The sequence below is a fragment of the Phaenicophaeus curvirostris genome, chromosome 1, assembly GCF_032191515.1.
Source record: "Phaenicophaeus curvirostris isolate KB17595 chromosome 1, BPBGC_Pcur_1.0, whole genome shotgun sequence".
Classification (NCBI taxonomy): Eukaryota; Metazoa; Chordata; class Aves; order Cuculiformes; family Cuculidae; genus Phaenicophaeus; species Phaenicophaeus curvirostris.
The window spans coordinates 6,630,805-6,696,823 of record NC_091392.1 but is presented as its reverse complement, the minus strand read 5'-3'; the positions used below and the strand labels follow the sequence as shown (position 1 = coordinate 6,696,823).

At 41.4% G+C, this 66,019-nt stretch overlaps 1 protein-coding gene across 1 annotated transcript; it reads right to left on the bottom strand.

Moving 5' to 3' along the window:
- Positions 1–23,973: 23,973 nt before the first annotated feature.
- On the bottom strand, positions 23,974–65,446 carry CDC123 (cell division cycle 123). The gene is made up of 13 exons (XM_069871909.1): positions 65,321–65,446; positions 63,947–64,018; positions 61,426–61,480; positions 60,562–60,594; positions 56,947–57,042; positions 54,108–54,214; positions 45,445–45,493; positions 43,748–43,823; positions 40,444–40,566; positions 36,742–36,770; positions 31,051–31,179; positions 29,097–29,234; positions 23,974–28,311 (listed from the first exon to the last, which is right to left on the bottom strand). The coding sequence occupies exons 1-13, from the start codon at positions 65,392–65,394 to the stop codon at positions 28,285–28,287; spliced, it is 1,008 nt and encodes a 335-aa protein (XP_069728010.1). The 5' UTR covers positions 65,395–65,446; the 3' UTR covers positions 23,974–28,284.
- Between the last annotated feature and the right edge of the window lie 573 nt (positions 65,447–66,019).

Sequence of the window (66,019 nt, the reverse complement as noted above, 5' to 3'; positions counted from 1 at the left end):
CTCAGTATCAGAAATGCCATGCTGTGATTTGAATTTGCTGGATGGGGCTACCGAACGTAACCTCTTGTCTTCAGGAGAAGATTGAGAGAGTTTGAGGCCAGAAAGGGCAAGTATAATTGTCTGCCCTGACTTCCAGCCTGACAGAGGCCAAAGAGCTTCATCCATCCAGAAGACAAGTATTGTAACTTATCCTGGAGCTATGGCACAGCGAAACTGTCCACCACTATTACTCATGAAGTCACGTTGGTGCCTACATCATCACGTTAAAGTCTCACTGCGCAGGCAGTATTGCCCACATTTCCATTCACGCTTTCAAAATTTTACTTAAAATTGCTCATATCCTTGCCAATGCGGCAATTTCTCAGCATCAAAATTGCATGAGGAAAAAGGTACATGTCAGCCTGTAAATCTAAGTTCTCTTTTCCATATTTAACCTGCATCTTTAGCATCAAATGGATGTGCTTTTTTTTGTGATAAAATAACTCATATTTGAAGTAACTGGTAATATAGAAATCTCTGGAGCCATTACAATTTTAATGAGAAGAGTGTGAAATGCTCCTATTAGGCAGGGACCACTGACACAATAGACTAGAACAGCCCCTTCAGAGTCATTACAGTCTGTCACGTCAGGTTGAATTCAGGGAGTCTTGACTGACAAGCTCCTGCAAAGCTATTGTAGCTATTTGAAGAACAGGTATTTTTTTTAAAAAAATGAAAAATCTTAAGTAGAAAGTTCTCCCTGTATTGGCTGCATGTAGTAGGGCATGCTGCAGCTATGTGCCTCCGTACGGCCGTATTCAGTGTTTAATTAGATACAAGTTGATTGCAATAACATTGGGGGGTAAAATGAAGCATGCAGAAACACCAGAATTAGGATTGCCAATGAAACATCAATTTGGGCCTTTTTTGTGGCTGCACAGTGGCAATTTCTCATTACCTGGGCATGCTCTGCAGCTCTGCCAAGGGTTATATCAGAAAATGGATAATGAGCAGACGTGGCTAATGTGCATTCAAGAAGGCTACCCATGCTGCATGTGCATCCAGTTGCCCTCTGTAACAAAATCCCTTGTATCAGAGATGTACAAGTTCCAAATTTTTTATAAAGCCTCATCTGGAAATTTGGAGAAATTAAACATCAACTTCTATGAGAGAGATTTTATTTCAGAATAAACTGATTTTGGGGTTTTTGTAGTAATATTTAAAACTATGTTTTTACCACTTCCATCCTTCCAAATGGTGCTGGGGTTGCTCGCACATGGTACAACTGTGCTTGGCCAAACTCCCTGCCGGGCCTTGGGTGCTGTGCAAACTACATTATAATGAGCATAAATAAAGGAGTCACATCTGCTTTCCAAGCTCTTTCACTTGCAACCTGGGTTTCTTCTGCTTAAATATTGTAATATTGGATCTTTTTCCCAGTGTTGTTTCTGAGTCATACAATATAATCTTCCTTTTCAATTACAAATCAGCACTATTGATGCTTTTCTGCAAGAAAGGCAGAAATGTGCCTGTTGCTCAGCTGCTCAGGTCCGAGGCCAAGAGATGAGCACCCGCGTCTCCGTGCCTGTGCTTTGGGTTAAAACTCCATGTGCAAAGAGCCCTTCACAAGGTGGCAACCTCCAGCATCTGAGCTGGAGCAGCTTCCATGTAAACTTCAAACATCACTCAAGCCCACAGCTGCTCTTTGCTGCTTTACTACCACGTAGAAACCTCAGACAGTGGCTTTTCTGCTTACGACAGAAAAAAATTGGGCCAGAGCTGCTGAGAAGGTGGATTATTGTTTCCATTCACACGAGTACATCCACACATCAACTACAGTACAGCAGAAGCTTATTTGATGCTGATCTGTATCCATGGATGCTGATAGCAACAGTGTCATATGCAAGTGTAGACCTCGGCAAACAATTCAAAGCAAAATGACATCTTGGATGCTTCATAGCCTCAAGGACAGCCAAAGATGAAATAAAATCCTGGGGCAAGGCATCTTCAAATTTGGCAGCATGGGTTAACATCCTAATTTTTTTAGATGCTAGGACTGAGTAGTTTAGTTTGATAAATATACCCTCCAAAATCCTTTTTTTTTTTTTTTCATGCATTTGCATCATTTCTTCGCATTTTCAAGGCTGGAAGCGTTGTAGCTCCAGCCTCTGGCCCAATGTGACCAGTTAGAAATTCGTAAGAAATCTTCTTGGGTGTTATGCTGAGTCATGAGAAAACTAACTTCTGACAAACACCTGCTTTAAAAAATTGCTTATTTTAAACGATAAATTTAAATGCTTATTTAAATTATAAAATCGCTTATTTAAGAAAAAAAAAAGTAGTTCACTGATATTTCTTTCGTTGCATAGTAAATAAAAACAACAGTTTGGGAGGTGCACTTTGGCATGGGTCCACAGGTTTGAAGCTCTCACCGCAGGTGAAACTGGTGCCTGTGTTTTAGGTTTTATGCTTTTTGGGTCAGTTTTGTCATCACAAGGGCAGTGTGGAAAATTATAAACTTGGCTTTAAGGATGTGCAGAGCAGCAGACTGAACCTGCTGCAGCTGATGCCAACAGTAATGCTCCTCTGGGCTAGTCCAAGACTTTTTGGTGACTTCAGGGGACTTTGACTTTGCCTGTACATCAAGACAATGAACAAGAAGGAAAGAAAAACCATCCACGCCAAACAAGAAACTTCTGCAGATCTAGATACATGGTGCTTTGTGTTCTTTTTAGGGTCAAACATAATCAATGCCCTCATGCCACCCTTAAGCATGTTAAAACCTTTGATCAATTTAAGCTCTTTAAGATGACCTTGCTCATCTTAGCTAAAACACAGTCTAAAAGCATAAAAAAGCAAGGGAGACAATATGATAGTGGGTTTCATCTGCACTACTTTTTTTACAAGGAGAAGGGAGTTTAAATTGCTGTAGGGTTTATAACCATGTCTATAAAGTGGAATAAGGGAGCACTGATATAGACATGACTCCTCAGCCTGCAATTAGTTGCCTGAAGACCATCTGGTGCTTGGTTAAGCCCCCAGGTGCTTATAATACTCGTGAGATTCAGAGATGCCAGCCAGGCTCTTTAAGTTGTGACTCTTCTTCCCTGGTTTTATTCTCATCTAAATAAACCTAGGAAGTTAGAGGACAAAAGTCTTGACAATGTGATGCAGAGGCCACTTCTTTTACTACAAAAAAAATCTGGAATTTAAGAGAATAACCAGGCTGAACACATCACAGAGAGTTGCGGTGCCTTGTGTGCATTGCAATAAATCTTTAAACTCAGGGTCATGTCACAGTCATATGGAAGTGTAGTGGTGGAAAAAAGCTATCGCTGCCGAAGCAGAAGAAAGAGGAGTAATGTGGTGGTGAAAATGGATGTGAGCAATGATGAGCAGGGCAGAGGGATGAGGGACAGGAGATGATCTCAGTGGCAAAAGTTGCAGGAAGCAAAACTGCACAAGCCACTCAGTTCCTGGTGCCGAGTCTGGAGTCTTGGTGTTTTCCTGCTGCCAAGCACCCGCTGTGAAATCACTGCCAAAACAGGTCTTCTAACTTTAGAGAGCTGCATGGCTAACACAAACCCTACTTGTACCTCTCCTCTCTCTCTTCCCCTGAGCTGTGGAGGTGGAGGTCTGGGCTCGGGATCTAACAGGCTGAGCTTTGCCAACAAGCCACGTTTGGGTCAGAATGAGAATTGGAGCTTTCTCCGATTGTTTTGGCTGATTTGACTTTGTATGCTTGTTTCTTGGGGGGAGCACTGACTTAGGGTATTACATATACAAAGTTTACATTGAAAGACCATCAGGTGATGAGGTAACAACTTAAAAGCTGAAAAAATATTAAAAAAAAAAGCTCCAAATAGTTCAAATTTAACATCATAATACAGGTTTACTTGCTCTGGGGGAATTTTTTCAGGATTGCTCCCTTGCTACGAACAGTCCAGCAGAGAGAATTCATCTGTACTGAAAAGGAGATGCCTATAGGGATCTCCCTCCTATCCCTGCTGCCTCATGTAGGATGCTCAGGCTGCATTTGCACTGGGAGACAGGAACAAGTAAACAGGAGTTGTGCTTTAGGCACACCAGATGCAGTGAAAAGCCAAGTGCTCTGGAAGATCAGATGCCCAGCGCTGCAAACTGAACACCCAAAATTAGCAAGTGAGTTTGATCATTTTGGCCTTAATCTCTCTGTGCCTTGGTTCACCAGCTGGTGATATCGCAGGAGCGCTGTGAAGATAAATGCATTAATATTGATCAGATGCTGAAGCATTACAGAGGCACTCGCAAGGAAATTAATGTTGAATTCAGTGTACAGTTTGAACAGCGTGTGTTAATGTGTCCTAGAGCAATTTACTGGATTAAAATAACCCCAAATGATAGGTGATCGGATAATTAAAGGATACATCACATTCAGTGTGCACAAAGGCCCAAAATGTGGCTGTGCGGGCTGTTTAATTCTGGTGTTTCCTAGCTCCTGAGAGCCTGACTTTACAACCTTATTGTCCTCTGCATGTAGGGTTTATAGCCTGTAACCTGAGGAAGGGAGGTTTATCTGATCGCATCCTCTCTCTGCACCACCTCCATGCACACGCCTGTTGGCCTCCTCCACCTGCAATGACTTTTGACTCTCATACCCAATTCCAACCATATATAATACCACTGCAGAGAAGCTCAAAAAGAGATTTCTGCAAATGAGGAGGCAGAGTAGAGAGACTAGAGCTAGTTATTCTTTCCTGGAAAGACAGGTTGCTTTGCTTGGACATAGGGAGCCTCCAGGGGATGGAAGTACAGCTGGAGATACACGTCTGTAGGAGACTTTATCTATGTTCACACTGAGAATGGATCCCAACTCCTTAGCTTCATGCAATTTTACTGTTAAATCTGAACACCTGCTATGAGTTTTCATCTTTCTGAGCCTGTTGTGCTCATCTGAACCACGTGAATGTTGTATTGACACAACTCACTTCCAGAGACAATCCGAAGGATGTGACTTATTCTGGGTGTCTTCTCCACTCGCACGGAGGAGAAATGTCAATAGCTTCCATCACCATCTCACCACACCAATGAAGTGAAATAATAAGTGAAGAGAAGAGGGGAAAAAAACAAATTACAAAGGCACGGGAAGAAGATATGGAAAGCCATTCACTTGCCTGTGAAGTAATCACTTTTTTCATTTAAGCAGAACACTCAGCTATCTTTTATATTGTTATTGGTAAAGTCCTCTTAGAAGCTGGAAATTAATTTTTTTTTTAATCTCCTCATTTTCTCTCTTTCCCATTTGGTGAACATTGCTGTTTTCCTGTGTTTCTCACAGAACTGAAACGAGCTTGGCTCATTTTGTCCTTTCCTTCCACAGATATTAACATTGCTGAATAACGAAGGGAGAAGGACCTTTGTTAATTAACTGTGGCCACTGCATTAAGTCCAGGCAGTAATTACACTCACATGTGAGAAGAGGCCCAGTGCCATCGGCAGGTCATGAGCTCAGTCTTGACTGAGCCACACTCAGCCAGAGCTGAGTCTTGTTGCCCAGACCAACCCAGAAGAGAAAAGAGGGGTTTAGTCTTTATCAATGGGCAAATTCCCCATCTCAGTACGTTATTTAGGCCTGCTTTTGTTGGTCTCTCACTACTTATTTTTAAGCATCAAAGGATTCCAGGTTAAAATTATATTTTTTTCAGCCACAATATGACAAAGAAATATGCATAGAATCATGGAATTGTAGAATCATTAAGGTTGGAAAAGACCGCTAAGATCATCAAGTCCAACTGTCGATACATTTGGAGCAGTCTCCCCGTTCTGGTTTTCCGCATAAACTTTCTGGCTTTATGAAGTGAAAGCTGAGATTGTCCCCTTGGTCTTTCCCTCCATGTGTTGGCTACCAGAAAAAAAGGTGAATGCCTTGGAGCAGGCAGTGGAAAAATCAAGTTGGCAGCACTTTTATCTTCCACATAGAGATCTCCATGCACAGAGGGAAGCCTCACTGCCAATAGGGAGATCTGCTGGGGAATATGTCCTTCCCCTTTCCCTTGTAAAAGCCCCAAGTGAGGACCAGCAATTTCTGGTTAACTGGGCAGCAAGCTGGGAAGGAGGTGACACAGCCTGATCTCACATTTATTCATCCCATTTCCCTCTTCACCATGTTATTCATGCCCTGAGGGTCCACATGAGGCAAACTTGGGTCATCAGCTCATTGACAACACAGTTGTATTGCAGGGACAGTGGTGGGAAGGAGAAAGATGTTGCTGAGCATATCCCAAACTCTTTCAGCCCTGCAATAGCTGGGTGGACCTTAGCAGCCCACAGGAAAAAGGAGACTGCAAATTCAGGGTGAGACCCATTAAAAAGCCTGGGGTTCTATGGCTTGGAAAAACCATAGAAAATGGTTGGAAAAATGGATGAAGAGGTCCTGCAGGAGAAATGAGTCCCACCTGCTTGGAAGGAAAACATAAACTTTAACGTAAGCGTGAGCTTGCTCAATTCTCAAGTTTTGTTTATGTAAAACATGCTTTTGCAATGGACTCAGACCATACCCTAGAACTCCCTGTCAGGCAAACCTCAGACTCAGTGGGTGCTTTAGAAAGAACACAAGAGTTTTGTTCCTTCTGAACAGGACATCAAGACTTCCCTGGGCTGTGTCCCAAGCTCAGCTCTTCCTATGTAGAGGCTAAATAGCTGAACTTGAAGCTATCAGTTGGGCTGATAGACAGCAACTACTGCAGGTGATAATCCTGTTTACAAGAGTAGGCATTGCTCATCGAGTAGCTGTGAACCTGGTATGGGGCACTGGGATGATCATTAGGATCCAGGCTTAGAGAGTATCTTGCTTTGCACAGTCCCAGTCAGCAAACAAGTGATGGAGTTGAGCTAAAGTTACCCAAGGGCTAAATCAGTGTTCTCCATTCTTTATAAGCCATGCCTAATTTACACAACAAAATTACCAGATGAGCTGCCAAACAAAGAAAGGGTCCAATTTTGCAATTTTAGCCAAGAACACCATTCATTGCTGGAGACAAAAACAGGAGTTGTCAGTGTTTTAGCAAAAGTGGACATTTTTTTTGAAAGTTTTATTGGAAGTCCCAACTTCCAGGCCTCCAGGGCCAGTGTCAGCTGGTGGAATTCTTCCAGCTGTCCAGATCTGTGTCTGCTAGAATGTGAGCAGACTGTGAAAAGGTCTCCAGCAGGTGAATTATGCAGAGTTTGGTGGAGAGGGAAAGGATTTTAGTAAAAGGCTGAATCTCATTTGTTGGAGTTCTATAACTCAGCTGGAAGAATGTACTTCCATCTAATTGATATGAAAGCTACAGCCCCACAAAGGTTGTTACACAGTAGTTAATCAAACGAGTGTTTCTAAGCCTGGTGCCACAATGCAGGTGGCTTTCTTTCATGTAACTGAAGTTCACTTTGTGCTCTTTCAAAATGGTTTAATTGAATGGCATATTTTAGGCATTCTCTTTTAATTAAATTTGCATAGGCGTAAAAAGCAAGGAAAGGCAGGATGCTTTATTGAACTCTGCTCCCTTTATTTAGCAATACCTCCACCATGAAGCTGACAGACCCTCTCTCAGGCCAACTGTGGGCTGAATCATGCCCTCACGGGCTCTTGGCAGCTTCTCTTCCTTTGCCTCCCACACAGGCACAGGACTATGAACAGTGAATGTGAAAAGTCTCCTCTGTGGCCACTTCAGCCCCCAGCAGCTGACAAAAAGAAGCTCCTCGCCTTGATTTGCAGTACTGTCTGATGGAGTATGATAATCATAGAATGGTAGGATCATAAAATGGTTTGGGATGGAAGGGACCTTAAAGATTATCCAGTTCCAATCCCACTGCCATGATCAGGGACACCTTCCACTGGATCAGGTTGCTCAAAGCATCATCCAACCTGGCCTTAAATATAGAATCACAGAATCATAGAGTAGTTTGGGTTGGAAGGTACCTTAAAGATCATCCAGTTCCAACCCCCTGCGATGGGCAGGGACACCTCCCACCAGATCAGGCTGCTCAAAGTCCCATCCAACCTGGCCCTGAACACTTCTAGGGGTGGGGCAGGCACAACTTCCCTGAGCAACCTGTGCCAGTGCCTCACCACCCTCACAGGAAAAACAAAAATTCCTGATGAGTTGAGTCTCACTGACACTTTTGCACCTTAACACAACCCTTCATGCACATTTGAACCTGAGCCTCCCAAAACGTAGGTCTATGTCTCCAACTAAATTAAAAGCCTGGTGTGAGAAACAGGTCAGAGCTTGACTGCATCTCTCACCAGCTGCTCCTCCAGCCTCCAAATTAGCTTTGTCTAACTGCTTGGACCTAATAGGGACTAATAACATAGTGCCCACATATCTACACAGTTTCTGTGACATGCCAGTGGGGCTCCATGGTTGGGCTGGCGCCTGACAGCCTCCCAGGAGGTGGAGATCATGGAAAATCAGCCTGAAAGCAACTATTTGGAAAGAGCCAGGTACCATCAGGCAGGAGCCACCTCCTACAGCTTCCCACAACTGCTGATCTGCCATTGTCCCAAAAGTATCTACCAGATGAAGCATTCAGTCTGTGTTCCCACCACCTTGCTATGCCCACGAGAGATACCTTGTGGGTGCACCCTCATTCCTTCCTCTCTCAAACTGAGATGTGGCTTTTGGCTTTTGTCTGCATATGGCATCTCCCAGCAAAGCTGCTGATCTCCTTCCCACTGGAAAGGAACTCAGTCACTCTTTGTTCCCATGGGTCACTTTTTGAGTGGGACTGCACTGTGTTTTGTCATGTCTATGTGTTTCCAGTGCCAGCTGACTCTGTTGGCTGTGGTCAGATAAGATCTAATCAGGGCTCTGCAGGCAGGAAAACACCAGCTAGTGTGAGGTTTTACTTTGTGCGCCACCATCTAGCTCACTGACCATTTCCACATAAATGTAGTCCCCTAACAAAAATGTTTTCTGCTCTACATGACCTTTGCTTTATCCCTGTTTAACCACACTTTAGAGCTTGGCTGCTCCAGAGCAAGTTTTGTCCTGATCCCATCTCCATGATTAGACTTGAAGTACTTGAGCAATAGTATCCCTTCTAACTTGGGAAAATTGACAAGCATCACCAACATTTCAGGGTCTGTCTGGAAAGATTCAAAATTCTTGGAGATTGTGCAGGCACCGTTCATGTTCACTCTTAGGTTTTGAGTACATTCCCTGTGCGGACAAGGCCATTGTTCCAAGCAGTGTGGTTCAACTGGGGAATCACACTGTGGATGAAGACCCGGAAAAGCCACAACACACCTGCAATTCTCCCTAGAAGCACATGACAAAGACCTGGACTCATCTTCAGCCTTCAGCACATGCCGTGTCTGAGATTGCTGGCCTCCTTAGGTCCATACAGACGGAGGAGGTGCCTATTGCTTAGCATTTATTCCATAGCAAAGAGGGGCTGGTGGCTCAGCTGTGACCCATCCAAAAGCCTCCCTTGACTTCCAACTCACTAAACATCTAGAACACAGAGTGGATTTGTGTGTTCTCACCCACCATCATCAGGGCAGGTTAGATAGGTGGCTGGTTTCCAGCAGCGCCGCTGTTCAGGCAGTTTCAGACTGTTAAAGCAAGGGGGATCTACTGGAGGCAATAAACTGAACATCACAGCCTGAATAAGAACAGATCTAAATCAGACCCAAGTGCACCCTCAGCAAGTTTGCAGATGACACCAAGCTGAGTGGTGCAGTTGCCACACCCGAAGGACGGGATGTCACCCACAGGGACCTGGACAAGCTGGAGAAGTGGGGCTGTGAGAACCTCATGAGGTTCAACAAGGCAAGGTCCTACACCTGGGTTGGGGCAATCCACAGTTTCAATACAGCACGGGGGACAACTGTGAGCAGCCCTGCGGAGAAGGACTTGGGGATACTTGTTGATGGGAAGCTCAACATGAGCTGGCAATATGTACTCGCAGCCCAGAAAGCCAACGGTATCCTGAGCTGCATCAAACAAAGCGTGGCCAGCAGGTCAAGAGAGGTGATTCTGCCCCTCTATTCCGCTCTTGTGAGTCCCTATCTGGAGTGTTGTGTCCAGTTCTGGAATCCTCAACATAAGAAGAGTATGGAGCTGGTGGAACGCGGCCAGAGGAGGGCCATGAAGATGGTCAGAGGAATGGAGCATGTTAGCTATGAGGAGAGGCTGAGAGAGTTGGGGTTGTTCAGCCTAGAGAAGAGAAGGTATGGGGGAGACCTGATAGCAACCTTCCAGTACCTGAATGGGATGCAAGAAACCTGGGGAGGAACTTTTTACAAGGGCATGTAGTGACAGAACAAGGGGGAATGGCTTTAAAATGGAAGGGGGAAGATTTAGATTAGACAGTAGGAAAAATTTCTTCACCATAAAAGTGGTGAGGCACTGGCACAGGTTGCCCAGGGAGGTGGTGGCTGCCCCATCCCTGGAGGTTCAAGGCTAAGTTGGGTGGAGGTTTGAGCAGCCTGGTCTGGTGAGAGGTGTCCCTGCCCACGATACGGGGGTTGGAACTGGATGGGCTTTAAGGTCCTTTCCAACACAAACAATTCCATGATTCTATGATTCTAATACCTGAACAGTACTGCCTTTTCCTTACAAGCCTCACTTACTCACATGAGGAGGTGGATGGGAACAGCCTGTTTGACCCAGCTTATTTGATTCTTAATTTATGCACCAAATGGGAAAATTAAGATTTCTGCAGGGGTATTTTTCAACAAGACCTTCTTTAGTTACTGAAAAGGGCTGTTCCAGAAATGCCTGCTATTCTCCTGGAAGGGGTATTATTGTTCCTGATGCCACGTGTCTTATTATAACATGGTGATATAGGGCTTCTCGTACCCTGGGTTAGTCTGTTTTCTTTACGGGCTAGAGCGCACAGGATGGCTATTCAGACAAACAGCTCTCTTCCAGGAACCCACCGCACCAGCAAGACTGTAATAGCCATGTCTGTGATGTTTTCGACCCAGCACAGGCTCATTTGTTTTTCCCATTACCTCCCAGCACAACCCCATCTGCCCTGCTGCCGCTTCCCAGCCCCCAGCTCTTTGCCAGTTCATCCTCCAAGAGGAGCCGCTGCACTAACACACATGATGCTTTGCTTTCCTTAAAAATCACCTCCCAGCCAAGAGCTCCTATTTGCCTGAGAATGATCGTCTTCAGAGTGTATTTTATGAAAGGGGTAAAAGAAGGCTGTTTCTTCTTCTTTCCTCTCTTTTCCTTACTGCTCTTATTCCTCCTCCATCCATGCTGCCATAAGAAAAACAGCAACAAGGTCTCCTCACTTTCTCCTTTAAGGGAAATCTGGATTCATTTGGAAGAGCTAGGCTAATAGCTATGTGGATGTGCAGGTATATGAACTGTGGGATTATTTTCCTTTTTATTAAAAAAAACCAAAACACAGCGTGGCTGTGGTCAGGGAGGAGTGGGTGTATGAACTGCTGATACGGGGTAGATCTTGTAGGAATCAGTTTGGGACAGCTCCTTATAGTATATGTATGTTATATAAATATATAATATTTGGTTATTGGGTAGGAGAAGAGGCAAGAAAATAATATCCTTAGGACAGAATCCAGCATTTCTTGCATCACTGGCCACTCGGCCCCTGTGAAGCATCATGCTCGATATCCAAAGGGCTTTCTGCTTTGCAGTCCTGATATTCAGCACTTCGGGAGCAGAAGTGACAGTGCAAGCAATGGGCTTTAACGTAAAGACAGAAGAATGAAAGAGTAAGGAAGTAAACACACCAAAACCTTAGCAAGTGCACCCTTAGCAAGTTTGCAGATGACACTAAGCTGGGTGGAAGTGTCGATCTGCTGGAGGGTCGGGAGGCTCTGCAAAGGGATCTGAACAGGCAGGACCGCTGGGCTGAGTCCAACGGGATGAGGTTTAACAAGGCCAAATGCCGGGTCCTGCACTTGGGGCACAACAACCCTGTGCAGTGCTACAGACTAGGAGAAGTCTGTCTAGAAAGCTGCCTGGAGGAGAGGGACCTGGGGGTGTTGGTTGACAGCGACTGAACATGAGCCAGCAGTGGCCCAGGTGGCCAAGAAGGCCAATGGCATCTTGGCTTGGATCAGAAACGGCGTGACCAGCAGGTCCAGGGAGGTTATTCTCCCTCTGTGCTCGGCACTGGTGAGACCGCTCCTTGAATCCTGTGTTCAGTTCTGGGCCCCTCACCACAAGAAGGATGTTGAGGCTCTGGAGCGAGTCCAGAGAAGAGCAACAAAGCTGGTGAAGGGGCTGGAGAACAGGCCTTATGAGGAAAGGCTGAGAGAGCTGGGGGTGTTTAGCCTGGAGAAGAGGAGGCTGAGGGGAGACCTCATTGCTCTCTATGACTACCTGAAAGGAGGTTGTGGAGAGGAGGGTGCTGGCCTCTTCTCCCAAGTGACAGGGGACAGGACAAGAGGGAATGGCCTCAAACTCCGCCAGGGGAGATTTAGGCTGGACATTAGGAAAAAATTCTTCACAGAAAGGGTCATTGGGCTCTGGAACAGGCTGCCCAGGGAGGTGGTTGAGTCACCTTCCCTGGAGGTGTTTAAGGCACGGGTGGACGAGGTGCTGAGGGGCATGGTTTAGTGTTTGATAGGAATGGTTGGACTCAATGATCCGGTGGGTCTTTTCCAACATGGTGATTCTATGATCCTATGATTTTTTGACCAGCACTTAAAAGAAGGAGGAAAGTCAGGGACCCAGGGCTTTTTCTACAAGGCAGGTAGCATTGCACATAAAAGATAAAAAGGGATTTATTTATTTTACATTGATGAGTTAAAAGCATGTGCAAACATCTACAGTCCTAGCATCACCCTGACCTTGCCTTGGCACCAAAACACAAGCAGACAGACACCAGCATCAGCAGAGGAGATGGCACCACAAAGATGTAAACATGAGTTGCTTCCCAAAACCCCAGCTCCCTGCACGTTCCCTGCTCCCTGCTAGCCTCTAGGTGATGTTAAAAATGCTGCAGCACTACTCTTCAAACCACTTCTGCCTCTAAAGCTGTGGTCACCATCTCAGATGGTATAAATTTGGAGTTGTGCTGATTTCTGTCAGCAGAGAATACAGCTCTTTGGCTTGGTTTGTTGGGTTTTTTTTGAATGAGAGAAGATATGTGCTAAGCAGCACATTTGCTTCCACTTTTGTATCTGAAATGAAAGGGCAACTGCTGTTGGGGGAGACACTCTGAAGGGCTGCTGACAGCTCTTTCCCAATGCATAAAACAACAATTTATTCTTTTAACCATAAGAAAACATTGCTTTTTCCTCTTTCTCAACAGAACTGAAAATGCGAATTAATGACTCGTTTCCTACATTCTTGACTGAGAAGACAAAACAAGCTATTTTTTGCCTTTATCCTGAGTGCCCAGCTCTCACAGTAGAGCAAATAAAATGTCAAAATGCCATGACCTGCTCCCCAGTGGCAGCAGGGCTGCCAGTGTTGTTCATGCACGCATCAAGACATGCTGCAGGCAAGTCTTCTGCTGCCATGTAGCTCTAGAACTAACATGCTTACAGCCCCAGGAAAGTGTGGTGCCCAACAGGGAACAATATTTCTTTCAAGCTTCCATCAAGTTTCCCAGATGTTTTAGAATGCATCTAAGGAATGATGATGCTTTAGTAGCTCAAGGACTGTAACTGAGGCAGACTCCAGCAGGACTGATGTGGGACTAGCTGTTATATTAGAAGTTACTTAACCAAGAACCTATATTTAAAGATTTATTGGATCTTTATCACCTAAAAAAATGTGACTACTTTAGTGATTTAGTCCTTGTTCAGAGAGATAAGCACAACATGATTATATTTGTCTCAATTTATATCATGAAGACAGAAAACCCCCACACATCTAAAAACTTCCGTACTGCTATAAAAGCTAAGAGGGAGTTTGTGAACTTAAATCTCTGTTTTCACTGCCAGCTGATGGGACTCTCCTACTGCAAGTGCTGTGCTGTGATTTCTCCTCATGGTGAGGATGTGCTGCCAGACCAGGGGTGCATAGACCAAATAACACACACACACACCCCATCCCACAACATTTTTCATGAGCTCTGGACACACCAGGAGACCACAGTATAGGTTGTCCCCATGCCACGACCAAGCTGGAGAACCTAGACTGTAGGTGATGTAGAGAGAGGAAAAGGAATGATAAAATCATAGAATCATAGAATAGTTTGGGTTGGAAGGGACCTTAAGGATCATCCAGTTCCAACCCCCCCACAGGGCTTGGAAAGGCAAACTGGAGGGGAGAGATATTCCCTGTCAGCCTCTGCATCAGGTCACTGTCTGGGCAATGCAAATTCACCATTTGATATTAAGATTTAAATTTGTGGGAAAAGCTTAGTAAAAACCCATAAGCCATTGCATCCCAAATTGAGTTCTTATCAAGATCCTGGGCACCTTCTTGCTGCCTCACACCTGGTTTTCTAGCAAGACACGCTGCTACCACCCCTCTTGGTGTCTTGGAAAGGCAGATCCCTGGAAAGCAAATGAGGATGTGTTGCTGTGAGGACTCTTGCACACTCAGGATCCATCTGGATCCAGCCCTACACATTCAGCACAGCTTGCTGGTGCAGAGCTTCACTAAATGAAGTCTTTCAGATTCAGGCAGGCTTCTCTGCTGCAGCCCATCACAAAGCCTGTAAGCAGGCCTGTGGGTGCCTTTCTTCTTCAGCATTCCAGCTTTAATGGCTTTTCACAAAGAATATTGGCTTTTGTGCTCCCTCAGATGAATTGGCAGGCCCTAACGAGCTACAAATGCAATTTAATAAAGCTCACATTTGGAGGATGGAAATGGTTCTGTGGAAGGAAATGGATGAAGGCGGGAAGGGGGGGAAGGAGGACAGAGAAGTGTGCGGCCTCAAAACATGAAAATGTGAAAGATGAAATTGTAAGATTTGTAGAGCCTTCAAACACGCCTTAGAAACAGCCAGAAGGGGAATATCTGCATCTCCTGGTTTTGGGAATCACACATATCCGTGCTAAGCTATTGGTTACTAGACATGCTCCAGGAGGTGGGAGAGGAATGGTAGAGGTGAAAAGACAGTCGGATACACCTGAGACTTTCACAAGCAGTCTTGGTGCTGATGAGGAAGCCATGGGGAAGCAGACTGTGCTGAGCGTGGCTTTACTCCAGAATGATGTGGTTTGCCTGCTCCGATATGAGCAGTCATGCTGCAACATCCCAAATCGAGGGACTCAGCCCACACCTGGCTCTGTAGGAACAATGAACCTATGTGAGACATCCGAAATGCTGGAGTCATCCTACTGACGAGCAAGCTCAGCCCCAGGCTCTGATGTTCTTCCAAGAAAACCACCCTGCAGGTGGCCCCCAGGCCAGTCCAAGCCAGGAGCTCCAAAAAATATAGTTGAAAGCTGCAGAGAGAGGTCCAAAATGCATCACCTCATATATTGTCTTTGGCAACCTCTTCTAACACAGGACAGCCTGATGGGATGTGCTAACTGCCTAGTTGGCCTGAGCATTGAGTTTTATGGCTGCTTCTGCTTCCACTCTCATCACTGTCCAGAGCAGAATTTGGCTACACCCACACCTAATTCTGATCAAGCGCAGATGATGTTCCGAGAACCAAATCAATCCCTTGGTCTCATCCTCATCAATTTAGACTGAAAATATATTTTGCTTGCTTGCTTTTCTTGCCTTTTTCTTTTTAATTGTCTTATGTGTAGAATAAAATAACCCCCAGTCTTAAAAACAAGTTTCAAGGACCAGTCTGTTGGGGGGACCCATCATGCTGGGTTTTGCTTTAACCACAGCACCAGGAGGGACCTTTGTGGCATATTTTCCCTCAGCCTCAGGGACAGGTCAGTTCATTTAGACCAGATATGGAAAGCCCCTTCAGCTGTTGGAAATAAATCACATCATTGCAATTTTCATTACTATTAGGGAGCAGAGTATTACATAAATCCGCTCCCTTCTCCTCATTCTCCCTCAGGGATGAATCTTGGAGAAGGTGTGAGGTTTCTGCGGAGGTTTTGGGTGCTCCGGGGTGGGAGGCTGCAATCTCTCTGTGTTTCCCAGGATTCCTCGATTTAACAAACATACTCTTGCATAACTGTTCACAAAGCTAAACACACATTCATAAAGCATCTCCACCCACACACCCAAAGCACAGCTAAAACACTCAAGCTGGAACAGTCACCTTACGTTACCCTAGAGATATGTAATTACAACTATACAGGCAACAAGGCATATTTTATTCCTCTTTTTTTTATTATTTTTATAATGCAAAGTACTAAACCAAGAATACTTAAGTTTGTGTTTGACTTGCAACAAGGCTCCCTGTTGGAAAGACTCAGCTAAAAATCTACAAATTCATCACTACAACAGGAACCAGTTCAATGGAAATCCTGAATGAGGTTAACCCACATGCAAATATTGGTTGGATCAAGGTAACCATCTCTCTCCTGTTCCACTTTTCATTTTTACCCCTATATTCCAGTAATTGTAATTCTCTGCCCCTTATTTTGTGTTTCTTCCGTACAGTCCTTCACAAACTTAATAAACAACATCTGAATTTCAGACTAATAGAACTTACTGAAATATGACATTAGACAAAATTCAGCATTAAGACACTGGAAATCCTAAATCATTGTCTTAATTTCCCCCCAAAATGATTATATTTACTTTTGCCAAAAGATGCTCTTAGGTAAATATTTTCCCCAAAATTGTTGGGTTTTTTTCAAATAAAGCTGAACAATACTGTAAGAAAAATCATCGAATGGGAATTAAAAATAGTATAGGCTAGGAGCTAAGTTTTGTAAATTATACTTTAATTAGAGTGGGAAAATGACTTCCTAAAGTTATCAGGTGTGTTATTATCTTATGATAATAGTCTTTTGTGTTTCTTATGAATTAGTTTAATATAAAGATGCCCTTCAATTGATTGATGATAAAACACATCCAGACTGGGAGTGTTGCCTTTAATTAGGAGAAGCAAGTGCTGGATCTGTGAATGGAAACATTTGTAGGAAGTATGTGGTCAGGATTATCTTGTTTAACAAGCTGTTGGAGGCTCGTGGAAAACACTGTGAAATATTATGGACTGAGCACAGTCTGTGCATGCAGGACTGCGGGTAGCACGATGGATGCGACTCCAGCAGGAGCCAGGGGTGGCAGAAAGATGTGAACAGATGTTGAGATGCAGAACACACCCCACGTTTTAGCCTGGTTTCCTTGAGATGCAGAGCTTTCCTGGTTGTTCTGTCTCTCCCTCTGTATCCACAAGTGGTCTGGTGGCCAATTTCTACCAACTTTGACAGCTACAATGCAGAGATGTGAAATAGCTGCATGTTTTGTGAAAAAGAACAGCTGGGTAGAGGTAAAAATAAGTCTGAAATTAGTGCCTTCCTTAACAAGCTGCAGTGTGAGGGCAACATTTATCTGTTCTGCTTGTCCTTCTGGCTGACCAGATAGCCTGTGATCTGTGAGCCCAGGCACTGCTCAAAACTAGCCCTGAGAGGTTGTGTCTTACCTTGCCTGTGGCTAAGGAACATGAATAATTTATTGTGTTTATTTGTTTCAGCCTCTGATTTGGCTCCTTTTTACATTGAGGATGCTCAGTCCTGCAGTCTCCATGAGGATCCTCTCCCTGCATAGCTTGGGGTGCTGTGGATGCAAGGCTTGTGCTGGAGGTGCTGACTCCCATAGAATCATAGAATCACCAGGTTGGAAGAGACCCACCGGATCATCGAGTCCAACCATTCCTATCAAACACTAAACCATGACCCTTAGCACCTCGTCCACCCATGCCTTAAACACCTCCAGGGAAGGTGAATCAACCACCTCCCTGGGCAGCCTCTGCCAGTGCCCAATGACTCTTCCATGAAAATTTTTTTCCTAATGTCCAGCCTAAACCTCTCCTGGCGGAGCTTGAGGCCATTCCCTCTTGTCCTGTCCCCCATCACTTGGGACAAGAGGCCAGCTCCCTCCTCTCCACCACCTCCTTTCAGGTAGTTGTAGAGAGCAATGAGGTCTCCCCTCAGCCTCCTCTTCTCCAGGCTAAACAACCCCAGGGTTATCTCAGGAGAGAAAAGTGAGCTATGAGGGAACATCCACTAGTGAAGACCTCCTCCCCCTTGCCTATAGCCGTGTTTTTCAGCCCATCACCATGGAGATCCTGGAGGTCATGCATGCACACTTAGGTGCCTGTAAGAGGTCTAGAAGGCCAGCAGTGCAGATTTCATATCTGAGCTTCCGCACTTCTGCTGGAGAAACTTCTGGGAACTTAGGAAGGCTGAAAGCAACTCTTTTCCATTTTACAGCAGTCTCTTCACGCTTGGCGACCTGAATATCAGGGTAACACACTCATGCTGCCAACATGCCCCGTTCCTTTCCCCACTCTCCTTCCAGCCTCAAGATCGATAGGAGGAGACCACTTGGGGAGGCACAGAGAGTGAGAGAGAACCTCCTACGCAGGGAGGACCTTATGCAGTCAGAAGCTCTTATTGAAGAAACCTCAGAAGAAAATTCTTCACCAGCAGGAGCACACAATAGTGTTTTCAAGTTCGGAGGTTCCCAGGAGTTGGTTAACGCCATTCCAAACAGAAACCTGTTTCTCTAGCTATAAATGTCAGCCGCAAGACTGATGGTTACACGTAGCAGTTGCAGGTGTCTGGAATTACTCCAGCTAATTTATTTCAGGGTTGAGTCCTATTTTTCCCTACATTAATTTTAAATAGGCCTTTGCCACCATGAAGTCACTACAGCCCTTATCTCCTGACACGTGAAAGCTGTAGGCTGAATAACTTATTAGCACCCTTAATAGTGAAAAAAACTTCAATATTTAGAACTAATGCCGATTTCCTACTGAAAAAAAAAATAGTCTGTAAACAGCATCTGCAGACATGTGCTTAAGATAATAATTAAGGAGAATTATCTTTGCTATATGTATTAAAACAATATAATTGAAGTTAATAAACTGTATGTCCATATTAAAGAGAAGCAGGTAATTTTTTGCTCAGAAAATTAACATCAACTGGAGTAAAACTGTTTCCATACCTTGGAGAATCTCAGGCTGAATAAACAAAATGAGAACTATGTATCCAAATATTACATACCAGTTTCTGTGCTCCACTCTGGGAGTCCAGCATGGAGCAGCTGCTGCCCTCGGGCACTGCTACAATTTCTCCCTTGAATGCACATGGTAGAGGCTGCACATAGTGAAGGTCTGAGATGTTCATAGATTGATGGAAAAGATCCTTCTCCCTAACGCACAAGGAAACATGCTGAGCATGATCTGGGGACCAAGAAATAAAAGGTGGTTCTTTTACCAATTGCCAAGGTATTTAACATGTTGAGTATTTTATTTAGAAATGCACTCCACTTCCCTAGTAGCTGATCCAGTAAATAAATCTCATGCACCCTGAAATGGAAGGAGGAGTCATCAATCACTGCTTAGAGCCATGCAGGTCTGACTGGTGAAAAAGCAGCAATTAACACTAATTACTACTTATTTTCAAGTCTTATTTATGCAAAAAAAGCCAACAAAACCAAGTTGAAAATGTCCAGATTAATCAAAGTTCTTGGATAGTCTAAGACTTCTGACTCAAACACATACAAAGTTTATCTGCTTGGTAGCAGAACATAGGCAAGGCTCACACAGACTTTGGTGTTGGAGTTGGTTTCTACAGCGACTGATGAAAGAAACTTGTGCTGAAGGTTTCTTGCCCTCAGGACATTCATGACAGATTTTTCCCATGGATTCACTACTGACTGTTAGAGAAGCCCCAACTGCAGCCTTATCTTTGAGGGACAGGCTTTCACAGAATCTTGCTCCTGGCCTTCTCTCTACCTAGCTGCCTATTTTCATGATATTTAATATTTTTAAGAAAGCTCTTGATCAAATTAGTGGATTACAAAAGGAGTTCGGTAATAGACACACACAAGAGCATCATCACACATGATTTGCTACAATTAAAAACTACCAATAAATAATATTAGTGCCTTTCTTTTTTTTTAACTTATTAAGGGTATTTGCACTCCAAAGAACACGAAGTTGTGCAAGGTAAACCCTACAAAACAGAGGACTTCCAGCAAGACGTTATCTTCCTTTTTACACCCCAATCCTATTCTCCATCTTCTTTTCAAAAGATCCACTATCCCTTTCCCAGATGTATGCAAGTACAAGATACCAGATGAATTTTCTTCCCTTGCTGTGAGATCAGAGAGACAACGTTACCTCCAGGCAATCAAAGTCTATTATCAAGCCCACGAGGTCTTTTGCAGCTGAGTGATGTCAATCAAATGATTTCTGTGAGAGACTGACTGCTGTTCCTGGATTCTGGCTGACTTCACTACTTGGTGCGGATCATTTCTTCCTGGAAAAGGGAGAAAACCCAAATCCAAATGCAGTGCTGGATTCCCCCTCCTTTTCATCCCTGTACAATGAGAAAGGCTGGAACACTCCATCCCCAAAGGAGACTGTGACAGCCACGTGCGTATAGGAAAACACCGTGTTTCTATCTGAAATCAGTGACGTCAAGCACGGATACAAATTTGAAAGAGCACGTGGCACCTACAGGTGAGATTTGAAGTGTGAGAGGGGGCTGGGGCTGTCTCACTGGATAAGGCAGAAATTTTCATCACGTCTTGAAGAAGGAGGGTGAAGAAGAGTCTCAAGTAAGACAACACACACAAACACAGAATCACAAGGTTGGAAAAGACCCACAGGATCATCGAGTCCAACCATTCCTATCAACCAGGTCATTGATAAAGACATTGAACAGGACTGGACCCAAAGATGGTGTATAAGCAATATTATTCCCCTTGCAGCTTGTCTTAGGCATGGGATTAGAATATTTTTTCCCTCTGAGGTCTCTCCTTGCTCATCCTTGCTACGTATGAGCCGATTTCTTTTAGAAACAACACAGAGCTCAGCACCTTTTCCCATGTTGAAGAATTCAGATTTTTCAATTAATCACATTTTCTTATGATAACAATGAACTGTGCTGTAAAATGTTCATTTAAAGGCAGCTCTTAGTGCATCCCTGAGGCTGGGCAGGAGGCATCAGGGGAAGTTCAGATCGGACAGTAGGAGAAGGTTCTTCACTGAGAGGGTGGTTGGTCACTGGAACAGGCTCCCTAAGGAAGTGGTCACAGCTTTAACCCCGCCAAGAGTTCAAGGAGCATCTGGACAATCCTCTTAAGTCATGGTTTAGTTTTAGGTAGTCCTGCACGGAGCATACAGTTGGACTTGATGATCCTTATGGGTCCTTTCCAGCTTCGGATATACTACAATTCAATCTTTGGCTGCTCTTTGATGTATTTTTTACAATACTGTGCCTGAAATTAAAAACTAGTGGTGTACTACATCGCAGTACACCATGCCCACATCAAACAAAATAATCACTCCCATTTCTTCCATCCCTCTCTCCTGCTAGCCCAGAATGACACCTGCCTTCTTTTCTCCCCCAACACCTTATTGCCTTGCATTTAATGGTCTCTCCTGTAACTTATGCCCCCCACTGTACTGCTGCTCTGCCAGCTCATTCCCCATTTTGTACTTGAATGTCTGATTTCTTCTTCTACATCACTTTGCGTTCACCTTCATCGAATTTCTTCTCGTTACTTCAGGCCTTTTTTCCTGAGTATTATGGCAATTTCAAATTCTGATACAGCCCTCAAAACACCTCTGCGCATTCTCAAGTCAATGACAACCAGAGATTTTTATACATGCCATTTACTTTACCACTCAAATCATTAATGCAATTACAGAAAAACACAGGCCTTGCAATAAAATATATAGAGGTCTCACTCAAAACACCCTCTCTGGCTAGATGCCAACAGCCATTCCAAGCACAATTTTTTCTGCTGCATTTTGGTAATTTAGTTCACTTCCTTCGTTTCCTCATAAAAAAGGCTATAGTGAGGCAAAGAAAACATTAAATGCATCCGTTTTCTCTGAGTCACCCATCATTTTTCCTCCATCCACACTTAATCATGTGCTTTTCCTTCCCGTTTCTGCAGTTTCATTGTGATTGATCCTTACAAGCCCTCGCTGTGCCATTTTCCTTCGTGTTTGGAGATCGCTGCTGGGCATTAAAAAAAAGCACCTCTCTTCAGTTATCCCATTTATCATCTTCCAAACAGACCTGGACACCATCACCTGCACTTAACCAAAACTGCCTTTTGAGGTCTTATTCTGCTTCTCTCCTGTCCCTGCTTTCTCAAGAGCACCAATAGCCAACTCCTCAGCCACTTTCCCTTGAATTACCTCTGACTTTGAGTTTTTTAACCATTTCTAATAAGCCTGACTGTAACCCAGAACAGCCAACCCTACAACACCACGCTGTACCTTCCGAAATCCAAACTCTTTGTCTTTTCAGGTCTTCCCGTGTTACTTTCCCAACAGGTACCCAAGTAGCAAATACCTTCCTTTTCTACCAGATTTCATAAATTGGGGATACCGGTGGATGAAAATGGGACATAAGCCAGCAATGTGCGATTACAGCCCAGAAAGCTGATTGTATCCTGGCCTGCATCACAAGAAGTATGGCCAGCGGGTCAAGGGAGGTGATTCTGCCTTTCTACTCCACTCTGGTGGGACCTCACTTGGAGTTCTGCATCCAACTCTGGAGTCCTTAGCACAGGCAAGTCATGGACCTGTTGGAACAGGTCCACAGGAGGCCATAAAGATGATCAGAGGGATGGAACCCCTCTCCTCTGAGGACAGGCCAAGAGACTTGGCTTGTTCAGTCTGGAGAAGAGAAGGTTTCAGGGAGACCTTACTGTGGCCTTTCAATATTTAAGGGGAACTCATAAAAAAGTCTCTTTCTATCTTTCTTACCAGGGCTTGTAGTGACAGGGCAAGGGGCAGCAGTTTTAAATTGAAAAAAGGTAGGTTAAGTTGGATATTAAGGAAGAAATTTTTCATAATGAATTTGGTGAGACACAGGAACACTTCGCTCACAGAAGTTGTGGATGCCCCATCACTGGAAATATTCAGGGTCAGGTTGGTTGGGACTTGAAGCAATCTGATCTAGCGAAAGATGTGTCTGCTCAGGAGAGCTTGACTGCGTGATCTTTAAGAAGTCCCTTCCAACCCAAACCCTTCTGTGATTCTACAGTTCCCAAACTTTGGAAATACAGATGATAATAATTTTCAGCATTATGCCTCCAGCCCTTCCAGAACCACAGGTCTCTTCTGTCCCAGCGCTGCAGTTTACCTCCCAAAGCCTCTGCAACACCCATCAAATATTTTTGACATACAATGACATTGAATTCCTCCTGTGTATTCCTCATGCCAGCGTACAGATGTTTCAGCTTACACAGTGATTCATTCTCTCTCCTGCCTCTTACAGTCCCAGCTCCAATGAATAATTCTTTTACATCAATGAAGTACAACAGTCTGTCAAGACAGAGTTTCATGGCAAAAGCTAATACAGAAATCCCAATTCCCTATTCCACCTGGATTTGAGCCCTAAAAGACTAGAAATGGCAAGTACCAATTCTTTTCTCTCTCTCAGCTAGAAATGCTGTTAGAGAGTCACCAATCTCTCCTTGGAAGTTTATTTCTAACTACCATGTTTTCACGAAGAAAAGTTCTGAGAAGTCAGCATTTTTGACCAACCCACCAAACAACCTTTCCCTACAACCTGGCAAAACACATTGCTGGAAAAAGCTTGGTCAGCTATCAAGAGGACCTCAGAGCAGTCAAAAAACTCTTGGTACCCAAGGAGTACATGGCTACAAGACTTTGCACACAGAAATATAGGAAGTCCATCCACTACCATCTCACAGCCCTGTCATTGTGCTCCACTCCCTACTCCAACTCACTCTTACTGCAGTGCCACCTTCATTACTATAAAAATCTATAACCACCCATTACCACTCAAGGCCTCAATACCTTTGAGAAAGCTTCAGGTCTGCACAAAATACCCCAGTTATGGCAACAAGTCTTATTTTAATTCTATAGAATTTCATGATGACCACAAGTTGGAGACTCTCTTTACAGAGATCATCAAATTCAAACAGAAATAAAGATGCTGTTAACTCAACATCCAGGCAAACTTTTGTAAAGAGGTTTTATTAAGCTTCTAAATGTCAGCATCACCAAGAAACCATCATGAATCAAAAGCACTATGGCCTGTTTCTGCATTACACTTTTCAGGCTCATCTTAGCCAAGGGCAAGTGTTTCAGTTCACAAGTATTTCTTGAAGTGATAGACTTCCTCTTCAAACCCACGTGAAGCATATAACCTTGGCCTCTACAGTTAACATGTACCAGTTGTCAAGCTGATTTGCCTGTTTATATTCCCTAACAGATACCCAGTGGCTTTCTCCAGCTACTTGACACTTCAGGTTCAGGACAGTTTGTGAAAGCCAAACTGACCCAGTTGTGCGCAAAGGTGCCAGACATTTTTTACACAGGTTTGTGCCACATTACTACCCATCTCTACTCCACCACTGATTTTGGAACCCTTTCATCTGGCAACACTCTCTTGAAAGCCTGAAACCATGACAGTTAAATCTAATGGTCTGTACTGCTTAACTGGACATCTGAAGAGCATCTCACTACTGAGTACCTTTTTTCTGACCAGCATTGCACCCTGGACATCATCAATGGGAGAGTCTGTAAGAATGAGATACATGACATTTCAATTCAGCTGGGACTCTTACAAGCCATATACTGTGACCAGAATCCAATAAGCGGTACTCATTTTACTGAGACTCAGAGCTGACTATTATTCCCCTACTGCAATATCTGAAAAAAAAAATAACTGATAGAAAACCACTCAAAAAAACCCCACAAACAAAAACAAAAAACCAAACCAAAACTCTAAAAGGGAGGGAAGCAGCCAACAGAGAGAGGTTTTAGAATTCAGATCAGCATTAGCCATGCTCCTGCTTATTGCAATCTTAATATTCACCCAAATATTAGATTGGTGGGTCAGGGAAGAGGAGGAAAACACTGGAAAAAGAGTCTAAGGGACACAAACAGAATAGAGAGCCTGCAGCCCCGAAATACAGGAGTGTTATTCCAAATCCTGAACTAAGCCAGTACACATTAAAAACTATTTACAGGGTTACTGGAATCCTGACTCTCAATATCTATCTGGATTAAATATCACAAGCACTGGCTGTGACACAACAAAGACTTTTCTTTGGCGCTCCTGGCAGAGCTGCAGCCCAAGAACCAAGCTTTATTACCCTTGAGCCATTTGACACAGCCAGACTTCTTAAAAGGATGCAGCTGGGCAGGCATTTGTACAAGATGACTGCATGCTACATCACTATAAAACTTATCTTTGTTATCTAGGTGAGATTAAATGTATAAGGTCTTTTTATAAGGTTTTAAGTATATAACTTAGAATATATAGTGTATCCTTAGCCCTTACTCAGCCAATCGTGATCACACCATTGAATCACATGAACAAGGGCCTGAACAACTGGAATTTTGCAATTTTTAATTTCTGTGTGATGGCAAAAGGCAAAACCTGATTTTATGATGACCCAAAATTGAATTGTTACACAGTAGTCAGTTTAAACTGATTTGAAGCATTTTTAATGTAGCACCATTAGCTTCTCATCTCCCCAAGAGGAACATGTTAATTATCCTTGTAGATCAAAAGGTTCTACAGGAAAAAAAATTCTTTTAGAAGAGAAAACTTTAATCTAGCAGACAAAAAAAAGCATATGGTTACCTGAAGTTGGAGCAAGAAACAAAGTAAAGTATGCATTTAAATTACAATGATACAACATTTTTGTCAATCTAATTACATAGAACATTTTTAGAGTGGGAACTCTTTGCACATCAGGATCTGAACATGGGATTAGTATTTTTTTGCTCTGCTACCTTTATGGTCTTCATTAAGACTAGGCCCAGCAGAAGCAGCTTAAGTTCCTGCAACTCTGAAATTATATTAGTTATCAGCGTTTGATTGCTTAGCGGTACAGTTCATTAATGCAGATTGGTCATCTGTTAGCACAAGACAGGGGAGAAAACCAAACTTTGAATTCATTTATCACTAGCATATGACTATAAGAGAGGTCTTTGAGTATGTATAATAGCCATTGAACCTGTTGAGGGACAGCAAAGTGAGCTGTGCCAGAGGCACTGGGTAGGAGACTGAGCAGCATGGCCATTATGGTAATCCTTTAACTAGCAGGTCAGGCTAGCAACATGCAAAGCCATTCAAGGAACCAGGTGCTTGGCCAGCATCTGATTCCACTGTGATCTGTCCCAGAAGAGCTCAACTACAAATGCAGAGCACCCACAGAAGACTGCTGTTCTTGTAAATGTATGAACACTGCCAGCAAATCTAAGAGCTCTGCATTGATTATGTTCTTTGGTTGCTCAGGGATGCCACTTTCAGGATAAATAAAGCCAAGCAGCAAAGGACTGTTAAAAGGGTACTGCTCCAGTGGACTCACCTAAAGGGACACACTTTACGGTCCCATCAAACTGGTCCTAACACTGAATATGTTCTAGTGAATATCAATTAGCAGAGCCCACAAAAAAAACATGCAGGAAACTCCTTGTAGCTTTAAACCAAGACTCATTTTTTCTAAAGACAATGACCTGTAGCTCAGAAGCATTTTGGAATCTGCTGGAAATCCCAGGGCATTATCTGTGTAAAAGAAGCATGGTTAGATCATCACAATAGTTGAAGTTATGGCTAGAAACTTTAAAAGAGAAGGGAAAGCTTTGCTGACTTTTTACATCTTGAAGTTCCTACCTGATTTAGAGACATTTATAATCAGATAATCTCTCTGATGAAGGTGAGGAAAAAACCATCCCAAATCCTGCAGTAGGCAGGAATAGTTATAGCCCAGCCCTGAGCTAATGATCCTCTAATTTGTGCACAAAATGCTGTTGAGGAGATTCCACAGTCCAGAAGAAATGGGTACGGCAGATCTTGTACTCTCAGATCCTGGAGCTGTCATCTGTGATGCTTCATCAATGTATTTGGTAGAACTGGATTCTTAATCTGCATAATCTTTAACAAGAGTAAGCGTTCATTCAAAACTGACGCTAAATAAAGACAGTAAGTTAAATTTTAACATCTAGGATCCGATTTAACATGTAAAAACAGATTGTAACTGAGCACCATATCAATTTGCCAGCAAAAGCAAGACAAAGAAACATGAACAGCTTTACATACACAAAGTATCGTGTAACTGGTTCAAAATGAACCAGTTTCCCGGGGCTATGAGCACCTCCAAACGTCCTTTTGTTTCAATAGGAACTGTGCATGCTGTTAATAAAGTACTGATGCCATGCAAACACCTAGATCTAAGTTACTTGGTTCTTCAGCTGAAATCATCCCTTCCCCTCACAATAACAGCAATCAGTAAAAAGAGCTTCTGTTTCCCCAAATTTAGGCAAGCTTCCTTTCATACAAAGAACATGAAGTACCAAATGAATACAGACTTTTAAGAGTTGAAAGAATAATCATTGCCTTAAGAAACTCAGAGATGTGATACAAAAGAAACAAGAGTAATTCCACATATAAAATTACAGGTTGATGTTATGTTTAACTATTTACATTAAAGCCACAGTCATGTCTGGTGTGTAATGATGTTAAAAAACAAGTTTCAAGAAAGCTTTACTATGAAAATGAAATGAAATCTGGAGACATTTAAAAAGTTGCATGGCTTTAGCTGCTGTGAAATATTATTTTACCTGAAATGCATTCAGAATTTCAAATTCCTGAAATGCAAAATTTTCAAGCCGTAAGTAGTCTGCAATAGTTATAGCTGTTCTCTGAAATGAATTATTAGCCCCCACAAGAAAAAAAACCACCCTTTCTCCACTTTTTTCCTTTTCTTTTTTTACAGAAAGGAAGGATGAGAAGCGTTCCCAAAGCAAAGTCAATTTACAATTTTAAAAGTTTACTACAGAAAAAAACCCCTATACATTCCTTTCTTTCCTTGTGGCTACATTGTGTTTTAAGCTCAACTGTGCCTAAATTCAGAGAATGCTCAATGTTTTAACTGCACAAGCATTAAATGCTGTCACATTTATCACTGAAAAGTCCAATGTCATACTCCAACGGCATCAGTATTCATATTGCGAGATGTGAAAGCAGTTGTTCACTTGCAGTCAGATTGTTGCTTGCTTGCACCATGGTATAATTGGATTTCACCTGGAATCCAGCGAGAACTTGCCCTGACCTTTCATGTTTCCCTGAAAAAGCTTTTCTACACTTTTATATAAAACCAACAGACACACAGGATGAACAGCTCTCCAGTTCTTTCATTGACTATGAAAAGCAGGTTTTCTTTAAATCAATAGCTTAATAGTTATGCTAAATATAGCTTTTTCCACATTTCTTGCTTGTAATCCAATGTCACACTGTTTGATACCTCAGTCTTCGTCTTGCTGATTTCTTTTCTGTCAACAGAACAGAGAGTTCATAATGTCAGGACACAGTTATCTGAAGTAACAGCACTAATAAATTGTGACAACTGTTTTCAGATACAATGGATATTAGACAAAGCCTGACTTTCTAAACAGTTTTTTGAGTGGTGAGAGATGTTTCCAGCAAATGGAACAGAGCAGTTTAATTCCTCTTTCCCATCCCAAATGACAGGATTTTATTTCCAGTGAAGAACACGATCTGCCAACAAAATGTAAAAGAACAAGAAAACACGATAGTGGTAACAAAAGTCAAGAGGAAGGCAACCTGCCGTCCCTTCCCAGGCTTAAAAAGATGTTGTTTTCATGTCACTCTTCAAAGAAACAAAGAAATTGTACTGAAAAAGAAACAAGTGATTAAGGTTTTTTTCCTAATATACTTACCTCTAACTTTTAAATGATTTTTAAAATGCATCAGCTTCAGCTATTCAAAAAATATATTTCCATTTATACTGCATCCATATTTACATTTAAAGAAGAAAGAAAACAGCTAGGTCCTTCAGTAAGATTTGTTAAGCTATATTCATTGCTATTAAAACTAATTAGCTGAAGTGAGATCAGTATGAAAGCTTGCTCTTCATCACTTAAAAAACAAACAACAACAACAAAATCAACTCAGCAATGCATTCTAAGATGGCTTCATAGGTTACTTTTCCATAATTATGTAACCTGTGTTCATGAGAGAAGCACAACTCCAGGCACTTAGATGTTGCCATTTCAAAAGGATGGAAGATCATAAATTTCTTTTCAGTACTTCTTACCAGTTTAAGAAAGTCAATTAATTTGTGAACATCTTCTCCTGTAGAAAGGTCCACAAAATCTTTTGGCAGTCGGTAACTCAGGTATGGACTAGGTTGCACAGTAACTTCACTGTTCGTACAGCGGAAAACTGGATAGTCCTTTGGAAAAGAAAGCGGGTAAGACAAGAACAGTGTACCAGAAATAAAGCTAGCAACGTTTCTTGAACTCCTCCATGAGATTGATTGAGTCACTTTGCCAATGAGTTTATTTGGCATTCATTCAACAAAAGCTGTGCTTTCTAAAAACTGTAGCTCTTATTAAAAACTCTGTCCACTTAAAAGCAAAAGTTAAAATATTAATACTTTTATTTGACTATTATTAATTTCCTCACTTTAAAGTTTCTACAATATATCAATAATTAATGCATTTAATATACAGACACACATAACAGTGCTGTAATAATGGAGCTAAAAGGAACTTTGGGCAACAGTGTCTACATCAATACGTGGCTAAAGAAAATCTTTACCATAGAATCCCTAAACCTGTACTCACAGGTTCCTTGTTTAAACCCATGTTTGCAAATATAACCTTACTGAAATTACAATCTAAGCTTTCCAACCAATTTACTCACTGAAGAAAAAAAACATCTCTACCACATACCCCAAAAATATCTCTAAATGCTCAATCATAGCAACAGGTTTTGGGTAACAATATAATTTTCAGTTTGACACACTGACATGCAACATAACTGCCCACAGTATGGCAATAAGCAGCTTCATTTTAAAGGCAGGTCAGTAACTTCACATCAGACTCTCTGAACAGGTGTAAACTAAATCACAAAGACAAGTCATTCCACTTTTTATCCAGGCTTACGCCAGAGAAAACAGTGTAAAGCATGTGGCACTGAGAAAAAGAAATCCTCAAAATAAAATTCAGGTGTCCCACAGACAGCTCAAGAACTGGGACTGTGTTTTAACAAAGGAGTCACACCTTTTAGCAGGAAGAGTCATTGAATGGGTTTTCACCCAGCAATGGCCACACGGTGAGACTAAGAGAAAATAGCATGAATGATAACCTGCAGAGTGATTTATTTCCCTTTCACTGTGTTATGGAAATGGCAACAGAACCAAAGCAAAGCTCAATGTTAAAATCAGCTCAGTGAAGCATGTCATTTCAGTTACCTCTAATGCAGTTAAATAGCTAGAAAATAAAGAAAAGTCACGCTATCTGACCAGCCCTCAGACAACTACCAAGAGTTGCCCAAGATTCACCAACATGCTACCTTCTACCTTCGATCCAGCTATCCAAGGGCTTGTTACAATGCAAGGAGTCAGTCCCAATCATGCAGTGAGAAAAAAGCTGGAGTACAAATAAACAAAGACTATTCCTCCTTCTCTGCATTAACAGGAAGTTATTTGTTTTTATAGAGGTAATGCAGCTTGAAAGAGGGACAGAAAAGCCCTGCTCTGCAAGTCCAGGGAGTTCAACCAGAGGACAAGGCTCCCCTAAGGGTATTCACTACAAGGAAGAGATAGAAGTTAAGCTTCTTTTTGTCTCCCCTCCAAACATAAATCTGGAGCTCTGGGAAACTGTATGACAGACACCAGGAGCAAAGCAGAACCTTAACTGATTATAAACAGAAAAGTAACAGATTTTAAAGAGAAATTGAAAGGAGCACATCAAAACTGCATAAAAGCAAGTTTCAGGGCATCTTCTTTGCAATGTTGTTCGAAGCTGCAATATGGGCTTATACTGTCTGAACTAAAAACCCCTCTGCAGGAATGCAACACTTGTTGAGATTAACCACCGTCTAATAAGGTAAATTCTACTTAGAGTTCACATTTCATGAGTTGAGGACATCCACTCCAACGGGATCTGCATCACAACTTGATTATAACAAAGAAAAGGGGGGAAAAAAGAGGCCATAAGGACTGTTGGATTTGTTAGGCTGCCTCCCTCACCACAGAGCTGTACCTGTTCTGTTGCTTCCCCTTCAGTCTGGTCTCCTTTCAAGTTTTTGCCAGAGGTCAGTTCTTCCCACGTAAACAGCAGGGAGTCTGTTACTTCACCAAACGGGTTAAAATCTATTAACCAAATCTTACCCTACAATGGAACAACAGAAGAATTAAAAAAAGCCATGAAACTTCATAAAAAAAAAAAAAAAGAAAAGAAAAAAATCAGAATACAGATATATTGCTGTAGCACGCTTGGCTTTTAGATAAAACAATGTCTGATAATGAAATCACCTGATTTTCAGTACTTAAAATACTCTATCGTACATTATATTAGACACAGTTTTGAAACACAGCAACCTATGACTTACTGATTTATTACATTTTTTTTTTTTTAATATACATATCCCTGTGGCCCTCTGAGATTCCCAGACAGCATAAACAAAGAATGGAAATAAAACCCAAAACAACTACAAACAAGGATTCCGCTTTCCACCAAAAGCCACCCCAGCACAGCTGTACATTCAGCAGTTCACAAAGATTGCTGTCCTTGGTATTAAAAGGAAATTAAAAATACAGAGCAGGGTCTGCGAAATGCTAGTGGAGATCATGAAAACTGAAAGGTGCTGCACAGATACAGGTAAAGAATATTTTAAAGGCATTTTTAATACAGCCATTACTTGTCATCTAGGCTAGTTTCTCTTGCCTCATCTTTAATCTACTTGTATTCGAAGCAGTTCTGGTAGTATGTACAACAGCGTGCCTGTTCTACAAGTGAAAAACTGTGAAAAATCCCCTCCCTGAAAGTGTTAAAGGCCAGGCTGGATGAAGCCATGAGCAGCCTGGTCTAGTGGGAGGTGTCCCTGCCCATAGCAGGGCGGTTGGAACTGGATGGGCTTTAAGGTTCCGTCCAACTCAAACCATTCTATGAAAAACAAAAGCAGAGAGAGTAACACAACCTATTAGAAGTAAAAAAGATGTCTGCAGAGGAGCAAGAAACCGTTTGCATTCCTTGAGTCATCTCATGATACAATCTCCAGCATGGGGCCATCCTTGCTTACCCAGTGAAATGTTACTTATTCTAACAAAACAAAACTTAATATAAATTGTAATGCAATATCAATACAACTGGTAGCATGAATTTACAAAACAACTATTGGTTCTGATTTCTTTCTGATGTAACCAACATGGAAAGAAAAAGGTCGCAGTAACATATGCAGGGCTGATTAGTTCTATCACATTTATTAAAGATCAACTGGAACTGAAAAACAAAACTGAGGACTCTATAGCTACTAAAAACTTATTTTGCTTTCCCTTTCCTTCCTTCATTCCCAAAGGATCTTCTTTCTTCAAAAGATCCTTCCTATCTTGATACAACCAGCAAATATCCCCAATGATTTACCATCCAGCCATCTGGTTTCTAACTTATAAAGATGCTTTTCAAGCCTTCAGTCACAGAGTAACATGGGAGACTTCCTCTCCTACCCACATAACCAAAGCCACCCCCACAAGCACTAACACACTATAGAATAGGAAACGCATGGAAACCCATACAACAGAGAACAGGAATGCTCTGCCTGCTGTTGTCATCTATAGCAAGTTACCCATGCAGGTGGGCGAAGTCCCAGCACAGATGAAACCAGGAATACTACTTGTCGACTGGAACAAAGCCAGTACCTCAACTGGTGAGTGCGTGGTTGCACACAGGCTTTCACAGGTCTGTCTCTCTCTCAAGGTAGATCCATGTTGTACAGCTCTTGCAGAGCAAATTTTAAGAAGCCAACGCACCACAATGGCAGTACTGAAACCAGATGGCTACAAAAGAAACTGTGAATCGCGGGGACACAGAGCTGGGTGGTTTTCTCACTTATTCTACAAGGGTGAAGAAGTACAAGTCTGCATGGCTAAGTTGCAACACCTCTGCACTAATATTGACACCAGTGGTGCAGACAGTGAACAGGCGCAAGGTCTGCTATCATTTTCCATCACTGTTCCTCTTCAAAAGGCAGTCACAAATTCTCATTGTAAGTGACGTTTTAGTTTTGCTAATGGACACATCTTGTTAGCTCCAAGGCAGCAGGAGGAGAAATCTGTAATTTTAGATTCATTCTATCGCACTAGAAACACAAGCTAATGAACCAATTTAATCACGGACAGAAGCAGTGGCTGGCAAAATTTGTTCAGCAGTTCAGAGAATCTTTCCTTGCATCAGAAATGTTTGTACTTAATGAAGGACTTCTCTCTGAAAGCCTTTCATAGGGACTACTCCTCACCCCAAATACAGGAAACTCTGCTTTGCCACAGGAACACAAGATCACTTCTCTAGAGATATATACACCAGAAAAAAAACAGAAAGTTGGTTTTGAGATTGCTGAAGGCAACACCTGTTTGCTGTGAGCACCCAGTATATTTATTCCTCCCTGCAGACAACAGTACACCATCTATAATACCAACTGCTTCCTTGAGATGGTGTTAAATATGCACTAAGCTTTGGCAGCTGCAAATTGATGAAAAGTGGCAAAACAAACTAAGTATCCCTTCCCAGGGCTCATTAAAGGGAGTTTATATAACTCTAGGTCAGTAATCAAAGTGTCTGCTCTTAAGATTAAATGCTCTTCCATGTCTTACGTGCAATGTCACTATTTAAATGTAGCTTCAGTTGACTGGCACTGTGTATCTAAGGACGAGTAGTAAAGTTATTTATCTGTCATCTCCTGGTATTAGTAATCTCTGTCATATGAGAGCAGAGAAATGCACGTGCCAAGAAGGCAAAGTTGTACATATATGGAAGGGGGGGCACCCAACTCATATTACATAAGATTTTTCCTCATCCTAAAGAAGGACAGATTTACCATATTATGTCACCTTCACGCTTTGTTTTACTGAAGCATTAAGCAACCTGCTGCTGAAAGTGCCTATGACAAAGGAAGTACCCATGACAAAGACGGTTTAAAGGAAGTTAAGAGACAGATAAAACGCAAACTGAACCGTTACACCTCTCTAACTCCAGCTGCACCTTCATGTACAGCGACAATGCTCACAAGGCAGAGACACAAGCACTAGTTTGCACGTTAACAAGAGCAGCTGTGGGCTAGCAGTGGTCTGGAGCCACTCGCAGCATTTCTCTGCCTTAACACAGTGACTGTCTTGAACACGGTTACAAGTTGTTAACACTTGGGAGATCCGTGAAGAGCAACAGCAGGGCAGACTCTCAGGCTTGTCAGCTGTTGCACAAGCATTGTAAACTGCTAGCAGTGAAAAAAAAAATTAAAAAAATAAAAGTGGATCCAAATGACAACAGACTACCAGTCCTGTGACATAACCTTTTCAGGACTAGGTGTCCAGATCATCCAGCTTGGAAGACTGTAGGGCAGAGGCAGGCACTAGCTCAGATGAGCTTGATGGAGAGAGTGTAACAGGAAAGGCAGACACATAAAAGCTTGTTCTCAACCAGGCCACCGCTGTTTCTATGCCACCCTCCAACTCAAGAGGCAGGACCTGCAGCAACCTAACACTATACAATCTCCCTCAAACAACTAAAGCGAGCACAGAGCAGGGGTTGCTCTCTCATTCACCAGCATACCGAAGCACAAGCTTCTCCAAGTTGATTATTTATTAGTTGAAAAAATTTACAATAAGCAGAAAGTGGACATTTCTCTCATGCTGTAGGTGAGGTTGCTGTGCAACCGGGCTGATGAGAAGCACAGGTCCTGGAAATTAATCACACTCAGCAACACTCAATATTCATTTGTTGCCTATAACTCACATACAAAGGGAACAATGAATAATACAGCTGCAAACCACAGAAGTACGTGTGAAAGAAGGAGGATCTGACACACAAAGGACTATCTGGCAGTTTACAAGACCTGAGGGTAGAAGGCACCAAGAGATATCTACAAACAGATATATTTTATCTTGACAGAAGAAGAAACACTGCTCATTTGAGATCACACAGGCTGAAACCTTTTACTTAAACAATCTGTTTTCATGCCTCAGCTAAGAGGCAGAGTAGCCAACTGCAGAACCCAGTTCAATGCTGAAGTGTCACTCTTCATTTTGACAGCGTACTCAAGCTGGACAATCTGAGCCTGGGCAGGTACTTTTCATTACCATTCAGTCTACCTGTTTTCAGCCCATAGCTTGATTTTAGGTGCCTCCATTAAAAATTGGGCTAAGTAACAGTACCATAGTTATTTTCCACATGACACATATTCCTATCTAGTTTCTGTTTTGCAAATGATAGCATGATTTACTACTACATAAGTACCAAACACTTCAGCAACATGCAAAGTCAGAATCAGGATTTACTACACATACTCCCAACTCAGCTCAAATAAAAACCTTCTCCAATCCCATAACTGTAAACAAGTCAAACAGTGAGACTCAAACATATATATCAAAAGTATATAGATTTTTTTTTTCATTTGTGTTTTAGGATTTGGAAAAAAAATAAGCTAAAACAGAGATTTCTTATGCACTAACATGTTCCAAAATGAAGCTGGTTTTGAGATTTAAGGCTACATAATGCATTTTTGGTTGTGGTTGCTTTTAAAACAATATTTGTGTGCCTTTCATCTCATCTATTTCTATCCATTGACACTAGGAGAGGTCAAGGTGAACTCTGGTATTGGCACCTGAAATTCAGATGGCATATTTCTCCCCACTACATTGCTATCTGGATGCTCAGGGTTCTGATCAACCAAGCACTCAGATACACAGATGGAACAGTTCAAAACAAAAAAATTAAGCATCCATCTGTCCTAAACTGGGCACGACACATACATACACTCTGTTGACATCTATCCCTTTGTACCCTAGATTTCCATGTATGAAGTACAAGTTATCATTTTCCAACCTGAAGAAATATTAATCATTAGTTTTGATGAGTTCAGATGCTATATAGAAAAACGTCACTTGGGGGGGGAGGGGGAGGGTAAAGCCCAAGAAATGATTTTTTTTTTTTTTGCAAGAATCTCACGAATTTTTTTTATAGTGAGAAAAATATCATCCTTACCTTATTTTTTTGAAATATCAGAGCCACCGTGGCTGAACATTCAGATACATTTCCATCAAAAGCACCCAGAGTAAGCACTATGCAGAGGGAACAGGTAGTGCTTTGCTACAACAATTTAGTAACACTGTATGATATTGACTAAGTACCTATCTTAAAAGAAAATTCCTCAAGCCTGTTATTGTTTAAGACTATAATGCCCTTAATAACAGGCTTTAGCATTCAGTCAGACCTGAATTGGTCAAGCAGTTGGACCGAATCACTGTCGCAAGTCTCTTCCAAGTGACATAACCCATTCAAAATGATTTAAGCAAAGACTCTCTATGTCATAATGAAAATTAAAGTATCTCCAGTACATTCACAGAACTGACAGAATTGCTGCTGAAGCTGAAGTTATATGCTTTAAGATATATTACTTCTCTGGAAGATATTTACTAAATAATTACATCACTAGTGTGGACATATTTACACTCCTAATCCTGTCATTCTCCTGCTGTGGACAACGCCTAGCGTAGCAAAAGACCTGCAGAACAGAATTATAACATGAAGTAGTTGGGTTTATTTTGCTTTTTGTTTGTTTGTTTGTTTGTTTTGCCAGGACCACTTCTAGGAAGATGAAGTTATTATTTGCTTCATCTCTGCAGCATTTCAGGAAGAGTTTCCACAGAATAAACAATTAGTTACAACCTATTGTTCACTTACCTTGCTGTCTCTGTATACATCAAAAACAACTGAAAAGGAGAAAAAAAAGGTTACTCTTAAAGATATAATTTCACGGAAGATATCTAAGTCTGAATAGATACTTGCGTAGATACTTGCGTACAAAGCACAGTCTGCAAAGTCAATACATCTAAAGTACTACAAATCAGAATTAGGTTCATTTCCAAGGGGTAGCAGAAACATTCCAAGAAATATTGTCAATGCACTGAGAGATCATCTGCTGTTTTTTTCCATTTAATGCTGGCTTCTTTTGTTGATTTTTCTCCCCAACCAAGAACATTTGATACGTCTTAGCCCAGAGAGCTGCTTATCTGACAGTACTGCTGTTTGGTTTACAGTGGAAGGGAGAAATTTCATGGAAGGAGCAAGACTCCACCATGCTACACGTTGCACAAACACTTAATAAGACAGAGTTCATGCTTGACAGGGATTAGGGCTTCAGCAGATAACAAGACAAACAGGCTGTAGGAACAAAGCGGTCAGCGGGTGTGCTGAGGAGGAGGTGGCAGTGAAATGGCTCTGTTTAATGTAACCCAGCACACCTACTCAGTATCAACAGCTCTTTCAAACAAGCCCTGTGCTACCCAGTGATTGAAGCAAAGCTCCATTGTTGTCCCTCCCCTTGATTTAATTAAGCGTGATCTCTGTACATGCATCTTTCTATTAGTTTCTGCTCTGTATGGTTAAACAAATCTTTGCCTTTGTATTCAGCCACTGAAATCAGCAGAAAAGCATTCAGGCATGACTACGTGCAAAAGTTGTACCAGATTAGCAGAAAGAAATTAAAAAGAAAAGACAGATTTAGAAAAACCTCAGACAAATGCTGTACTGTCACTTCCTTCACTAATAAGGCAAGGAATATTTCAGCTAAGAGATTTCCCAATACACATGGGATAAACAAAACTCAGGATATGACTGAAGAACACTTGAGCGGCTACTCAGGAAGCTGCCCGTCAGTAACAGGGATATTGATTGATCACATTCAGGCGTGTTAACCTACTCAGCAGCTCAGTCTAATGTTTCACGTGAAGCTGACTCGGCTAAGGGCAAACCACAACTCAACAGTGTCAGTCACGTAACTGTTTGTGCCCATATAGCCCAAAAGTCCACGCGGCTTTTTGCACAAGCTCAATTACGTCAATTTAAATGTCACTACGGAATTAAGTGCTATATTTTCTCATGGAAACAAGCTATCAGGGCTAAGTCAGTCACCAATGCAAAGAGAAGCACAGCAAGCCTAGAGTTCCCCTCCAGCTGTTCAACTAAACTTGTTGCCTATACTATGTACTCTCATTAATATTCCACTAATGGAAAACTTGCATCTGATCTTTTTTTATGAAATGACGCCTGTCACCTTAAAGCAAGCCTATGGTATTCACTGAGGCTAACGGCATTTAGTGGGATTTACATGCCCGTTAAAGCAATTAAGACTAATTGCACATTGGTGACTAGTTTGGGACACTCACAAACACTGAAATGAGAAGAAAATCTCAAATGTTCCCTCTTTTTAGAGACCATCTCAGAGCAGAAGCATAATGTCAAGTAAGACTCTAGTAAAACTTTTGAGCAACTGCTCAAAATGGAGGGTAAGCCAAGGCTGAGTTCTACAGTACTGATACCTTCGGAACACTGTTCTCAGTGGGCTCTTACAAAAGGTATTTAGAAGGTTCTAACATCATCTAGAAGTATTTATAAAGCATTCCCCCATCTGTTACCCTACTGCTCTTGACTCTGCAATGCTTCAGCTGCTCTGACTCAACTCTTCCATCTGGAGATGCTACCAGACCAACTGGAAAAAGCAGAGCAAGCAGCATCAAAATTCCCAACAAAATAAGAAGTCACGAAAAAAGCTACTGTACCTTTCCTTTCAAAAGCAAACAAACAAGCAAACCCAGATTTTTATTGTTAACAACACACATGCTACCAGACAGTGGATCAAACTGGGGAATGAATTAAGGGTGGTAAAAAAAAAAACCAAACAAAAAACCAAACAACATTTTAAACATGGCATTTCTCTGCAGAAGAAGTCACCAACCAGCCTTTAGTGTGTAAGAACAAATAGTTAACAAACCTTCATCTCAGAAGATCACCCTGAAACCTCCTTTTCCCACAAGGTAACTCAGATGGCATAGTTTTATGTCCTTTACATAAGATAACACCTTAGACCTTTCAGTTCACCAGCCAGCAGCTTTAGAGCCTAAATCTGGGCATCGAGTTCAAAAAACAGTGCCCTGAATTCTTATCTATCAGTTGATTACATACCAGCTAAAATTAAATTACTTGGAAAACAGCTGAACGTTAAAAGACAATAATCAGATTGTCAAATCTATGTGACTAATCCTACTTCAAAACATGAGGGCTATGGTCTTATTAACTTAGTGTACTAATTTCCAGACTACTAGTCTTCTCCAAGGACTGGTCCCTGAGAACTTCTCCAGACTGAAATGAGAGAGCCCTGCAGAGTCAAATTATTAAGAATTTTAATATAAGATAGACTGGCACTAGAAGGTATCATTTTTAGCAAGTCAGATAGGACCCATCTATCTGACTGCTCTGGTGGCTGAGCAAAAATAATTAATCATGTTCAAAACTTACCTAAACCTCAAGTATTCAAAGATTTATAGAAGACAATATAACTGCCAGACAATTCTTTGTTTATGTATTTCACTCAACTAAGATTTGGCCCATGCTAGACCCAATTTAAACTTTTTCATTGTATTTCTGACCCCTCATAATCCTCCATCACAACAGAACACTGTTCAATTCTCACTAAACCATGTCAGGAAACTACTTCAAATAAGATCTGCAAAAGATTCCACATTTAAAGAACAAGATGATTTACTTGGGCTGCTTAGGTGCATCAAATATTGTGGTCTTTAGTCAATAGTTTCAGCAGTTAAACTGCTGTGCATCAATATTCTAGGAGAAATTATTACAAATTCTTGAAAAGAAGTTTATAAATCCTTTCTTCAAGGAATACATTAATAGTTTAGCATCAAAAACCTGACACCATCTTTATAAACCATCTTTTGTTAAGCATTACCTACCTCACTTCTCAGATTTAGAATTTTTCTTAATTAAGAACAAGTATAAAGTGGAAAAGGCCTTCAAAAATAGAGTCATTATGTCATCTGAAGGGATCTTTCACCCATTCTCTGTGTTTTCCTGAAAAGCTCCAGCCTATCCCTCCAGGTTTTTTTTGTTCTCAGTTTTATAGTCATTCAAAAACTACAGTGCTCTGCAAGCTCTAGCCACAAGCAATATGAACTCTCCCAAGTTAAAAAGAACCAAGTCCTGTGAAAGTAATAGCTATGAAGAGAGAAATACATATCCACAGACTTAAAATGTTGCCATTATTTATCAAGAAGTATCCTTTCCACTGAGCGCCAGCAGTAAACTGGAATTTAGCACATTGCAACTCAGTGCCCTGTGGAAGAAAGAAGCCTGGCTCAGCAACAGCAAGGGGACAGGAGGAGAAATCTCATTTCTATGGAGCCTGCCCTGCAAGCCCTTTTAATTTCAAACCTCCTAGTATCCTGCAAAAAAAACTTCAAAGAAGCAGACCCTTCATTTCTGATTTTAGTCTTTGTAACCATGTGTTCAATAAGTATAAAAAACCCTTCATAAACATCCTCCTTCCCTCCCCCACGCTCCCTTTGCTAATCAAACCTGTAAAATACTTACAGTCTTCATCCAAGAATTTGTATTGTATGTGTTTCTCGAAAAACTCCTGTACTGATCTGCAGATCTCCTCATGTTGCTTAGAGATATGGTCATAATATTGAGTGTAGTCCCTCTGAGATATACCTGTCAATAATTTTAGTTGATTATAAAGAGCTTTAGGCATGCAAAAAACAAAATGCTGTTACCGGTGACGTGCATGTTATCTATATTTCAGAAGACAGTGTTCTCCCAGGTTTCTTCCATTAATAATTACTTGTTGTTTGGCTTTATTCTCCAATACTTAAAATGCTTCCATTAGGATTTTTTTCCTTGAACAGTTGTGCCCTACATTTTGTGAACTTCATTTTAGATGTACACTCTTTGACTATTACAAAGGGAATTTCAGGAGGAAGCTTTGCCTGCATTTAAGTTTCCAGTTCCTGTCTTCTCCTTTCAGTTTTATTACCCCTGGATTCTCTGGTCAAAAAACCTTTTCTGTTTCTGCACATCAGATGAAGAGACCAGAATTTGGAAATATGAAGTGAAAGAAGTAGAGGGCCAGGCCTGCACATTAGCAAAAATGATAGATCCTTGCTTAGCACAAAGATTCTCATTCAAGAGATTTTTTTAAGCGTGGAATAAAGCACACTTGTTTGATAATGCATTACAGGTGAAACCTTAAATCCTAAAATCAAGGAGACCACATACACTCTAGTACCTTATTTATTCTATATGTCCCCTTCAAGAGCTGTCTTGGATATCTGACAATAAATAAACAATTCCAGCTACACCACAAACTCTTAATTTCAGACAATGATTTAAGCTGTCAGCAACAGGACTATATACTTGCATGATCTTAAGTGACAGAAGTTCTCTCTTTTAATTAAAAACAAGTATATGTCAGCATAATTGAGGGACAGATTTAGACTAGACAAAAGGAAGCCTGATCTGGTGGGACGTGTGCCCATGGCACGGGGGTTGGAACTAGATGATCTTTAAGGTCCCTTCCAACCCAAACTATTTTATGGTAAGCCAATGCAACACCCTTGTAGACAAACATCAAATCAAGACCTGCTCTACCAATGCAGAATTAGTTACTGATGCTATTCAGCAGAAGAAAAAGCCAGACTGTCCAAAGAAAGATGTATCAATGACGGCAGTTTGGTGTTTTAACTATACACAAAACACAGAGATTTAAGTTTTACTGTAAGACAATGTTGACTACCTCCAAAGAAGTGCTCTTTTAAAAAGTTCCTATAAAGCTCATGATGCCAAGGGAACTTTGAATGATTAATAAATACCAGTGCAAAGCTTAGCTTGGGTCTAAAACAAAAACCAAGAGATGGTGGCATCTCAGGGGATGCAGATTTATAACTGGAAAATCATTCACCACACTGTGCAATATTAATTCTTAGCTTGACTGACAGGCTTATTAATTTTAAAAGCATGAGAACATATTGTGAAAAATCTTGGAACCGTCTTCAGAAATGCAGCTGGAGTGCCAGCTACAAAAACCCTTGCTGGTAGATCTACTAGGTTCCAAAATATAGTAATGAAACATACCGAGTGTTTAATTAGGCAGCATATAAATGCTCTGAGGTATTTGATAGTAAATATCGCTATGTATATTCTATAAATTTACATTCAAATGTTTTAGAGGTTATTCACAGAATCACAGAATAACCAGGTTGGAAGAGACCCACCGGATCATCGAGTCCAACCGTTCCTATCAAACACTAAACCATATCCCTCAGCACCTCAACATTATTACAGCAATGTGTATCTCTAGTAGCTGTGGAGTTCCAACAGCACATAACAGAAGAGGATTCAGCTCTTCCCCCTTCAAAAGGCAGTCAGTAACCATTAAGCAATACCACCTTAACGGAGAATATCTGCTATTAGCAAGATAAACCCTGTTACAGAGAACCACAATAAAACTTGCAGTTGGCATGAATGGATAGAGAACGGAAGATGAGCATGGAAGCACCAGAAGGAACAGCCAAATAAAAGGGCTATGAGAATGTTGTGTTGACAGCACCTGCATTAGCACATCCCAGAACATCTGCGTGGAGCTCCATAGGACACCCAGACCAGGAAACAAAGAACATTTAGAGAGGTGGGACAGGACGGACAGACAAACTGCTGACAGTTTTTAACAGGTACAAAAAGGCACATCCAAAATAAGCACAAAGTCACAATGCTGAGAAGAAGCCAGGAGAAACAATGAGGACTAGATAGCTAATATGCCTCCACTTCCATTTTATCACAAGGAATCCCAAACAGCCCATTTGCATATATGCATCTTGGTGCCTGGGAACATGAAGGTATAAGACAGATAAAATGAGCAAACTTGGTTTTATTTTAAAGCAAAATAATCACCTTCCTTCCTGGAAAGTCCAGATTAGAGCTTCTCTACGTCACTGCTATAACATTTTCTTGTTAGAAGAGTTTAGGCAGAATGACAAAGAGTTTTAAGACAAACATGCATGAGCCCTGTGGTACTCATGTTTCTGTTCATCTTTAAATATACCATGGCAGATCACACCGAAAACTAATTGAAACTTCAGAACAGTATTTAGCCTGAAATTAAATACCTCAGTTCAAGCACCTGTACATGCACTAGATGTCTAAACTTCTGTTATAGTCAGCAGAGAACAGTCAATACATCCAGCAGAGTATAATTCAGTTAGGTTTACCCTAGAGCTGCCTGAAACGCATGCTCCAGCACAGTGTGCCTGCCCTGAAGCTGTCACCGAACTCCTGATGCACCCACCAGCCCTTTGCATGCTGTGGATACCCCAACTGTTTAGTGCCACTAAAAACATTTTACATTTCTGATTTTGAACCAGAGTAACAGATCCATAGGTCTTCTGACCAAGTGACACTGAATATAATATGAACTCAGCCACCTTGTACACCCGTGGACACATTCTGACCTCCTCAATTTTCTGCATCTAACCTCCACATGGTCACATTTTATCAGCATAACACCCAACTGCTTCTGTATTCATTCTGCAAGTTTCAGATGATGCAGTTTTCTCCTGAACATGAAAGAATCACCTACAAAAGAGTCTTTGGTTGAAGCTTATGAATTAGCAACTAGAATTAAGGCTATTCTCACTGTAATACTGAGCATGCTATGTCACCAGGCTTTCAAATACAGTGGAAAAAAATGCCACATTTTAAACAAGAAATGAAGAAGAAAACATTAAGTCCAGAAATGAGGTGCATTAAAGAACTGTCTCCACACATAGTACTGACTCAAGAAATCAGAGAAATTCCTCAGAACTTCACCTAATAATTTTATCTTTAGGAAAATCCTCACCTATAAGCTTGTTTTCCTTGACAAAGCATCTGAATTCTGCACCAGGGATTAGTTCACACCATTTGCGAAGAACAAGCTATAGAGAAAAAAAAATTATAATGTATTGTTTCAAAAAAATAACAGGTAACTTTTGTCAGCGTGTATACCTCCTAGACTTACAGTGTTGTTGTAATGATAAGATGACCTCTAAAGTTACTCCTGATACAAGAAAGCAAAACAATCTTAACCTGTACTTCACGTAATTATCTTAGAAAATACTTCAAAGCAATTAAGACTCAATATCAATTTCATAGAACCACAGACTCCTTTTGATTGGAAGGCAACTTTAAAGACCATCTAGCCCAAACTATTTTAAAGCAGAAAGGTTCAGATTGGACATAAGAAACTTCTCCACTGTGAGGACTGTCAAGCATTGGAACAGCTCTTTCAGAGAGGCTGCACAGCCTCCATCCACTGAGGTCTTCAGATCAGATTTGATAAAATGCCAAGCAACCCCATTTGATCTCATCGCTTACATGGCTTCAAGTATGAGGACAGACTGGAGACCTCCTGAGGCCCCATTCTCACCTTAATTATCTTATGTTCTTCCAATTTGTCCAGCATTTAACTGTGAAATTATTTATGAAACAATTTCAAAGTTACGTTAATGATGAAGTATGGAAAACTAAAGCCTTGCTGTACAACACAACATATCTGTACAGAATTGGCAGAAAGTTGCTCCCTAGTCAAGAAAGCTGATGAGCAGAATTAAATTTAACCAAATCAACCTCTATTCTGGTATACACCCAAGCAGAATTCTGTGACGTCTTTGAAGGCGCAAATGAGTTAAAATAAGGACATGGGATAGAAATAGTAACTAAACTATTATAGTCAATAGGACAGACTGTCTGGTAATTAAAGCATAACTCTTGCACTTTCTCAAGTTTCTGCATTTCTCAAGCTGAAGTATTCAGATGGACCCATCATTTTGAAGGTCTCAATTACTGCTACTGGAAATTCCCAACACTGCAGTAGAAAAACCTCGGTAATCAAAAGGTGACATTCCTAACTACAGTGTAAACATGAAACTGTTTCAGCTTTCCTATATTTTTGAAAAACATTATGGTAGCGCTTTAAAAAAAGAAACAGGATTCATTCACTTTTCTAAAGCCCTTTAAGCCCACAGGACGATGACAAATGCTATATTTACATAAAAATTATTATTAGAGACATGACTAGATGCTATCGTAAAAGCGGCAGCACCACAGGAACAGTTTAAAGCACTGTTAGCATCGACACTGCTAACTTAACATTTTAATCTCGTAATGAGCATATGAAACAAGATATGACAGATCAGTTCAGGATGTTCCCAGCCACTACAGCCAGCTTCTCTCTTAGTAACCTCAGTTGTGATATTCACAGGCAGCATACTTTCAAGAATACATGACTTTCAGCTATTGAACGTATCCTTCCTGGCAAAACCTGACAGACGTGAGAGGAAACAGCAAGGAAGCTTCAAAACTCTGAACTTTAGCTCATCTCTGATCTGTTATTAAATGAACTCCTTATGACCTGTAGCACTTTGTTTCCCCACACCGCCCAAGCAACAAAATTAAAGCAAACAAAACAAATTTTATGGGCACATACTCAAGCACAACTGGCACTCTGCCCCTGGGCAATTCATTTAAACTACCTAGAAAACATGCAAAGAGTCTTACCTCGTAGTTCAAGGAAGGATCAGGGGAATCATCAGTACAGTGAATAAATCTGGAAAAGTAAGGCACAGGCATCAAAACCTGCTTTTATATACAAGATTTTAGCCAGTAAGAAAAAAACCCAAACTCTGAATGACAAAAACTAATGTTAAATTATTACCAAGACATACAAACCAAGCAAATACAACACGCCAATAACAAACCTCCTTTTGGAAATTACCAGGAAGGAAAAAGGTAAAAAAGAAAAATCATCTTTTCTCATCTAAAGCAGTTTGGAAGCGCTTAAATTTGGACAGGGATGTGGCTAAAATGCAAGTGTTTATACATTGTTGAGGGGTTTTTTGTTTGAAGCAACAAGGCTGCTCATTATTGTTATGTTGTCATAACTGGATTCTCCAAGCAGCAAATAAACTTGAGCAATCTAATCTAGTTTCATTGCAGCATGTTTTCCCTAGTATTTTTAATGTTTAACTTCCTAAACCATACAACAGAGACACATCATCACATCTTACAGCAGCTTATTTCCATGAATAAGGGATGCAAAACAGCGCCACTCGGCACTTCTGATTCCACAGCACGGCATCTTTCTAAATTAAGAGCCTTAAGAAATACTCTTACAAATCTCTTGAGAATGAGAACAAACAAAACTATTTCCATAGCTGCAAGCAGATTCAAGGTTTTGTCGCTTGTGAGTAGCCACCTTTCAGGAACTATCAAGAATGGAGGCACTTATACCCATGGCAACTTCAAAGTACCTTTTTGTCACTTTTACAGCAAAATTTGCAATAAATCCTGTGACTTTCAAAGAGAATTAGCAAAAGAACATGCATTTTCCTTCCAAGTGTACTCCCATGCCTTATTGGCAACAAACTACTTGGATGCACGAACTGTGTAAAGGGTCACTGTTGAGCAATAGTCTTAAACGGCAACATTTATACCATCTCCCTTTGGCTCTGAACTTAGTGAAGCAGTCCAAAAAGTCTAACATCTCTAATATAAGCATTGTGTTTGTAAGACGTGGCTGTCCAGCTGTCGGTTTGAAGTGAAGAGCTATTGCAGGAGTTCATTCAGTGTGCAGCCAGCAGAAATAAATCTCACATGTTTAGACTTCAGTATCTACTACATGCAGAAAAGAAGGGTAATGCAGGCATGGTTTCCTAAAGTACTGTAATCAAACAGATCACATGTATCTGTAAGATGTCATCTGTTTACAAAGGCTTTCCAACTATAGTTTATATTCCTTGCAATTTAAGATCTGTCAAGGCAACAGAAAAACTTGTGAGAGCTTACAGTTTTGCTACACTCAAAATTCCTCTCTTACTAGCACACATGCCTACTATGCTCAAGAAAATATCACACATTCCCCAAAACAATCACAAACTTTATATATAAAGTCCAGCACATGGAGATTTTTACAGTCCTTGCACACTAGGACCTGCATTACCTCTCACAGGCTTCCATATCTGAGATTGGGGTACCTGCAACGTACTTCATTCCAATACCATGCAGTCTTTTCCAGCACTCAAAAACCAGCCCTATGAACAATCAAAATTATCCCCTGCTCAAACGTCAAATATTTTGGGTGAGAGCTATGTGGGGAGAGACACTTCCCCTTCCCCTGTAAATCAGGAAATGGAATCCTTGAGTGACATCACAAGCCACACAACTCACTCGAGTGTTGCTGCCAGATCAAGCAAACAGGCAAAATGATGAATATAAACAAAAACACTGCAAGTTACAGTAACATTAATTTTCTTAAGCACTAACGTCACAGCACAAATAAGGAAAAAATGGGAAAATGCAGTGAAAGAAGGAATTTCTTCACAACGAGGGTGGTGAGGCACTGGCACAGGTTGACAGGGAAGTTGTGGCTGCCCCATCCCTGGAGGTGTTCAGGGCCAGGTTGGATGGGGCCTTGGGCAGCCTGGTCTAGTGAGAGATGTCCCTGCCTATGGCAGGAGGGGTTGGAACAGGATAATTCTATGAAAGACAAAATAAACCCAAGTTTCTGTAGTCTCATTTTCTTTCTAAATAGTATCATGAGCTTGTAATCAACAAATGGACATTACTCCCACTCATTTTTCGAGGGTAAATTTGGGGCAACTTGAGGTAGTTGCTACTTTTTTTAACCAACTTATTGTAGCATTAATTACTCAGTCGCAGCTGAATTTGTCTATGACATACGATTTTTTGATCCTGAGAGGCAGAAGGCTCAGCAGGGCTTCTTTCACCTGCGCCCTATTCAGGACTGGAGGTTCTTGAAAGAACAATCTGAAAGCCTTCAGAAGCCCACAATTGAGAGGTATCTGGGCTCTCTTTTCTGAAGTGTTTGAAAATTGCCATTTTGTATACTACTGAGGGTGAAGAAATTAAACTCTTGTGCTGCAATCAACACAGCTTCATACTTAGATGTCAAGAAGAGAAAGATCAAGGTCTCTTTATATGTAGCAGCTTTACGTTAATCTCCAAACGCATATACTTGACAACAGGACAAGCTAAACAAAGCCATTACGCAGTTCGGTTTTCAACGCAGAGAAAAGCAATTTAAGATTGTTTAAGACCTCTAGTACCTGTCCTGCTGAGAAAGCCATGAACTCATTTGCAAATCACGGAGATTATTCTGTGGTTAATAAACTATTACAATTCTCATTATATTTACAGAAGTTAGTCTTCACCAGAAAATTCTCCTGCTATCACATCATAGTTTATTTTAAAAACTGAATTAAAAAAAATCATGGAGAAACAGCTGTTGAACTGCATTTTTATTTCTTGAATACTGGACTTTGCTGGAACTTTAAGGACTAAAAGAAACAGGAAATCCATGCATCATTCAAAAGTGGATCTTCTACCACACTGTAACTTGCTAGGAAAAACACGGTTGCGAGTAAAACCTAAAGGAAAAAAAAAATAAATCTAAAATTCTCATTTTCCACATCCTCTCTTGTGGAACTGTTTATCTTGAAATAGGGCATACTAAAGCCTATACCAACATCTACCATTCTTGCAAAAAGGTATCCTGAGTGCCAAGTCACATCTTTATGAGCCAACACTGCCTCCTAGGTTCCATTAAGACAACATAGGCTGTTGTAACTTCTTTATAATTCAATATTTAGAAGCATTAAGTCTGGTATCAAAAATATAGTCAGAATGCTAGCTTGAAAAAAAAAAAAAGGAACAAAACATCTGCTAGCTTTTAATGTTAAACAATGTGCTTAGGAGCCTGATGGACTAAACCTCACTCAAGAGCAACTTTCTCAATTGTTCTCAGAAATAGGCCTTTAAAACTTTAACCGAGTCCTCGGTTAAAATAAATGAAGGTTGGTTTTTTTAAATTAGTTTACGTCCCTTCGTGTGCCTTTCTCTCTAGCACATTAATACATTTGGAGACTTTTTCTTGGGAGAATTTTTCTTTGGGAGTTGTTTCACCTGCTCTGTTAACCTAACAGGTATTTCTTACCTATCAAATGTGGCATAAATGGTCCCTTCACTCTGTTTCCTGGGCTGAGGAAGGGTTGAGGGGCTACTTGAGAGTCTGCTGCACCTGTCTAACCAGCTTCTGGAAAAGTTTTCAGGAATGAACTTTCGGAAGCAAGAGCACCATAGTATCAGCTATGAAGTATTGAGAGTCAATTAATATGCTTGTCAGAAAGCAGCCACTCCCACATGTGACTTGTAACTGTCCCTCTATAACAAGCCAAATGGCAATTCCTGCAAAAGGACGTTCTCTGCATTCTGTTGCTTTTCAAGAGGGCTGAACTTACAGGACTTATTTCACCAATACAGCTGTAATTATTAAACAACTGGAAATATAAGAAGACCTTAGCATTCAAAATCCCAATAGTAGCATCTGCGTATTTAAGACCTCCAGTACTGCCCTGTAGAACAGGAACAATCTTAAAAGTCTGACAAAATTTCCAAGGTTTATTAATGAGCATGACAGAACAACCATCTTATTTTATACTTGGAATGGCATTATCTTATCTTTAGAACCACTGCAAATGCATAACTAGTCTCAAGGCGAGCAGTCATGTCATAGCAAAATATAGTCAGCACATTCTAAGAGCAAGTTCTAAACCAACATACCCAATAGGGCTCTAAATGGATTTTTGTTCAAAAAAAGGAGTTTTAATCACTTAACAAAAATCTCAATTAAAAAGGGACGTTTTAATCACATATCCACAACACTAAGTTTTTGAAAGCCTACATTAAAACCTGAAAAGTGGAGGATCACACCACCCACATTTTTTTGTGTACTCAGCAAAGTAAAATGCAACGCTTACTTCAAAGCAGAAACAATATCAACTACATTAACAAGGGCATCACTCTGAAGTCTTTGTTAATTTATACAAAATTAATAAGAAGGAAAATTAAATCATTATTCTGAATTTTTCAACCAAGCAAAGTCCCAACATCATGAAAGAATCCAAACATTTAAAACAGTCAGAATTTACCTAGTCATGGTCAGTGTATTTGCATTAAGGCCATATTTTTCAATGTTTTTTTAATCAAAGTATTGTATAGCTCAAGCTTTCCTGGAATTTGCTTGGAATTTGCAGTGGGGAACTACAACAAGGGCAGTTTCCCCAACATGAACAATTTATGGATCGATAGCAGATAAGCAGATAGGAAATGGAAGAGGAAGGGAGAGGCAAAGAAAGTTGTTTGCCTTAAGCCCCACATTACTGGCAAAACTAGAATAAGAAAGAGATCTTTAAACTGCCCTTGCAAAGCCTTTTCTATATTACAACCTGTGAAGTGGTTTTTAAAACTAATACAACTGAACAGAAAATAAAACAAAATAAAAGGGGGGTACACAACATTTCAGCTATTACTTATATAGGGAGGCAAGAAACTTCTGGAGTATACTGAGTATTAATAAAGGAAGCAGAAATATAGTGCATTTATCCTGCCACTGAATAGCCCTTGCAAGGGATTTGGATGCATTATGTATCCAATTTTCATTTGTTCAGCACTTCAGGTTCTTATGCCAGCTACATTTTTAATTTCTGCTTGCTAAGGACTAGGCAACTGGCAGCTAATCAATAGTATAATTAAGGAAGACCACTGTTCCGATTCAGCAATAATCATTTCACTGTTTGGCTGGGGACATCTTGTACAAATAACTTAGTAATTTAGAAATAGCATGCACAGACTTGACAATAATATGTGCTTTCATCAAGTACAACACATTCACTAAATATAAGATACACAGAGACCAAAGTGATTCGATACATTACACACACTCCTAGCTGTTAAGTAAAACTTCCATTCAAATTCATGGAAACTGCAAGGCTGCACTGCCCATATTAACTCTGCTGCACTAAAACAACAAAGCTTGTTCTAGTGTGGAAAAAAAGCCAACCCATAACCCAAATTTAAACCAACATTAGATTGGTTTTTGCAGATGACACCAAGATGAGTGATGCAGCTGTCACACCAGAAGGACAGGATGTCATCAAGAGGGACCTGGACAAGCTGGGGAAGCAGGTCTGTGTGAACCTTATGAGGTTCAGTAAGGCCGAGTGTAAGGTCCTACACCTGAGTTGGGGCAATCCTCGGTTTCAATACAGGATCGGGGATGTTGTGATTGAGAGCAACCCTGTGGAGAAGGACTTAGGGGTGCCAGTTGATGAGAAGCTTGACATGAGCTGGCAAAGCACACACACCCCAGAAGGCCAACCGTATCTGGGCTGCATCAAACAAAGCACAGCCAGCAGGTCGAGGGAGGTGATTCTGCCTTTCTATTCCGCTCTTGTGAGACTCCACATGGAGTATTGTGTCCTGTTCTGGAATCCTCCACATAAGAACCATACGGAACTGTTGGAAGGGGTCCAGAGGACAGGCTGAGAGAGTTGCGGTTGTTCAGCCTAGAGAAGAGAAGGCTCCAAGGAGATCTTATAGCGACCTTCCAGTACCTGGAGGGTGCCCGCAAGAAAGCTGGGGAGGGAGTAGGCACGTAGTGGTAGGTCTAGGGGGGATGGCTATAAATTGGAGAGGGGAAGATTCAGACCAGACATTAGGAGGAAATTCTTCACCATGAGGGTGGTGAGGCACTGGCACAGGTTGCCCAGGGAAGTTGTGGCTGCCCCATCCCTGCAGGTGTTCAAGGCCAGGTTGGATGGGCCTTGGGCAGCCTGATCTAGTGGGACATGTCCCTGCCCATGCCAGGGGGGTTGGAATTATCTTTGGTTCCTTCCAACTCAAGCCATTTTACGATCCTATGATTTTGGGAATGGAAATAAATACAACCTTAACTTTCAGATTAGGTGATGATCCCACAATCGTGTCACACAGTTGTCTCATTTACCTGAGCTGCGCTGTCTGGTGGTGCATGCTGTCTTATCAGACTGTGAAAGGAGTCTAAATGGATTGGACTACCGCAATTTGAGGTGTTGTCTTTCTGCTAGAGGTGATTCTCCCACAGCAGGATCAAAGTAAGAGCCTACCACAGGCTGCTCAGCCGCTACCATACTTAGTCTGGTGTGAACTTAAGGTGATATTACTGATGGCTCCAGTTAACACCCATGCTGTGAATTCTCACAACAAAGGAGCTAGAATGCATTCATCACCTCTAACATGAAGCCGGTGCTGCAGAGAGCAAGGTGAATAGCTGAGGCACTAACATTAACTGGTACGATATAAAACCAGACAGAAAATGCACCTATTTCAGTCTCATTCCATCATACAAACGGCATAAACTCAAGAGCACGAGCACAAACACACACACAGAGCTGCCATATTTTTTAAACCAAACTGTGCTTACTAAACATTTGTGTCCCAAGCTCATTATAAAGCAGTTAATCAAACGGGAATACTCCAAAAAGTTCAGGGTACTTTTTCCTGAATGTCTTCATACATGAAGATAGTAGAATACAAAAATAAAACCCCACTATTTAAAATTCACGAAAGGTTTGAAACAAAGTGTAGAGTTCTTTTCAGACCCACAAGACTCAGTCCTGAAATCAGTTACATTAAAGGGCACATTAAATGTCACTGTTCAGACTTTTGGGCAAACCATTCTCAAGACACCTGGCCAAGTCATCCAGCCTCCCATTAAAGGAAAACATGAAAAAAGCTCCAGCTCCAAAATCTCCTCAAAATTACTATTCACTCACCTCTTAAATGTTAACTATAGATTTCTCATCTCCCCCATCCCTTTCTTTCTCTACGATCCCAGAGTCATAAACTCCCGATGCTCACAATTGCTTCCCTAGCCCAATATACTTTTCAAACTGTCTTCTCACTCCAACATCTCTTCCCCTTCTTCTCAAACTCTTCCTCTGCACCTCATAATATTTTAGGTTAGACATAATGTAAAACCTGGCATCAGAATTGGACTGACAGCATTGCTAGCACTCCATAAATGCAGAGATAATGATAAGGATGTTGCTATCTATAATTTTTAATGTAGTAACAAACTGGGGGAAGACAGTGTTACTAGAATTGCAGGAATGAAAAAAGAAGACAGTTGCACAGAATTAATGCAACTGGTTTCATGTTTTAGACAAGACAATTCTTACCAGGTCAGAAGCTACTATGGTTAGCAACCATCTTTAAAGCACCCAGAACAAGTGTCCTGCATTTGATTGAGTCTCCTAAATACTGCAGTTATACAAATATGCTTTGAATAATTGCTGGAAAACAATGGCTCTGATCCAAGCTATGGGTTGCCTTTTTTCTTAGATATTCTGCTCCTCTGGAAAAAAAAATAGTAACAAGAACATTCAATTCCAATTATTTAATCTTTCAGAAAAAGGCTGTATTTTAGAAACTACTGACATGAATCAGATGCAGGCACTAGAGGAGGAAAGTGTTCCTATACAATTAAGTACTCTCTTCACTTGAGCAGATGAAAGAAACCCCAAGCACATAATATTCATAATTTTATCTGCAAATTTATCCCTAGTCACAGTCCCTGGAGTGCGTTTGTTCAAGATCTACAAGAACTTGGATTCAGAAGGAGCTCTAGGAATATGTTAGCAGAAGTTTCAGGCATCTTCCAGGCAGCCAAACAAACTTCAACAGCTTTAAAATTTGAAAGGGACACAGTAAAGTCATGCTGTGTCACCACTAGAAGTGGCAACAATAAAGAAGATAGCAATAAGAGAAGTAGGGCAGGCAAAACCCCCAGGATTAAAACATTACTCACTCTGGGAATCAACTCAATATAAAAGGTCTTAGTCCATAGCGTCATTACGCACATACTATATCAACATAATGCCTCCCTGGTTTGCTCTTCATTCATTTGCTTATCAAAATCAAAAGAATTAATAAAAGAATAAAATAGAGGCTGCTCCTCTCTTGATGACTGAAACTAGGTAAACAATTCTGGTTTACCAGGAAAGACTCACTCATTGCGAGTAACAATGGAGATTATTTGCCTCACAATTCTCTGCACTAAATTGGACCTGGCATTTATTTTTGCATGGTGGAAGGAGGCAAAGAAGGAGATAAGAGGTGGTGGAAGCTTCAAAAAACAACTAATAACTTATTACTGTACCTGAACAACTTTTAAACATGAATATGTATTTCCTTATCAGACATTTATCATTACTGCACTGTAAAGAGTAACATCTTTCAAAAAAACTGAAAAATTACTCTCAGAGCATTGGGCTGAGTTTCCTTGACTGGGTATAAGTAAGATTATCTCCTAGAAATCTACTTACGGCTGTGTGAGATCACGAGTAATGAAGTCTGAACTCTTGAAGAGTAGGAAGATGTCACTGAGAGCTTTGCATTTCAGAGAGCTGTTCATTGCAATCCAGTAGGCATCCTAAACGAAAAAGGATATTATCCAAAAATGCACCTTTAGGAAGGAATGCAAGCTGCAGATCTAGTAGTACTAAACATTATGTAACATTTGAAATGTTGAAAAGGATGCAAAGAATAATAAGAATGGCATCTACAGGTGTATCAGCCAGAAAAAGGTCAAAGAAAGCTTACCACCCTGTGAACATGACGGGTAAACTGGTGACAACAGATAAGGAAAAGGCAAAGGTGCTCAACAAATTTTGTGCCTCAGCCTTCTCTGGCAACCTCTTTCCCACGCCTCTCAAGGAGATGGACTATGAGGCAGGGACTGGGGGAATAAAGTTCCTCCCACTGTAAGAGAAGATCAGGTTCATGACCACCTGAGGAACATACATAAGTCTATGGGAGCTGATGAGATGCATCCCAGAGCCCTGAGGGAATTGGGTGATATAGTTGCCAAGCCACTCTCCATGATATCTGAGAAGTTGTGGCAATCAGGTGATGTCCCTGGTGACTGGAAAAAGGGAAACATTGCACCCATTTTTAAAAAGGGTAGAAAGGAGAATCCTGGGAACTATCAACCTCTCAGCCTCACCCCTGTGCCTGGGAAGATCATGGACAGATCCTCCTAGGAGCTATGCTAAAGCCCATGGAAGACAGGGAGGTGATTTAAGACAGCCAGCATGGCTTCAGCAAGGGCAAGTCCTGCTTGACCAACCTAGTAGCCTTCAATGATAGAGTGACTACTTTAGTGGACAAGGGAAGAACCATAGATGTCGTCTATCTGGACTTCTGTAAGGCCTATAACACTGTCACCCACAACATCCTTCTCTTTAAATTGGAGAGATACAAATTTGATGGATGGACTGTTCGGTGGATAAGGAATTGGTTGCATGATCACATCCAGAGGGTAGTCGTCAATGGCTCTAGGTCCTGATGATCAGTGACCCCCCTCAGGGGTCCATACTGGGACCAGTACTGCCTAATGTCTTCGTCAGCGACACAGACAGTGGGATCAAGTGCACCCTCAGCAAGTTTGCAGACAACATCAAGATGAGTGGTGTGGTTAACATGCCTGAGGGATGGGATGCCATCCAGAGCGATCTGGACAAGCTGGAGAAGTGGGTCCATGTGAACCTCAAGAGGTTCAAGAAGGCCAAGTGCATAGTCCTGCAGCTGGGTCACGGCAATCTCTGGTACCAATACAGGCTGGGGGACGAAGGGACTGAGAACAGCCCTGTGGAGAGAGACTTCGGGGGTACTGGTGCATGAAAAGCTGGACATGAGCCAGCAATGTGCACTCACAGCCCAGAAAGCCAACCATATCCCAGGCTGCATCAAAAGAAGTGTGGCCAGCAAGTCAAGGGAGGTGACTCTGCCTCTCTACTCCACTCCTCCCTGGAATACTGCATCCAGGTTTGGAGGCCTCAGCACAGGAAAGACATGGACCTGTCAGAGCAGATCCATAGGAAGGCCACAAAAATGATCAGAGGTTGGAGCACCTCTCTTATGAGGACAGACGGAGAGAGTTGGGCTTGTTGAGCCTGGAGAAGAAAAGGAGACTCCAGGAAGACTTTATGGCAGCCTTCCAGTACTTAAAGGGGGCCTGCAAGAGTGATGGGGACAGACTCTTTTAGCAGGGCCTGTAGCACTAGGACACAGGGCAATAGTTTTAAACTAAAAGAGGATAGATTTAGACTAGATATAAGGAAGAATTGCCTTATAATGAGGGCAGTGAAACACAGGAACAGGTTGCGCAGAGCGGTGGTAGACACCCATCCCTGGGAACATTCAAGGCCAGGTTGGACAGGGCCTCTAAGCAATGATCCAGTGGAAGATGTCCCTGCTCACTGCAGGGGGGTTGGATCAGATGACTTTCACAGCCCCTTCCAACCCAAACCATTCTATGAATCTATGAAACACAGAAAATCACACTTCTATTTTGAGAAAAGCTTCATTAGCTGTTACAAAAGACACAATAGTTATTGCTTTTCTTATGAATACTCTGCTGAAAGCAGAGCAAATCCACTCAGAAAACTAAGGTTTTGCCCAACTGCGTCCAGGTGCTTTCTTGGAATGCTTGATTGAACACAAGTTTTCCTTGAGAATACGACAGAAAAACATTTGGGTGCCCCCATCCTTAAGGTAAAATTAGAGCATCTAGACATAACTAAAAGGAAGTTCACTGCTTTTTTTTTAAAAAAAAAAAAAAAAACAACTGGGGTTCTCCTTATCCTTTTTTGTCTTCTACTGTTATCTTAAATAAGAAGTGTCTGACCATCGTGCTGTTATCTGTGACAAGGATACAGGGTTTTATGTAAAACAGACAGTGCTGTCCTGAACCAGCCTCACCAAAAAGTGCACCATCAAGCTCTAATCCACCAGAACAATTAGCGTCATACTTTACTGGTATCTCATCTATCACTCCTTCCTTTATCAGAACCACTAGTCTCTTCTACCTTCCAATGAATTAAGATAAATAAACAAACAAAATCCTTATAATAAGGATGTAGACCAGACATAAGGAAGAATTTCTTTACTATGAGACCAGTGAGGCACTGGCACGGGTTGCCCAGGGAAGTCGGGGATGCTGAAACCCTGAAAGTATTCAAGGCCAGGTTGGATAGAGCCTTGAGCAGCCTGGTCTGGTGGGACATGTTGGAACTAGATGAACTTCAAGGTCCCTTCCAATCCAAAATATTATATGATTCTATGATAACATTTGTAACAAGTTTGGGGAATCAGTGTTCTCACCCTTGGAGCACTCCAGTTAAGTTTAGGAAAAACACTACCGCCCAAGGAACTTATTGCTTCTTGAACTTTAGCTGTAAATTCAGGAAATTCTGGTGCCTGAAAAAAAGAACAAAAGTATCAGTTTCAATACATTTAATACTGAAGTGTAGGCATCTTCAAATACCACTAGAAATACAGATTGCAAAAGGAATAAACTTGTTCAAAAATCAGGAACCAAGAACCCCACAAAAATCATATATTTGTAGAAGTTAATGCCTTAAGAATTAATTCTGAGATTCTTTCAATCAGAGAAAACTGAAATTATGTTTCCAGTTCTCGCTCTCATTACTAGCAATACTCCATGAACTTCACAGGAAACCCAAACCTTCTCAAGGTCCATCATGAAAGCTGCATTGGCTGGCAGAGTGCAAGTGCAATAAAAAGACCTTAATACATACCTGTTGTTTTATACGTAATGGTAGACTATTGTATACAAACAAGATACATGAAGATTTAAAAATAAAGTTTCAAAAAGTTTCTTTTGAATTAAGCACCTCTTTAAAAATCTAAAACACAAATATTGTAGCATTCTTTTAAATGTTAAAAGGTAGAAAAAGACCAGTTTTGTTTTGCAATAGTTCTCTAGTTGCATTTAGGAACACGCTAAGAGAAGTAAATAAATCAATTCATAGGCAATTGAGTGACAGCTCCTCATTTAAGTTTTAGTTTTACAAAACGTTGTTGGCAATATTTTAACTAATCAGCTCTTAAATTAGATCTCCAAGTAGCTCCTTAACAATACATTGCATCAAAAAAGAGGACATACTGCCAAGGTATGGGTTGGAATAGAAAACCTTGTCTCGTAAAGAACACTGTCAATATTGTAAACATAAGACAGGGAAAAAACCCTCCTCAGGATGCTACAAACTCCACTCTGAATGTGATCCAAAAAAACAAAAATTCAAAACAAATTGCTGACCTTTAAAATAACATGAAAGTATTTCAGGCCTATGTCAAAGGTTTTTCACCTAAAAGGATTTACAGGAAAAAGTATGTAAGAACACTGTTTTTGTCTCAGTATTTTTAAGCTCAACTCAAAGATAACTCCTAGGCTAAAGCTAACTGATGCCTCTAAAACAAAGCCCTCAGAGACAAACAAACAATAAAAGTTTATATATTTTGGCTTCTCTTTTCTGCATCGCCTCCAAATACAGAAACTTAAAAAAAAACCTCTCTCATTTTAGCTCATTTAGTGACCTAGACTGAACATTAAACAATCTGAATCTTTCCTTAGCACATTACCTAGTCTCCACGGGAAACTACACTTCAAAAACTGAAAAAGCACTGTTCTGTTTTACTTTATTTTAGAGCTCCAGCCAATTCTAAACATCATTCCTGCACGAAGTAAAACTCTTCCTGCATCGCATTCTGATCCAACCTCCTCTTGCTTTGACAGAAATCAGGAGTCATGCTCTGTATGTAACACCAGCACATACTAAGCTTCCCGGGGGAAATGATACCATCATGTCACTTGATAATACAAGTGAAGAAACATACACAAGAAGATAGCTCTAAGGCTGCAAAATCAAGACAAATTCTAACATTTCCTAAATTCTGATTGTCTGACTTTGCACCCATCAATACTAACGCACTTTTTTTTAAACTCAGAATTTCCTATAATCCTATATTCCAATACTTGTTCAGAATACAAAAGGAGAAAGAGAAACAAATTCTACCTGATGACACAAGCATGTAATGAAATCACAATAATCACAACCACAGCCACCTTACTGCTCTCTGAGCCATGAAACCGATAAGCTGTTACCTGGAGTTTATTGTTACTAAACTATGAGTGCCTTAAGCTGACAGTGAATGCAGAACAGTTGTCTCCAGCCTGTTCCACTATTCTTTACACATGATGTGGCCTAGTGTCTCCCTGTTCAGCTTCCATGTTGCTATTTAATCCATTCTAATATGTTGCAGTAACTTGAGGTGCAGCTCCCCACCTCTCTGCATTCTATATGGGCTGTTCCTTCACTCTCTTCATCACTGTCAAAGTGGTAACAGGCAACACTTAAAAGCACAGGAGACTGTTTCCATTCAATCACTGGCCTCAGAACAGTCCCTGGTTTACAGGTAGCAAAAGCATATTTGCCATGGATAGAGTCTTCAGAGCAACCACCTACCAAATTTACCAGCTGGTAAAGAGCATATTGTGAAATTCTGCTTTTAGAGTCTCTTTCTTCGACCAACCGTAGGTGTATTGTTTTAGGAACTAGCCAGACACACAAACCCCGTTCATCATTAACCATGTGCAAAGTTTCAGGTTTGGCAATAAGACAATGCCCTGACAGTCTCTTGGAAGCCAAAACACCCCTCCTCTTCCTCTACCCTTGCTTTTAATGCTGAGCATGATGTTATATGATATGGAATATTCCTTAAGACAATTTGGGCAAGCTGTTCTGGCTCTGTCCTCTCTCCTTCTCCTGCCTACCACTAGCCTAGTTGCTGGGGCAGGGGGATGGGGCAGACTGGGAAAAGAGAAAGCCTTGATGCTCAGCAGCAGCTGAAAGTTAACTCCATTCGAGGCAGACCCAGCAAAACGTTAGCTGTAAAGCCACAATCCATGCACAGTACACAGCTCTTCACTAGCTAAGATGAAATCACTTCACCTATAAGCTTCTGATTGGTATCGTGCCTCTTGATGATGTATTTTCCTTATCGTGTTATGCACGATAATGAAACCTGATTCAAAAGTCTGATACTACTTCTCTAGCAACATTAACATGACCTTCACAAAAGATAAGATGGACACCAAAATCCTTGTTCTGAATAATTTACAGTCTAAGACATCTACTTTATCAAAGCTTAGATATTGGAAACGAAGCTATTACCACATGCAAATGTAGTGTGCATGCGTTCTAATATACAGGCTATAAATTCTGTGCTCAGTATACACAGCTCAATCAGGGGCTGTGTTTACATTTCACATAATCCAATGTGGACAGTTCAACACGGTGCTGAACATCAGGAAGCTCACAAGACTGAAGTAGCAGTATCAGTAGCAGACAAATAGCACAAGTACCTTCGCTCCGACGCTGATAAGGCAACAGCAGTTTTCAAAGAAGATGTAAAAAAAGAGATCAAGAAAGCCTGGATCATATCTATCATGATCATGATTCTAAGCACGGAGACCATAAAGACAGGAAAAGAAAAAAAAAAGATAGAAAGTAAAGTACTTAGGAGGAAATAATGGCAATGGTGTAAGAGAAGAGCTGTGAAAACTGAGCTGCAGGGGCTTTGTTTCTTCTGCATTCAGTCTGATTAAGTAATTGAGAGATATTTAAAACGGTGAAAATGAAAGACAGCTATATTTAGAGCCATACTTCAGTTCATTTCCTACAGTCTAACAAGTGTGTGATTGTTAGGAATTAAGAAAAGCAATTTATTATTAGTTAAATAGAAGTAAGCCAGCAAAACTTTTTTTAACAATACAGATATCTACAATGCCATCCATCTAGAATGGTCTGAAAAGGTTCAATACAAAACCAGATGTCTCTGGCAACAAGTTTAATATCGCAAGGTTGCAGACAATATATTGCTGACAAACCCACGTTAGGTTTTTAAAGACCTTACCTTAAGTGTCACAGTATTCTCATCATCTGACCACTGTTAAAAATAAGAACAAATCAAAGGTTACTGGTTTCCCGAGACATCCTTTTTGATTTATGAGGACATCAGAATACACATGGTTTCCTGCAACAGGTTGATCAAATCATTGCCCTGGAGATCCTGTAGCATAACATCACCATCCCCTTTTAATTATGGCTACAGGAATAGGACAGGAAAAATATTGTACATTCAGAAGAAGTACTACCCTAAAGTACGGATAAAAGACAACACTTATATTTTTTAATTGTTATTCACATCACAAACTTACTTATTTCACTACTCAGCTGTCCCTGTCTAAAGCTTGTCTCCAGCTCCAGAACTTCCATCCTTAGACTCATGATCCATCATAAGGATGAATCACAGATATCCATAAGTTTCACTTACACTTCTTTTTCACTTCCTTTTTTTACCTTCTGCCACCTGGTACTTGGAACGTTTTTCAGTGTTTTTCTTCTAGAACACCCTTCAGAGCTATTGGAGTCTTAGAAACTTTCACCGTTTCTCAAAATAACTCCTCCAAATACACTCCTCCATCTCATTTTCCGTTTCATTTAAGTTCAATCCCAACATCCTTCAATATCCTGTGCTCATTATTACAAATGCAGTCATCGAGAAATAAAAAAAACAAACACAGTGTCTTCTGTGAAAGAGCACAGAAACATTTCAAACCTTCCCTGAATAATAGCACAAACACTGATGGTTTTAAGTTCTTCAAGGTAACTACCACGTGGTTATGAATCACTTTCCTCTCCTATAAATTATGCAGCAAATGTTACACATTTCTATTTTTCTCACGAGATTTGACATTAAGTTGCATTTCATACTAACCTGTATTTCCTCTGCACTGTCACTGCCCTCCTGAGCAGGACTTGGTGGATCTTCTCTAAAACAAAAAATTAGCAGGAAAAGAAATTAAGCACTAGAATTTGACTTGGCCGTATACGTTATATTTCCACAGCATCTACCAGTCATAGATCCAAAATGTTTGTCTGAGAAGATGAAGCCTCAAAATCCCTGGCAGAGAAAAATCAGAGCAGCCATTAAAGACCATTTTGGTCTTTAATTAAAGACCAAACATTAAAGACCATGTTTGGTCTTTAGTTTTAGAAAACTAAAGACCAAACACCTTGGCATTAGAATTGGGCCCAACACAAAACACTTTGCTTCTTCCAAATTAGCAGATCACTTCCTGCTCTGTAAGTACCACAATCAAAGCTTTTCAAACAACCTATTAAACATTCTTTTCCAACTTTACTGTACTCTGAAAGAAGCACAAATCAAACAAATCAAAACTTTGCTTAAAAAAAAAAAAAAGCTCCATTTAAATTATGCTATACCTCCACACTCCTTTTCCAGGTAAGAAGTTACAAAACTTGATTTTCAGATGTTGACCTGTGAATTTCTGGCTCCAAAAAGAAAATGTCCTCACCCTCCAAACACAGAAAAGATCCCACAGAAAGTGGATAGATGGTCAATTGCTTCTTCCTCAAAAAGTTTCTTTTTCTACACAGGTGAGATCTCCTTTTGTAAACACCAGCACATCTGGGAGAAAGCATCTGGCTGCAAATATTCCCTTGAAGTTCTGAGTGACTTAAGACATTCTTTAGCCAACACAACTGAGTATGAAGATCTTAAAGGAGAAGATCAAGCTGTTTAAGAAGACTTATTCAAAGCGAGTCAGTGTGGCAAGCAGGGTAAGTTTAAATGTACATCGCTGCCAAAAGTCAACTCCTCAACAAGATAAGTCTCTGCAATCCCTTAATGCACTTCCATAAGGATTAAACTAGCACTTCAGTTTTTGAGATCTAGACGGCAGATACAGTTTCTCTGAAGATTAAAAACTATCATGGTCTTTACTGCAAGAAGATCACATTCACTTCCAGCTAAGAAAGTACAACTCGAAGAAAAACTGGTTTCTAAAAGGGATGTTAAATTGGAAACAACTTAAAAAGTATAATTTAATTATACAGATGTCCATTATTCCACTGAAGACAGCACAAATTGTTTGTATAACATACCTGTAAAGTCCAACTCTCAGCTTCAGCTTTTCTGAAGGTTTATTAAAAAATAAATGGCTGCTGTTAAGTAAGTGGCACGGTTCTGCAGAAGCAGGTTACAATATTACTTCTTATCCTAAATGTCTTAAAAAGCAATTCTAATTTTCTGGATACCTTCTATTAAGAAAAAAAAAAGACTTTTAAAATTAAAAGAGACCATTCTTCTTTAAAAGGTGTTTTAACAGCTTCAATTTTATATAAATTGATTCCTGAGAAATTAGACATTGTTCCCTTACATTCACAGCCTAACTGTTTGCTCTCTGAGAGGCAAACTACTAGTTAGGAAATGGAGCATGGACTAATTTCTGAGTGTGATCATTGACAAGATATACGCATACAATCATAATCTTACAAGGAAGCCATACAGTAAGACTCTAGGCAGAAAACAAAGAACAAGGGCTGGGCTCTTACCAACTGTTTCTCCTATCTATCCACCTCATTTTTCTCCATCCAAAACCTTGGCATAGGTATACATACAGCACAATCAGCCCTGTCATCTGCATAGACCACATGTATGCAAATGATTGAAGGGGGCCTACAGGAAAGCTGGGGATGGACTCTTTATCAGGGAGTGCAGGGATACGACCAGGGGAAACGGTTTTTAGGCTGAAAGAGGAGAGATTTAGATTAGATATTAGGAAGAAATTTTTTCATGTGAGGGCGGTGGAGGTTACCCAGAGAAGTCATAGCTGCCCCATTCCTGTAGGTGTTTAAGGCCAGGTTGGATGAGGCTTTCAGCAACCTGATCCAATGGGAGGTGTCCCGGCCCATGGCAGGGGTGTTGGAACTGGATGATCTTTAAGGTCTCTTCTGACCCAAACCATTCTATCATTTTATGATTATAAAAAATTACTAAGATTTTATAAATAGGTTATCATATTGAGAATTTAACTCAGATAATGTCACTTCACCCCAGATAAGGCAACAGGCACATGAGTGGCGTGGGACACTTCATGCCTCTGAAGTGGAGTTAACCATTTCAAAGCAATCAAACACAAAATAGCAGACTGTGCACCACAGAGAGTGGTAGACCCTGCAAGGAAAGGCAGAAAGAACTGCCCCTGCTTGGTCTAGAATCACGTGTATTAAATGAATTTTAGGATCTGCATCAGGGAGGTTTACTAGCAGCAACAGTCTTTCCATTCTTATAATTGTACAGCATCAGGTTTACTTGCACCCAGACTGGTCAAATTTTAAAAACTCACTGTGCAAAACCTAGTATGCAAATAGAAAATAGCACTCTGAATATAAAATAATATTGATAGTTGGAGGGTGGGGAGAAAACACTCTACCTTCCAGAAACCACAAGCGTTCCATCATCCAGCAAATATTCTTTCACATTGTCTGGGAGGGGAAGTATAACACTGGAAGAGATATGAGAAATTCTTTAGTAATTTATTATTAATATTACCTGTTAAAATAATAACAAGAGTTCAATAAAAACAATTTGCTTTTTAATAAAGCACACCTCAGTGACAGTTTGTTCTCTAGTACTATGAAAAAAAAAACCAACCCCGTTCTCTTTCTCCCCTCTCATCCCTTCACAAAATGCAATGCCCATTTCCCCTCCAGGGAAGTAGAGGAGAAAGAGACAAAACTTTTAGACAAAACACACAAAATGCTCAGTCGCTATTCTCCATTCATTCTCTATTCACTCTATGAAATTCCAAAACTGTGTGTGGCCAGGGAGGAGACAACTCAAAGTAAAGGTTTCTCTTCAGAAAACCAAATGAAAATTTGCTTCTACTACTTAAATGTTCTGAAAAGTGCAGGACCACTACTAAGCTTACCAAAAGTATGCAAGTGCTAAATAGTAAAAAACATGAAAGAGAAAATGCTTTAAAAGCCTGATGTCAACACTTTTGGATCCAACAGGGCAACTACATCGACTGTGACTTTTCTCAAGTTATTGGGAGTTCCCATAACCATCTCGTGACCTTTTATAAAGGGGACTTTTTACAAAGGCAAGTAGTGATAGGACTAGGGGGAATGGCTATAAATTGGAGAGGGACAGATTTAGGTTTAGTGGGAGGTGTCCCTGTCCATGGCAGGGAAGTTGGAATTAGACAATCTTTAAAGTTCCTTCCAACTCAAACCTGAGTGGCAGCAGCCCCTTAGAAACAGCAGAATTCGTTACAACTTCCAGAAATACAGACACTTGGTTGGGGAAGTGTTTGGCCTCAGCTTCTTTGAGCAGCCAAGCAGGAACAGCAGTGATCTGGACATCAGCTGGTGCCAAGTGCAGAGTCCCACCGGGAGAGCAGGGGTCCCTCTGGTCCCTCTCTACCCCACGCAGGGTCCCCTCCCTCTGGCCCTTCTCTGCCTCACATAAACCCATTTCCAGCCCAGGCCCACATGCCTCCCCACCTCCCTCATATGCTCTTCCCTCCTTCAGCCCCACAAGTCAGGCTCCAGCCCACCCCCTTCAGCCCCAAAAGTCAGGCCCCAGCCCCCCCAACTCTAGCCCCACAAGTCAGGCCCCAGGCCCGCTCCTCCAGCCCCACAAGTCAGACTCCAGCTCCACCCCCCCACCTCCAGCCCCACAAGTCAAGTCAGGCCCCAGCCCCCCTCTCTAGCCCCACAGCTCTCCCCCAACCCCACGGCTCAGGCCCCAGCCGCCCCCCAGCCCCACGGCTCAGGCCCCAGCCCCACACGGCGCCCCTCACCTGCGGATGGTGACAGCCCGAAAGAGCGGGTACCACACGGAGAACTGACAATTCACCACCTGCTCCTTCTTCATCCTCCCCCCGGCCTGCTCCAACTCGGCCCGTTTCGCCCCCGGAAGCCGCCGATAAGACCGGAAACCCCGCGCGCGGCTCTTGGCGCCGCTCGAGCCCTTCTCGGCGCTGCACCCGAACCGCGCGCGGCGCCACCCGAGCCCAAATTAGCGGCGCACCCGCCCCGTTGGAGCGAGTCCTGGTACCGAAAGTCATAGAATCATAGAATCACCAGGTTGGAAGAGACCCACCGGATCATCGAGTCCAACCATTCCTATCAAACACTAAACCATGGCCCTTAGCACCTCGTCCACCCGTGCCTTAAACACCTCCAGGGAAGGTGACTCAACCCCCTCCCTCGGCAGCCTCTGCCAGTGCCTAATGACCTTTTCTGTGAAGAATTTTTTCCTAATGTCCAGCCTGAACCTCCCCTGGCGGCGCTTGAGGCCATTCCCTCTTGTCCTGTCCCCTGTCACTTGGGAGAAGAGGCCAGCACCCTCCTCTCTACAACGTCCTTTCAGGTAGTTGTAGAGAGCAATGAGGTCTCCCCTCAGCCTCCTCTTCTCCAGGCTAAACAACCCCAGCTCTCTCAGCCGTTCCTCATAAGGCCTGTTCTCCAGCCCCCTCACCAGCTTCGTTGCTCTTCTC

Bases quoted from the DNA above. Each gene is read 5' to 3' on its own strand.
- CDC123 (XM_069871909.1), bottom strand. From the start codon at position 65,394: ATGAAGAAGGAGCAGGTGGTGAATTGTCAGTTCTCCGTGTGGTACCCG. The intron at 57,043-60,561 runs GTAAGGTCTTTA...TCTTTTTTTCAG, and splicing joins AGAATACTGTGACACTTAAG to GCACCAGAATTTCCTGAATT. The intron at 54,215-56,946 runs GTGAGAACACTG...TTTTTCGTTTAG, and splicing joins TTAACTGGAGTGCTCCAAGG to GATGCCTACTGGATTGCAAT.